This window comes from Aulonocara sp. 'chitande type north' Nkhata Bay, linkage group LG3 (assembly GCF_057382095.1).
Source record: "Aulonocara sp. 'chitande type north' Nkhata Bay isolate Kocher_YH1m ecotype deep benthic linkage group LG3, A_spYH_male_GT1.1, whole genome shotgun sequence".
In the NCBI taxonomy this organism is placed as follows: Eukaryota; Metazoa; Chordata; class Actinopteri; order Cichliformes; family Cichlidae; genus Aulonocara; species Aulonocara sp. 'chitande type north' Nkhata Bay.
The window spans coordinates 21904482-21976570 of record NC_141346.1 but is presented as its reverse complement, the minus strand read 5'-3'; the positions used below and the strand labels follow the sequence as shown (position 1 = coordinate 21976570).

At 39.6% G+C, this 72089-nt stretch overlaps 6 protein-coding genes and 2 pseudogenes across 6 annotated transcripts; 7 read left to right on the top strand and 1 right to left on the bottom strand.

Annotated features, from left to right (window-relative positions):
• Positions 1–1195: 1195 nt before the first annotated feature.
• On the top strand, positions 1196–1926 carry LOC147334550 (uncharacterized; annotated as a pseudogene).
• Positions 1927–6468: 4542 nt separating this feature from the next.
• LOC147334549 (uncharacterized) lies at positions 6469–7329 on the top strand. Its single transcript, XM_086285939.1, has one exon. The coding sequence runs from the start codon at positions 6469–6471 to the stop codon at positions 7327–7329; it is 861 nt and encodes a 286-aa protein (XP_086142065.1).
• Positions 7330–9213: 1884 nt separating this feature from the next.
• LOC147334548 (uncharacterized) lies at positions 9214–9850 on the top strand (annotated as a pseudogene).
• A 1591-nt stretch (positions 9851–11441) lies between these two features.
• Positions 11442–12392, top strand: LOC147334547 (uncharacterized). Its single transcript, XM_086285938.1, has 2 exons — positions 11442–11493; positions 11710–12392. Exons 1-2 carry the CDS (start codon positions 11442–11444, stop codon positions 12390–12392), a joined length of 735 nt encoding a protein of 244 aa, XP_086142064.1.
• Positions 12393–21744: 9352 nt separating this feature from the next.
• LOC147334546 (uncharacterized) lies at positions 21745–22605 on the top strand. Its single transcript, XM_086287362.1, has one exon. It carries the CDS (start codon positions 21745–21747, stop codon positions 22603–22605), a length of 861 nt encoding a protein of 286 aa, XP_086143488.1.
• Positions 22606–32613: 10008 nt separating this feature from the next.
• Positions 32614–36417, bottom strand: LOC147334545 (serine protease FAM111A-like). Its single transcript, XM_086285937.1, has 5 exons — positions 36383–36417; positions 35591–35875; positions 35203–35494; positions 34759–34806; positions 32614–34665 (listed from the first exon to the last, which is right to left on the bottom strand). Exons 1-5 carry the CDS (start codon positions 36415–36417, stop codon positions 32917–32919), a joined length of 2409 nt encoding a protein of 802 aa, XP_086142063.1. The 3' UTR covers positions 32614–32916.
• Positions 36418–51321: 14904 nt separating this feature from the next.
• On the top strand, positions 51322–52182 carry LOC147334544 (uncharacterized). The gene has a single exon (XM_086287361.1). It carries the CDS (start codon positions 51322–51324, stop codon positions 52180–52182), a length of 861 nt encoding a protein of 286 aa, XP_086143487.1.
• Positions 52183–64124: 11942 nt separating this feature from the next.
• On the top strand, positions 64125–64982 carry LOC147334543 (uncharacterized). Its single transcript, XM_086287360.1, has one exon. It carries the CDS (start codon positions 64125–64127, stop codon positions 64980–64982), a length of 858 nt encoding a protein of 285 aa, XP_086143486.1.
• Positions 64983–72089: the final 7107 nt, after the last annotated feature.

The following is a 72089-nucleotide window of genomic DNA, read 5'->3' as shown; positions in this document are numbered from 1 at the left end:
AAGATGATTAAACTGATCTCCTTGTTAGTTTTGGTCCAGATCTTGAATTACTGTAGAGCAGTGAGTGTGTAGTGGGTGAAAACCCCTCTCCCCGTGCTTTCCAACTGGATTGATGTACACAGACAGACACATTTGCCAGATGGTAAAACCAGCATTACAGTATAGATACCATTGCATCCATTTGGCAACTCTCTGTGAAGAGAACTCATGGCCATTGATCAGTGGTTATGACACTGCATACTAACGATATGCAAACTGACATCATGATATAGTTCATTAGCAATGCCAGTTTTAGTCATAAAGCAAATATGCTGTTTATAAGGTCGGGAAAATTGCCGTCAGCTGAGACTAAAGAAATCTTATGGATGAGTGATGAGACATTGCTCCTATTGGAAACACAACATCCAGATGAACAGAATCAACTTTGTGAGAGGTTCAAAATCAAAAGCATATTAACATAGTAAAAAAGAAATGTAATGTAAAAGTTATTATTCTTACTTGGATGTGAATATTTTGCAGTCAGTGACTACCTAAAGCCTAGAAACAAATGGCATTATGAAATGCCATTTGTTTCATTATGAAATGCCATTTGTTTCTAGTCCCTATAAATGCTCTCCCAGACCTTGACTGAACCTATCTAAAGTCAAAGTTGCTGCTTGTTTGGGAGTCGCCTGCACTAAGTTTTGTATCTAATAACCGAAAAACTGCTTTGTTGGGTTGAGATCAGTTAACTGATAACCACTGAACCATTTCTTAGCCTTGAGAAGCTCTTTGGTTCCTTTGGTTCATTATTCATTTGCACTGTGACCATTCTTGTAACTTCTTGTAACTACTGATTTGAACTTTATCGTAACCCCTTTTTATTTATATTAATGAACGCATCTCTCTGTTGTACATTTTGATAATGATACCGTGAGCTTGGTTACACATTGTAAAGTTATTTTTCTTTACCATGGAAATTATTTGTCATCATCCATCATCTGCGTTCTTCAACTCATTTGGTATTGCAGAGCTTGGTGCTGCATTTCAACTTTTTTGGGGTTTACATTAGCTGCAACTCCATAACAAGATAAAACGTGATGTGTCAAAACTGTGTTCACCTCTCCTGTTTGTTTTCTGCTTCACTTTTTCATTTACTCTTTATTTACCCTCTTATTATTCTACTCTCCTCAGACCACCAGAATTTACAATGAATATGTCAGTCAACTCTTCAACCATCTCCAACGATCTTCTGGATGCTAATTGCTTCATAATCAGCTTTTATATTGACATTGTTTTGTGTGTATTGAAAGTCATCCTCATCTTCCCTCTCTCACTCATTGTCCTCTACCTGGGTCACCAACGATGGCGGCGGCAGAGCTCCTTCAATACTGAACGCCATTCTGATGTCTTCTCCCATCACATGGCTGCTATGGAGCTAATCTGGGTGTTTGGGTTTTTCTGCTATTACTGTGGAAGATATACAAATTACTCAATGATGGTAACAATAGGGCTACATATGTCTTCAATCAGTTTCTATGGAGAAATTTGTTTTCATGTCCTCACCTGTCTAGAGTGTTACATGGCTGCTATTCACCCCATTACCTACATGCATCTCAGAAATGCCCGTGGGGTCAGGATCAGAAACTTCAGCATTGGCTGCGTTTGACTGTTGAGGTTTGGATTGACTAGTGTTACAACTCTATAGTTCAATCAAAGCAGAGAGCTTTCTACACCATCACAGTTATATGTTGTGCAGTCTGGTTGTGGTTCTTTGGGCTCCTTATTTCAGTTGCGCTGATGTCATCACCTCTGCTAAGCATCACTGTTCAGTGTATTGTTTTGACAAGTGTCTCCTGATTTAACATACCCAGCAGTTTGGTGCTACCACTGTTGTATCTACACAGGGCACAGAAACTCTCATGTTGCTTATATGGCAGTGGGTGAAGACAAGGTTTGGACTTGAGTAAGTCAGCCTGGCATAATTTAAATGGATAGAATGATGATTATAAATTCTGGACTGATGATTGACTGTATGTAGCAGCACTTATAATAGTAACACTTAGATTGTTTATTAGTTTTTTCCTTTTGTGTTCTGTGCCTCAAACCAACTCTGACTAATTTGTTTAGCTATTAGATTGGATTATATTCAATTAGATTTTGCCATTTTTATGTACTCACACAACAATGAAATTGTGCTTTACATAAAATGCTGATATGAAAGACATATACAGCCCAATATGGTGTCATAAATAGATCTGAAACTGTTATTACACTTAGTTTGTAGATCAAGGATAGAAGGTGATGGTGCTTATCCTTCAAAATTATTAAAATAACAGTGCGAGTAAACAACTGGTTTTGTAAGACTTGAAGTGAATGTTCACATACGTTTTCTCTGACTGCATGAGTGAAAACACAGAAGGATGAGTGGGGTCCTTTGCAATTCCCAGAGCTCTGAGCTGTTTGTAAATATTCAGCAAATATGGCAGTGATGTTTTCTGCTGTTCTCAAAACCCTGATTAATTTGTGTCTTTCCTCTGATTTGATATCACCAAGACTGTGTACTCAAGGGCGCCTATGTTAGATAATGCGCTGTCTACACCGGCTCACTCTCACCTCTTACACAACCCTGTTGCTTGTCATGTATTTCTATGGTGTATTGAGATTCATGTGCTTTTTTGTGTTGAGGTTTTTTTTCTTCTATTCTCAAACTGTTCTCCCTTTAGGAGCTCAGTCTGGGTGGAGCTCTTTTTCTCCTCCTCTCACCTCATGTTGTGTATTTTCATTGTTTTTCTTATCAGTCTACCTGTCTGACCTGTCTCGTCAATGTGATGTTTGTGTAAAGTATGTTTGGTCGGAGGGTTCCTTTGTGAGTGTGCATGCGTCAACGAGTATGCTGCCTGCTGTAATCCATAATTTCCAACGGGATTAATAAAGTATTTCTGATTCTGATAATCAGCAAGGAAGAGTTCATGCAATGCTAGAAGTCAGTAACCACAAAAATGTTGTTTAATAATTTACTACTTGAATTAAACAAACAGAACAGCTAACACCACTGCAGCTCACTGGATGTACTTGTAATCTGTGTGAGTCAAAAGCTGGGCTTCAGCAGAGTATAAAAAATACACAATTTCAGGCCATTTTTTATGTTATAGAGAAGGGAAATCTCCAGTCATCTCATACACAAAGGTCTGACCATGAGCACACAAGCACCCCCCACCTATGCTCTAGTGTTCTGTTTGCTGACAGCCGATACTCAGAAATTAGTCTCCAAAATTCTTCTTTTGTCGGTTTCTCTACTCACAAAATAAAAACTCAAATTCAATTCCAAAAAAGGCCGTGAAAAAAATAAGTGAAATTAATTAAAAGTGCAAACAAAGAAATTATTTTAAAAAAAGAAAGCTTGAACTGGTGTACCTTTGCTTTGTGTAAAAATTTTGCACATCAAATCCAATAGCATAAAAAAAGAATTACAGTAATAGTCAGTATGATGTGGGAGTGGTAGCAGCTAGCTAATTTTCCTATTGCACACATAGTGCACGCAGTGTGCGTGACCCTACTGTCATTAAACACCTGCCTTTGTTTGCAGGTTATTTGAATAATGTCAAATGTAATGGATGGCAAAAATAACATATACTGACTGGTATTGAAATACGTCAACTCCACTCAAAGCTCAATATAGAAAAAAAGACATATGAGCTAACAATTAAATTTTTTCATGAAAAGTCCAAAACTTAAGCTTTTTATCTATAAAAAAATAATTCTAGCTTTAGAACAATCAAATAAACTCTTAGCTGGATCTTTTTACTCTCCAGTCAACTGCCGATATGTCAGCAGCAGTACAACATTCCGACCCTTGTAGTAACTAATAATTGGTAATGATAATTTTCCAAGACGCCCTCACTGATCTGCTGCTATGTGGACATGTGAACATCCTCAACCCAAGAAAATTCAATCCACATTTATTGTGACACTTTTGCGCATTAACCATCCGGAGGGGAAATGAGCGCGGGAGGGTGTCCACCTGATCTCGACGTGTCTGAGCGTTTCTCACATTCTTATAGCTTCAGCCCCTCCACCTATAAAACCTAAACATCCACATTCTTTCTCTTTCAGTGAGCCTAAGTTATGACCTTGGCTTCCTGTGAAGTATGTTCTGTTCTTTTCTAATCAGACAAATAAGGCCATGCTTCTCTGGAAACAATATTTCTCATAATGCAGCAGTACCATGCATCATAAAACAATATCCTTCATTCACAATAAATCAGCAGTCTAATAAATGCAATAGTTATCACCTTCTTCTAAGTCAGGAGAATAATACAGACTAAAACTACATAATACTTTTACAATCTTTAATTAGGGGTATAACATGGCATAAGATAATAAAATAATCTCACAATAGATAGATAGATAGATAGATAGATAGATAGATAGATAGATAGATAGATAGATAGATAGATAGATAGATAGATAGATAGATAGATAGATAGATAGATAGATAGATAGATAGATAGATAGATATAAACCACCATTCACTGATGTGACTATCCCACTGGCACCAGCTGGAGGTCTGCCAAAGTCAAAGCTAACTGGAACAACAAAATTCTTCCCTGATAAAAGGACTGTTGTCAGAAGTCTTTGTCCCTTCTTCAAGGCCACCTGGGTCCACTGGAGAAATCACAGATACAAAAACGAGCTTCCTCCAAAGAGTGACTCGTCTCTCTCTTAGAGATAGGGTAAGCAGATGAATTTTTTAAAAGGAGGCCCAGAGTATAGCCGCTATGCTTCCACATCGAAAGGAGCCATTTTAGGTGGTTCGGGTAAACTTGGACCTACTCAAGTTTACACTGAGGTGCTCCCTGCCCTGGGGGTGTTGCACCTAGAAAACTAGAGCAGTTGACTGAAGAGGGGGAGGTCTGGGTTTCTTTGCTTAGGTTGCAGCCCCTGCAACTTGCCCGCAGATAACAAAAGAAAATAGATGGATGGGTTTCAAAATTCGTACACAGGACAAAGATATCAAGGAAAATCATTTTTGCTACTGCTTCACATCAAAAACTATATTTTTATAGTTTTGTTTTTATCCAAAGAAAATGTTAGGTGTAGTGTTTTAAACTAGTTAAATTATCTAACCTTTAATATTTAACCTGAGGGGGTTAAATTTTCTCCCAATATTCCCATTTTTGCACCCTAATGATAAAGAATCTAGTTACACATACTAAAATTATCACACACAGACTGAAAATGGTATTCAGTCAAACTGCTTCATGTACACACAGGAGACATGACACTGCTTAATTTGAATGAACACCTGTCTTAGATTAGTAGCTATTTGACTACTGTCAGATGTAATGGACTGATTTAAAAGTTTAAAAATCTCTTAAATGACTTTTTTCACTTTTTATGTCTCCTTCAGTCCAAAACTGCATGTTCTTTTCTGTCACATATAAAAACCAAATCTAAACCATTTCCACTAATTACACAGACTCCTTGTTTTTGGTTTCCTACATGTTAGGGTGAAAATAAGAATTCAGTTTTTGCTATATAAAGTAAGAAAATACTGAAAATATAGATATACCCTAGAATATAGCACTTTGACCCAAATGCTGAAGTATAACTTGCTGCTGTAATTTACAGTAAGTACCACCTAATGAAGCATGCAAAAAGCTCCCATCGTTCTGTTGCTGTGTCAACTCTGAAAACTCACACGTATCTGTGCACATTTACAGTGAAGAGCAGTCAGTCAGCTTGGAAACGTGAACCAGAGGAGACAATTCAAACAAAAAGGTGCTCTTTAATATCTTATAATATATTGACACTTTAATGTTTAAATACATCTTTTCATTAGTATTTAAGCTGTTATTTATCTTTTTAAACTAATGTCATTGAGATGAAAGAAATTCAACCTCAGAAGAATTTTGTATTTTTTTTTTTATTTCTGAACTTCAGGTTTCATGTGATCAACTCAATCCCTCCATTGGCAGCACAATGGATGCTTGTAATCAAAGTATATCCTGTCTGGATCTCATAGCTGCTCCCACTTTGCAACTGTAGTAAATTGGAATAATAACAATAGCAAGATATTTTTTAGATTAGGTCAATCTGGTAACATTGAATGGGATTAGATAATTATAACATGCTGCTCCAGTTTTTTTTTTCAGTGAAGACAAATCTACAACTCGATGATATTTTAGATAACATAATAATAATCAGTTCAATGTTAGTCACCATGCATCACCAGCTTATTTTCATGATATTATACTTGAGCAGCACATTGCCATTTTTTTCTCTTTCCACTGTCAGCTATTTCCTGCCTGTACATTTGTGGACAGAAATATAGTATTAAAGGAGGAAAGATTTCAGGACCTAGATATAACTTTCTTACAGTTTCTTAAAAAGAACAATTATAACTTTAAACTGTCTGTTACCCGTGTTTGTCCCTCTAATTATTATTTTATATTTTTCTCCTCAGACCTACATCATACAGCAGATATGTTACTTAACTCCACCTTCAGTAATATTGTGGACAGTATCTGCCTCATATATTCATCCAAATTCATGCCCTTCTATACATTGAGAATCATCCTCCTCCTCATCGCCTCTATCCTCATCTTTTTTTCTGGTCACCAAAGATGGCGGCGGCAGCACTCATTTAAAACAGCAAGTCACTCTGACATCTTCACCTACCACATGGCGACTATGGAGCTGATCTGGATCTTGGGGTGGTTCCTCTTCTATTATGGTGCATACACTAATCACTTAGTGAGTGAGAAAGTAGGATCATATGCTTGTGACACTGTTTATTACGGAGAAATACTTTTCCACCTGCTGACCTGTGTAGAGCGTTATCTGGCTGTTGTTCACCCCATCACCTACATGAGTTTAAGAAATGCCCGTGGGGTCAGGATCAGAAACATTTGCATCGTCTGTGTTTGGCTGCTGAGCTTTGGACTGGCATGTGTTAAAGTTTTATCACCTCCTAACTATGAATCTGCCCCAACATTTTGTCTTTTGGTTCCCTCCATAATAATCATATCTTTCTGCAGCCTCTCTGTTCTCTGTGTTCTGATTCGCCCAGGGCCACGGGAAGGAGGTGGGGAAAAGGAGATGGTTGACCAATCAAAACAGAGAGCTTTCTATACAATCACAGCTATAACCTGTGCTGTGTGGCTATGGTTTCTTGGCATACTTGCATTAAATGTTCTTGAAAACTCAGGTCCAGTGAGCAGCACCGTCAAGTGTTTGATGTACATGTGTCTGCTCTGGTTTAACTTGCCCAGCAGTTTAGTGTTACCTTTGCTGTATCTGCATAGGGCAGGAAAACTCTCATGTTGTAGTTATTCCAACAACTGAAGAACAAGACTGAATTTGGGTACACCACAGAGACTCACTTCAGCTTACCAGTTGTGGAACTGCAGTAGAGGACATTTCAACAAAAACAGTCTTGAGGAACACAAGCCTTTAGATTTGAATCATTATCATATCAGCTTTACACAAATATAAATACAAATGTAATAATAAGATAAATGTTGGGTCCATACATATGTCACATACAGAATAATGGCTACTGACCATTCAAATGACAGCACAAATCCTCTTTATTCTTTGTACTTATGCGTGTTTGTGCTTTCTGATTGTTTGCATGTACAATATGTTTTTTTAAATTTTGAAGTTGTAGACAGCAAGATATTAATCAAGGTCTTATCTAGTTTTCAACCTACCATTGAAAACTAATAGGAATGAAACCCTCAGTTCACCACTACACAATCACACTTGTACCTAATTCCCTGCTAGGCATAGTAAATGCAGTACAGGCGAAATTTAGATTTCATTGGAGCACCTCTAAAGATGTAATCACTTATAGAACAAATAAAAATAAGCAGACACTTTATAAGTAGTGTCAAAAAATGCTAGCCAATGTAACTTAAAACACTAGTGATTATTAGCTAAATTTAACCTTTGATCCTCTACTCTGCTGGGGAACAAAGAAAGAACAAAAAGAAACAAATTAGAGTGGACTTGCACTTATAATAATTGTTATAAGATTATAGTTTTTGTCATTGTTTAGTTTCTAGTTGAGTGAGGAGGATAGAGAGGGCAGGGATGTTGTACAAGAGGAGGAAGAACAAGGGAGCAAATAATTAAGTTCACTCTAAACGTGGCTCGAACAGAATGGCTGCCGCTACATACCAACTATAGTTTTATTCTTCACTTGTAAAACCTGGGTAAATTATCCTCTGTATGCATAATAAAATGACTGTTTGTATGAATTGAAAATTTTTAATATGAAAAACAATGTATTACCAGTTTGCTTCATGTACAAGTCTGTGGAGTGGCAGGGTGTTTTTCCAATGTCTGTCCTGATTAATACTCCTTTAAGTGCTTGATGAATTGGTGGACCATAATACTTTCTTGTAATGGAGAGCACACTTAGTAAACCTAATGAAAATAAACAGTTCAAGAACATAGCATGCATTGTGATCAATATTTCTCATTATTGCCCCCTAGGTCAAAAATGCATACAGACAACCAATGCATGTACTGAGCCATTCATTATACATTTTAGTGTAACTTATTTATAATGATATATTTTAAACAGTTCTTTCCTAAGAACTAAGCAGCCAAATGAAATCATTAAAGACATAGATGAAATGTACAAAGTTATTAAGTGCATCTTTTTTATCTTATGTTAATGTTAGTTTTAACAACTTAATTAAAATTAAGTAATCAAGTAAAATCAAATGAAGAAAATACTTAAATTAGTTAAATTTATTCATATTTATGGCTCATTGTTATAGCACACACTTTGACAGAGTCAAGGATCAACTCAGACGTCTTCGAATTAACACACTCAAAAATTCAGTCAGTTTTTTAAAGACATGACAATGCTGTATTCAAATGGTGCTTATGTATTCATGTAGTGAATTTTTTGAGTAATGATATGATGGAGTAAATAAACTGACAAGAGTAAGCCGAGAATAAACAAGGATGTTTTATTTTTTTTTTTGTTTATTCGCTTGTTTTTTGGGGGGAGGGGATTTGCCTCTCCTGTTTGGTAGTTTAGCAATCAGAATTATTGTGTGAAGCCCGAGAAAGATGCCGATTGGATTTACTCTTCCAACTGGATTATTGTGTATTTGCCATACTGGACCACTTCATTGATCTATATTATTATTATTTTATTATTATTTTAAGTTATTACAAACTGGACAGACATGACTGGGGGATAAGAAAGTGATGGGGTGCTTGCTCATTTATTATGGTGCATACACTAATCACTTAGTGAGTGAGAATGTAGGATTAGATGTTTGTAATGTTGCTTATTGTGGAGAAATATTTTTTCACCTCCTGACCTGTGTAGAACGTTATCTGGCTGTTGTTCACCCCATCACCTACATGAGTCTAAGAAATGCCCATGGGGTCAGGATCAGAAACATCAGCATCGGCTGTGCTTGGATGCTGAGCTTAGGACTGACGGGTGTTACAATCATATTACGTCCTATCTACAAATCTGCCCCACTGTTCTGCCTTCTGGTTCCCTCCATTATAATCATATCTTTCTGCAGCTTCTCTCTTCTCTGTGTTCTGATTTGCCCAGGGCCAGGGGAAGGAGGTGGGGGAAAAGGAGATGGTCGCAAAATCGAAACAGAGAGCTTTGTACACCATGACAGCAATAACCTGTGCTTTGTGGCTATGGTTTCTTGGGGTGATATTATTAAATGCCCTTGAAAACTCAGGTCCAGTGAGCAGCACTGTCAAGTGTTTGATGTTGATGTGTCTGCTCTGGCATAGCTTGCCCAGCAGTTTGGTGTTACCTCTGCTGTATCTGCATAGGACAGGAAAACTCTCATGTTGTAGTTATTCCAACAACTGAAGAACAAGATTGAATTTGATCACGCCACAGATATTCACATTGTGTTACATGTTGCTGATGACTCAAAAGTGCAGCAGAGAACATTTCAACTAAAACAAGGTTATGGGGAATGCACGCCTGACATTTGAAGCACTTTTTAATCAGCTGTATACAAAAGACATAGATTATGAGAAATATGTTGGGTCCTTTACTTGTTATTACTAGATGTGAGATCAAAGACATGGATGGATGGAAGTTTTCAGGTCACATACAGAATAATGGCTGCTGGCTATGTAAAATGACAGCACAAATCTTCTTTATTGTTTGTTTGTGCTTTGTGTTTGTTTGCATACACAATATGTGTTTTAAGTTGTGAAGTTGTACACAGCAGGACTCTAATCAAAGTTAAAGTCTATGCTTACGTAAGGCCTCCCTGGCATTAAATCCTCAGTTAATCTCTGTAGCATTCATAACCTTGAAAAGTAATAGAACAAATTCTTTGGTTCACCTTATTGTTAAAATCACATCTGTACCAATTTTCCCTGCTAGGCATAGTAAATGCAGGCCACAGGCAAGTTTAGTTTTAAACAGAGTAAAATAATTATATCAGTAGTACCAATAATAGCATATTTTTGTGTTATTTTCTGTAATTGTCTTCAAATGTTATATTTTCCCACTTGTCTACTGACAACAGTACAGGATACAATGAAAATAAAGGTTTTATGCCCAGTGTTGTTGTTATCATGATGTTAGTGTGCGCTCACACAGAAGTGCTGCTGCTTTAGCACCATGGCTTGTCATTACGCTAATACAACGTTTGTTGTCTGGTAGAAAGAAGATGAAGAGGTCATTTCAGGACACATATATTAAAAGTTCATACTGTTACGATAATGCAGGGGTGTTTGTGTGAATTATAAAGTGTCTGCTTATTTTTATTTATTCTATAAGTAGCATCAAAGAACGTTAACTTAAAACAATATAGAATATACTATTATTTCATAATAAAAGGTGTTTGGATGAATTGAAAAATTGCATATGAAACAACCTTATTACCAGTTTCCTTCATGTGAATGTCTGTGGAGTGGCAGGGTGATTTTCTATTGTCTGTACTGATTAAGTGATTGATGATTTGGTGGACCATCTCAATCCGATTATGCATGTTTCTCTTCTTATCTTACCCTTTGCCTTGGGTTTGACTGCTAAAGGCTCAACCCTAAAATGAGTGGATTAGATTGAAATCTCTGATTATTCACTCTGGATTATTATTAGACATTAATATAGGTTGTGGAAAATACATTAATATTAACATGGCTTTTATTAGTAGCATTTTGTGGAAACTTTTGTTAAATAAGTAGTTATAATCATTTTCATGCACACATTGCAAATGTGCTCATGAGAGTTGGCACTCAGTCTTTTGAGGGTCATAAGCTTCGTCTGGCGGGACTGTCCAGACTGACATATCGTGAGAAGTGGCTTAGAGTGCAGAAAGGTCAATGCAAACACGCTTACAGACACAGAGAACAGTTAGATTAATTTCTAGGTCAGGGGTAAGAGACATTTTTCTTGCAACTGCATATGTGCCTGCACAGCAACAGTTTAGGGTGTACTCAGGATGTTCTGGAGACGAGCATTAGGGGAACAGATCAACAGGAAGCACCTGGAGTGTAAGACGGTTGAAACACCTCTTTAAGTATGTTAAAAGGTAGTTCACAATGGAAATATATCTAACTGTCACTAACTAACTGATGCATGTTATGTTATCTGCTGACACAAGAAGGGGCTGAACCCTGACATACAAAATCAATTTGAAGTGTGGTTTCTAGCGGAGATTTAGTAATTCTCTTCAAATTAGAATGTGAAGAGAAATATATAGGAGGTAGGTGACATTTTCACCTACCACGTTGCTGTCATGGAGCTGATCTGGATCTTGGGGTGCTTCCTCATCTATTACAGTGCATACACGAATCACTCAGTGAGTGAGACTGTAGGATTATATGTTTGTAACGTTGCTTATTATGGAGAGACATTTTTCCACCTCCTGACCTGTGTAGAGCGTTATCTGGCTGTTCTTCACCCCATCACCTACATGAGTCTAAGAAATGCCCGTGGGGTCAGGATCAGAAACATCTGCATCGGCTGTGTTTGGCTGATGTGCCTTGGACTGACATGTGCTACAAATTTATCACCTCCTAACTACAGAATTGCCCCATTGTTCTCCCTTTTGGCTCCCTACATCATAATCATATCTTTCTGCAGCTTCTCTGTACTCTGTGTTCTGATTCGTCCAGGGCCAGGGAAAAGAGGCGGAGCAAAGGAGATAGTTGACCAATCAAAGCTGAGAGCTTTCTACACCATCATAGCTATAACCTGTGCTGTGTGGCTATGGGTTGTTGGGACGTTTTTATGTAATGCTCTCAGCAACACAAATCTAGTGAGGAGCACTGTCAAGTGTTTAGTGTTACCCTACCTGGTCTGGTTTAACTTGCCCAGCTGTTTGGTGTTACCTCTGCTGTATCTGCATAGGGCAGAAAAGCTCTCATGTTGCTGTTGTATCAACAAATGAAGACAAAGATTGAACTAGAGGGCACCCGAGAGAGCTAAATGATTTTACAAGTTGAATATACTAAAAATATTTGGGGCAATTTCAGTTTTATAACCATCAAAAAACAGGGCCTTTCAAGACTCCAACCACACGTGAGATCCAAGAAAATCAAGAAACTAAAGCCATTAAACAAGTCTTACCTGGATGTGGGAATTAAAGCAGGCATGTAGATGCTAGGCTAATTATTCATCTCATGGTGAAGTGGACAGACAGATGGGTCTGGACAAAGGCATTTCCCACTTTATTAGGTTTGTGCTATGAAATGTACAAAATGGATCATACACGATCATAAAACCTTTTCCTTTTCTTATCCCAAAAAGATAATGATGATCAGTAATCCTGCATTTGTCCACACTGATGAAGTGTGATTTTACAGTACTAATGCTCATGTGTTTTGAAATCCAGTATCTAGGAGTTATTGATGACTGAAAAGTGGAGCAGAGGAAATTCCATCTAAGACTTAGTGCTTCAAATTTTGGGTTTGTCTTCCACAAGACTATTTCGTCAGCTGCACACAAAACAATGTGATTATAAACTGTATGTATGTATCCTGGGCCCATAAATTGTTATTACTTGATGCGATGAGGTCATACATCTGTAAGTAACACTTTGCGATAATCCTTGTCATTGTGAAGCCTGGCCCCACCTTATCATGCGAATTACTAAAGTCAGATGGCCCAGGATGTGAGTGGGCATTAAGGCGTCTGCAGATGGTCCATCTGCATCTTAAGGATAAAGGTGACTCATTCGAGGATGCCAGTGTTCACATTTTGGACAGAGAACAGATGGTTTGAAAGAGTGAAAGAAGCCATCTATGTCTACTGTGACGACCATCTTTGAACAGAGGCGGGGGTTTACGACACCAACTGTCTGCCATCTATAATCCAGTTTTGAGTTCCCTTCCCAGACGCCTTAACGCCCACTCACATCCTGGGCCATCTGATCTCAGGAATTCGCATGATAAGGTGGGGCCAGGTTTCACAATGAGCTCACCCGAAACGCTGGCTGATTGGGACCCACACACAGTTTCACACCTTGGCTCAGGCGATTAGAGGATCATCAGGGGGTCCTTTTGTCCCTCTGTGGGGGGTTTCTCCCACTAGGTTTATATCTGGGACTCTCCACCATTTGACCTTAGAACTGAAGAAGCTTCTCGGATGAGAGGTGAAACGTCTTCAAGCAACTTAAAGAAGTCCAGACGCTTTTCTTTACAAGCTCCTTTGGATTATAGAACTATGTCATGTCATGGATAAGAGACATGATCTGTTTGTATTTGAAATATTCATATTCATTGAGAGATGAAAACCTTTTTTTGATATCATACATATGTTTTCTCTGTTTTTTGTTTAGTTATTCTTTTTAATCACACTCCGCCAGGTTGATAATATGATATTATGCAAGTGCTCCGCTCTCTCTCTCCCTCTCACATATATACAATTTCCCATCCGTCTCAGTTTGGTTATATAATAACAAGTTGACGATTAGGATTCTATGTTAGAATATGTTATAATGCATCTTAATAAGATAACTGTGAACTATCAGTACTTCCACTGTCTGTCCCTCTAACTGTTTTTTTTTCCTCAGACCTACATCATACAGCAGATATGTCACCTAACTCCACCTCATATTTAACAGAGCTCTGTCTTTTATCTTTTGGGGAGTTTTTAAAGAAGCACACAAACAGCAATTCTACATTTGCCAAAGCAGTGTTAATGTGTTTTTAAATCCAATATTTGGGAGTTATCAACAGAGATGGGCAGTAACGCGTTACTTTAATCTGATTACTTTTTTCAAGTAATGCGTAAAGTAAGGGATTACTATTGCAAAAACGGTAATTAGATTACCGTTACTTTCCTGTAGGAACGCTGCGTTACTGCGTTACTAAAACCGTAATTTCTTTTGCGAGAATGTCTCATGACAGTGACGTAAGCGAGCGCGACGTTCGTGACAACAGCTGTGCGCAGATTAACAATGGATCATGTATCGATTGTGGGAGAGAGTATGAGCGTGCAGCGTTTAAAGCGTGGAAGTACTGACCTTACTTTGAGTTTGATTCCATAAAAAGTGACAAAAACATTAGCGTCCGTTGTGCGTGGGAAGAAAACTTCTTTTTACAGCGAAAAAAAACCCTAAACAAGCTCCGAGTGCGCAACGACGTAATAGGAAATTCACAGAGAAACTCGCGGATTCTTCAACTGACCGCGGCACACCTGCACCAGGGCAAACCTCCGCCTGCTATACAAGTGAAAATAGAGCAACAGGAGGGCTGAGTCTTTGACTTTATTTATTTTCTGCTGTGTTTTACTTGCATCTATTTGAAAGACTGAGTGTAAATACAAAAAATATTTTATTTTATGTGCCGGAGTGTGCAGAAAATAGGTTTAAATGTTAAACAAATTTCTTCAAGACAGAGAATGTTGCATATAATTTAATTTTTGCTTGATGCATAAAGTTAAAAGATTAAAACTGATAAAACAAGTTTAAAAAAAGAGACTTTTCCATTTGATTACATTTTGTATGATGGATTATGCAGAAAAAGTAGAATTGGGCTGAAGGATCTATCACTTTATCACTTATTCAGGTTGTAAATCGTGCTTTTTAAAAAGTAACTAAGTAACTAAGTAATTAATTACTTTTGGAAATAAGTAATCAGTAAAGTAACGGCATTATTTTTTGGGGGAAGTAATCAGTAATTAGTTACTGATTACTTTTTTCAAGTAACTTGACCAACACTGGTTATCAATGAGTGAAAATGCAGCTGAACAACTTATATATAAAACTAACTTTTGGGGAATAAGATTCTAAATTTTATCAGCTGCAGACAAAAGAAAGTGATTATGAGATACATGTTGGGTTCATCACTTCTTATTACTAGAGGTGACATCACAGACATGCTCAGCTCTCATAGTTTGGTTAACTTTTGAAAAGGGTTCTGGATTGAAGTAGCATTAACCACATTACTTTCATGCTCGTTTGAATTGGGAAAAAATGCAAAACAAACTAAATGATTTGTCCTTTAAAAGTTTTCAGGTCACAGACAAAACAATGACTGCTGGCCATGCAAATGACAACACAAATCATCTTTATTGTTTGTACAATGCTTGTTTGTGGTTTGTGTGCTTGTATATACATTTTATTATATAAGTTGTCCAGTTGTATATTTTCAAAATTAAAGTGTATGTTCATGCAAAGTCTGGCAGGAAGTTATTATTCAGTTAATCTCTATAGTATCCCTAACCTTGAAAACTAATAGGACAGAACCTTCACTTAAAAAACAACATTGAATCACCAGAGATAATCCAGGCAGGCTGTAGTGCTGTTAGATCCTGTGAAGTTTTAAGCTGTACTTTTACAACATATATACATGAGAAAAAGTAAATTAAGCAATAATTGTTCATAGTATAACCTTTTGCAGAATTAGTTATAGTTTCTATATATTTCTCGTTCACATTCAGATTTTGTAATATGGCAAACCATTTGCTTTTGTTTATGATGTTTTCTCTATGATGATTAGATTTGTTGGTAAATTAAACCTTGTTCCATTATCAATACATGTTTTTTTTACATTTATGTTTGTAAAACTGAGTAGGAATCAGTCTATAGTTGTCATGATTAATTAATGTGTACCGTGGTCTATTGGGCTCAATTGAATTAAAATTAAAAAATTAAAATTTCTATTTTATCGCAATACCTTGTTGTAGTAGAGAGCCCCCTTGATAAGCTGAATGAAAGTAAACTGTTTAAGAACATAGTCTGCACCTATGTCATCAGTGCTTTTATTCTCTGCTGTTGCTCCCTGGATGAAAAATGCATTGATTTGACCAGCACATGTTTTAAGCAATTTATTTTATAGTTTAAGCCTTTACTGCACACATTTTGAAAACAGACTGACGAGGTTTATCAGAGAAACTTTGGAGAATTTTTTTATCACAACATCTCAGTGGACTTCAGACCAACAGCAGGCCACACCTTCACACAAAAACTCGTTTCATCCCAGGGACAAAAACTCCAAAACATCAGCTAAACAACATTGTGTGCTGTGCAGAAAGGAGTGCTCAAACCCAAACATTTCAAAAACCAAACAGCCAATCCATAAACACGTGGCAAAACATAGAAGAGCCACCTCGACAGGACAAGACTCATCTTCCAAAAGTGTCAACAAATAACTGAAAAATACTTGAAATATATTTACATGTATGGATTGATACAGTCTTCACTTTGCATTGTCCACATTCATGTCACATTTATTCTCATGTTTTGAGTTGTCACTCTGTGTGAAACTTTACAGAACAGTTCTTCTGTGCTGTAAAACAGAGGTGCACATTACACTCTATACACATGACGTTTGGTGCTTCTGTGCACTGAGGAGCCCTGCATCTCCCCTGTTTGATACAATATAATTTTTCTTATATGGTGCCAAATCACAACAACAGTCGCCTCAAAAATGCCTTATATTGGAAGGTAATGAACCTACAATAATACAGAAGAAAATTCCTGTAATCAGATGACCCCCGATATATGTACTTTTGCTAAAAGTAAATCATCTTTATTCTTAAACAAAAATATAATGAAAGTATGAGTCTGATTAACAGTTGAAAATTTCTTACTTTTACCATGTATGATTTATCAAAAAGTAATCCTACTCTCACGGTCCTGGGTCATTTTGACCCAGCATTTTCAGTTCTTATATTCCTTTGTATTATGGTTTGTATTCTGATCCTTTTGTCATGCTTTGTTTATTAGTTTCATTCTGTGTTTCAGTTATTCTTTGTGAGGGATTAGTTCTTAGGTTGTGTCTCTCGTTTAGTATAAATTCAGTTCAGTGTCAAGTCTGTCTGTTTCTTGTTTCCCGTTTTATTGTGAAAGGTTGTGCCTCATCTCAGTGTGTCTAGCTTTGCTCCTCGTGTCTCGTTAGCCCAAACCCTCCCAGCTGTGTCTCCCTCCTGTTTTCCATTCGCTGATTACTCCCCTGTGTATATAAGCCCTGTGTTTTCCTGTGTTCCCTGTCGTGTTGTACCCTCAGCTAGCTGTGTGGTCCGCTTCTAGTGTTTCTAGTGTTTCTAGTGTTTCTAGTGTTTCTAGTGTTTCTAGTGTTTCTAGTGGTGATGGCCAAATGAAGCTTTCTGAAGCATTGAAGCTTGTATTGAAAAAGGGTTCATTACTCGAAGCTTTTCAACACAGTCCTCTCTGGTGACACCTGGTGGCTAAAAATATGAAGAGCAGCTTGAATCCACAAAATAAAACCATCTGCTTCGTAATGATTGCCCACTCTACAGAGTGGAGTTCTGTTTGATATTGGGCCGCCGTTGTGTTTGTTTTGAACGTGTGTTTTCTGGTGGTTAAAAAAATGTGTTTTATTTGTTTAATAAATAATTTTGACCAGTAAACTTTCCTTGTTTAAACATGCACCACTGTGTGGTCTTTCTTTGCTTGTGACTTCTTGATGTTGGTAAATACAATAATTGAAAAATACCACATTACATATAATATACATATAATAATGTACAACACATTATGGAGTAGGCTTCTGCTGTGAGGTCCCGCCTCCATGCACTTATGCAATTAATCGCTAGACGGGTATATTTATAAATAATATTATATTAGGGAAATTTTCCCAGACATATTTTTGACCTGGGGGTAGAATTGATTGTGAACTGGAAAGGGAAAATGCTTATGAACTTGCAAATTAAAAACATGATGCATTTAAAGTAGCCCTTTTTCATTTTTATTTAAGAAGAGAATTTGATCTAGTGTGCAATGGCCGAACCTGTTCCTTTTCGTGGAGATAATTTCTCCTGCCTTAAGGAAAATCCCTTCACATGGAACAGAAGAGGCTGGAGTGCAGAGAAACTGGTAGAGATGCAGTTATACAGTCTACCTGGGCCACAAAAACTATCAGCTAAAGAGAATAAATAAATTCAATTGCTGCACATTTGGCAGACTAACATTTTCAGATTAACTAAACAATAAAATATATATTTTTACAACATTACATGTAAAGAGTCAAGTGGAAGTTTTTCTAAAGTTATTTAATGATATTTATATTATGGAAGCAGATTTTTGACATTTTACCTTTTTCCCGTTTTCAGATAAAATAAACACGCACAAAACAAAAGCAAACGGCCAGAACACAAAGCTGCAAAACCCACCCGATTGACCAAAATCAACTCAAAATTCTCCCACACAACAGAACCTCCTCTATTCCTCGCTGGCTCTAAATCTCTCAGTGGAATGATCAGTGGTTCGCTATCTGTCACCATCAAAATGCTCCACAAATCCCGCGAATGATTCATTTCCTTATAAACCAATGGTTGTGTCCAAATTCATGGGCTGCATCCTCCTGAGGACCTGGCCTTCGCGGTCTACGTGGGCCGGGTCCTCAGAAGGTCGGGTAGGCTGGAAGTAAACGGCTGGGGAAATTGGACAGTCTAGCCTTCAGATTAGCGTCACCGCTGTCTCGGTGGAGTTTAATAAACTCGGCCGTCTGCTCCTTGCTGTCTAAAATATAACAGGACACTGGTGTAAATTCTCGACCATCTCACACTTCTGTTTAATCAGTTTTCTGTTTGACGTTTAGTCAGCTGTGTAAAAACCAAGGAGGAACCCACCCGGGGGATTAATAAAGTTTTATTTTATCTAATCTAATCTAACAACTGTAATCTCAGCCAAACCGATTTACTCACGAACAAATAAAACACTGAAAAAAGCCCAGCAATAACATTTGAGGTTGTCTAAGTGACTTATATATTACGTTTAACCTGAGTAGCGAAAGTCCGCGGTGATCTGAAAATGATGTGCCGGGAGTTGTGCCGTTCTCTGCGGCTTCAGTGACCCTCGAGCTCCCGGCTGGCTATCGAGCTGGTGGGTAGCAGACGTCTCCGAAAACGTCGAAGCACTTTTGCAAATATGCGATATCTTGATAAACCGAGCAGATATTTGATGTTTACACAACTACTTTCTCGCCTGAAAATATGTTAAAAGTTTATTTTGTGACCCAGAAAGATTAGTATGAGTAATTTTAAAACTTAGTAGCGGCCGCCATTGTTGGAAACTGGAGTTTGGCTGGGCCGCGCTATGAATTCTGGGATGTGGTAGGCCACGAAGGACACACCCGACCCATCCTTCAAATTCGGGGAAAAGGAGGACGCATTTGTCGGCTGCATTCGGAGGAGTCTACGAATTTGGACAGCCTTCGGTGCGTCGCTGTGACGTAATCGGTCTACAAATGCGGCCTCAGGAAGATGCAGCCCATGAATTTGGACACGACACCGAAGCAGTTAGGTTCTAAATGAAGCTTCGGACATCACTGATCACGTGAATATGGCAAAAACGAATCAAGCTTCGACACAGAAGCAGTGTGTTGATTTTTTTGACGCACGCACCGGAGCTTTAGCTTCAAGCGGGCCATCACTAGTTTCTAGTGTTTCTAGTGTTTCTAGTGTTTAGTCACCTGCTCCAGTTTAGTATATCTTTTCCAGTGTTTCTGTCCTCAGCTCCTCTGTTCAGACTTTTGTTGGTCTTTTGGTGAGTTTAGTTAGTACGAGGTTTTCCCCAGCAATAAAGCTGCACTTTAAGTTTCACTTCCGTGTCTGAGTCCTGCATTTCGGGTCCACCACTCCTGCTTGCCTGCCTGCCACACAGCCAATCATGACACCTACTGAATATACTGTGGTTGACAAAGACAGAGTTTTGAAGAGGAAAAGTGAGAGAAAGTAATCCTCGGTACTTGAATTAAAAAAAAGGTATTATGCTAAAATGAATTTCCAGGGAAGAATGCACCTACAATAAGTAGTTCAAAACATTTTATCACAAAAATTACAGTTGTAAATTTCTGCAGAGACGCTTGTTTTTACTCTGCTTGTTTGGATTTCGACTTAGCACTGAACAGAGATTTTCTAACAATCTAGCTAGAGTTATGCAAACTAAAATCTTCACTCACATGCTATAAAAAGGATTCCATCGGAATTATTTATGTACACACAGGGTCATTCAAATTAAGGCACCATTTAATTTGAATGAACACCTGTCTTAGATTACAAGCTCTTTGAATACTGTCACATCTAACTGATTGATCGAGAAATATACAGACATTAAAAATCTTATACAAGGTATTTAATCTACTATGTACATATCCTCAACAGTCTTAAACTGTATGTTATTTTCTGCTACATATAAAAACTCAACTTAAACCATTTACACTAATTACACAAAATCCATGTTAGTTTTTGGTTTCCTACATGTTGGGGTGAAAATAAAAAATATATTTTTGATATACAAAGTATCCATGGTGGTTAGAAAATACAGACGTACCCTAGAAGACGACCCAAATGCTGAAGTAGAATTTGCTGCTGTAATTTAAAGTGAGTGCTACTATTTGAGTCATACAAAAAGCTGACATAGTTCAGCTGCTGTGTGAACTGTGAGCAACCTGAGCACCAGCAGAAGCATCAGTGCATATTTAAAGTGAAGAGCAGACGTCAGTTTGGAGACGCAAACCAGAGGAAACAATTTAACCAAAAAGGTGCTCTTTAATCTCTTATAATTTAGCAACAGATTCATTTTTAAATGTTTTTTTCATAAATATTTGAGCTGTTACTTATCTTTTTAACGTGATGCCACTGAGGTTAAAGTGTATCAATCTGTAGTTATTATATATTAATGTTATCTCTTGTTGAACTTGTAATTAATAGTGTTGCAAAAGCTAATTCAGTGATTATTTTGAATCTCATTTTCTGGTTTATTCTTCTTACGATTACTCTTAAAAGCCCCACTTTGTTTTGGTCCAACTTACAACGCTATGGTTTAATGAAGAAATCACTGTTTGTAGATTACATAAATCTGAGAACATTGATTGGGATTACAGGATTAGATCATAGATAAAGGATCAAGGATAAGTGGCACAATGTGTTTTGCATTTGAACATATTAATATGCACTGAGAGATGAAACTTTTTATACCATATATAGAAGATATAGATGTTTGCTCTGATTGTTTTCCCTCCCAGTGCAGACTAATCCACAATTTGATGAATTTTTAGATGACAGAGGATAATGATCAATTGTTTGTTATTACACTCCACAAGTTTTACAGCATGATATTATACATGACCAACACCCTGTCATTTCTTTTCATTTTATTTCAACGTATTTGTTGATTAAAGAAAAATGCTGTATAAAAATATTTCAGGTACCACTCACACTTTTGCTCCCAAAACTACACTAACTCGTCTTATTTTAACAAGATTTATTTTAACTGTCTGTCCTTCTAATTGTTTTTTCTCTCTCATGCATCAGACCTACATCATACAACAGAAATGTCACTTAACTCCACCTCCAACTATCTTCTGGACTATTTCTGCCCCATGAATTCATCCCAATTGATTCCCTACTATGCAGTGAAAATCATCCTCCTCCTCACTCTCTCTGTCATCATCTTTTATATTGGTCACCAAAGATGGCGGCAGCAGCGCTCCTTTAAAACAGCAAGCCACTCTGACATCTTCACCTACCACATGGCTGCTATGAACCTGATCTGGGTTTTGGGGTGTTTGGTCATGTATTGTGGCACGTACACTAATCACTTAGTGAGTGCGACAGTAGGATCATACGCTTCTAATATTGCTTATTATGGAGAGATATTTTTCCACCTCCTGACCTGTGTAGAACGTTATCTGGCTGTTCTTCACCCCATCACCTACATGAGTCTAAGAAATGCCCGTGGGGTCAGGATCAGAAACATCAGCATCGGCTGTGTTTGGCTGCTGAGCTTTGGACTGACATGTGTTATAGTTTTAATACCTCCTAACTACAGATTTGCCCCATTGTTCTGCATTTTGGCTCCCTCCATAATAACTATATCTTTCTGCAGCCTCTCTGTTCTCTGTGTGTTGATTCGCCCAGGGCCAGGGGAAGCGGGTGGGGAAAGGGAGATGGTTGACCAATCAAAGCTGAGAGCTTTCTACACTGTCACGGCTATAACCTGTGCTGTGTGGCTATGGGTTGTTGGGATACTTGTATTTAATGCTCTCAACATCTCAAATCTAGTGAGCAGCACTGCCCTGTGTTCAGTGTTTGTGTATGCGGTCTGGTTTAACTTTTCCAAATCTTTGGTGTTACCTCTGCTGTTTCTGCATAGGGCAGGAAAACTCTCATGTTCCTGTTGTATCAACAAATGAAGACAAGGATTGAATTTGGCTACAAATGAGAGATATACATGATTTTACAAGTATAATATACTAAAATGTTTGGAACTGTTTCAGTTTTTTTTTTTTACTATTATAAAACAGGGCTAAGTCAACAGCCCAACCACAACAATATCCTGAAATAGATCCTTTTAGTGGCGCTAATGTAAGTGTATTTTTAAATCAAACATTTGGGAGAAATGCATGACTGAAAAGTGCAGCAGAGGAAATTCTGTCTAAAACGATGTCTTGAAGAAGCACTATTTCTTCAGCTGCACAAAAAAGAATGTAACTATAAAATACACATTGGGACCATGACTGGTTTCTAAATTTGACATCATAGACATGCTCAGCTCTTATAGTTATGTCAACATTTGAAAAAGCATTCATCTTTGTTTGAAAAAATGGAAAACAGACTAAATGATTTGATTTCCCAAGGTTATCATATGTCACATACAGAACAATGGCTGCTCGCTATGCAAATGACAGGACAAATCACCTTTATTGTTTGTACAATGCTTGTTTGTGCTTTGTATGTGTTTACATATGTATTTTTTTCAGGTTGTTCAGTTGTACTAGGCAGGATGTTTAAAGTTCAAAACGTATGTTTAGCTGAGACATGCAGAATTTAAAATGTGTAGAAATCACCTTATAGTTGAGAAGGTAGGGCAAAATAAGTGCATGCTTCGTCCTACACCTTTCAAACAGAAGAATGGAGTGATATTTTGTAATGATTGTGAATGTACATGCTTGAAATAAAAAATAAACTGAACTGAATGATACCTATGTACAACACAAATTAATGTGCAGTGTGGTCCGTTGGGACATACTGTAACTTCTATTTTATTGTGATACTTTATTGTAATTGAGAGTCCATTTGATTAACTGTTTATTTTCATTCAGTTTAAGTATATAGTCTGCAGCTTCTCATCCTCTTCTATTGCTCATGAAGTGAAAAATGCATACAGCACATGTTCTAAGCAGTTCATTTAACTTTAACTCAAAAAAATATATATTTTTAAATGAACATAAAAAAATCACGGGAAGAATTTCCACGTGACTAAATGGCTTTATATTAGCATTGCCAATTCTGTTATTCTATCTTAATGTACGTACTTCAGTTGGACCAGATTAATTAATTAATGATGGATTTACTTACTCACTGCAATTGAGTCCAACTTAATTCAATTGAGTTGATCTGATGCAAATTATATTAGTCCGATAAAACTATTTAATTCTATTACAAAGACATTTATTAAGATGAAATCCTTTCTATGATTATTTTAATTTCATTTCAAGAGTTGTTTTTTCGAGTGTTCAAGAAAGTCTAGGGTCTAATATTTGATTTATAACAACAACAACCTATTTCTGCAAATATTCGTCATGGTTGTGGGGGAGGCTGGGGCCTGTGGCAGGTGCACCCTCCACAGTCTATCTCTGGGCTAACACAGAAAGACAGACAACCATTTGAACTCACATTTGTGGCTAATCTTAAATCACCAATTAACCTAACCCCAATACCTGCATGACTGTACAAGAAAAACAAAGAACCCAGAGAGAACCTACAGCAAACTCAGCCAGATTGTGAATTTGAGCCCCGGCAACAGTGCTAACCACTGCACCACCAAGCTGTCAAACAGGCTTTAAAAAAGGGATTGGCTATCTCTTAGACTTATGTAAGGATCTTACGTGTTTAACACAATTTCCTCATGCTTCACAGTAAAGTGTAACTATATAGTGTAGAATCTACTTGATATGCAGAGAGGGTAGATTAAATTATTCATATTCACATATGTTTGAGTAAAGTAAGTCAGTAATATAGCAATGTTAAACACTGCATGTGAGTCGGCTCGCGTGCTTTGGATTGTGGTTTGGGGAAGGCGTCCATCTTAGTCAAGTCAAGCAGCTTTTTTTGGTATAATGAAAAAAGGAAATTTGGTGGTTTTCCATTTACAAAAGTCTAATTTGTAATTTAAACACAAGAATTTCTTGTTTCTATGAATGTAATTAAATCATGTAGGATCAGTTTGAAGTTCAACAACTTAATTTGTTCTTGTTGAAATGACCTGATACAATCTAGTAAGAGTGGTTAGTTCCCTGGACTCATGAAATTCACAAGATCACATGAGATATCAAACTGCAGGAGTTATAAGAGGCAGACAACTACAGGTTTATTGCAGATGAAAAAGCTGTGTTCAGTAAGTGACACTTATTCAACACATTCATCAACACTTATTGATGGATAAGTGTTGATTTAACTCAGTTGTATAAATTTATGCCAAAGCAAAACAATTGTGTGCAACGAATGCCCACTATTGAATTAAATAAATCCAACATGGCCTTTTTTTCAGTGTACGATACAAATCTTGTTAAAGATTTTTCTTTACATTTTTGTCCTTGAAAGGTTAGATCACAATATGTAGCAATAGCATACATGTGGTGTGTGTATGGTTGTCTGCCTCTTATAGCCCCAGTTGTTTTCCTGTGGTTTGAAATTTTGCGCAATCTTGTGAATTTTGTGAGTCCAGGCAACTAAGCACTGTATCATGTCATCTCAACAAAAAACAAATTAAGTTGTAGAATTTCATGCAGATCATACGTGATTCGCTTAGGTTTACCATAGAAACATGAATGTCTTTTGTATCTTGTAAAAGTAACAACATATTCAACATTATTTTCTGACTTACTGTTAGAAAGCAATAAAAGCATGCCCTAGTTCAGACACCAACCAGGAAGAAACAACATGAGAAACGGAACAACATCGTCATCCCTTATGTAGCAGGTTTATCAGAGAATCTCAGGAGAATTTCTCCAAGCATGTCATCCAAGTGCACTTCAGACACAGCCATGCTCTCAGAAAAAAAGGCTCATCGCAAAGAAAAAACTCCCAAAGTCAAGATAAACAATATAGTATGTACTGTGGAGTGTGGCAAAAAGTGCACAGACCTCTACAATGGAGAAACCAAACAGCCACTTCATTAACACCTGGCACAAGATAGAATAGCCACCTCAACAGGACAAGATTCATCTGCAGCTGAAGGATAAAAGTCACTCTTCCAAAAATGTCATCAAATTTTAGAACAAAGAAAAATACTTGAAACTTATTTGCATGTATGACTTAATGCAGGCTTCAGTTCGAGTTGTCCACCATCATGTCATAATTATTCTCATGTTATGACACATCATTGTCACTCTGTGTGAAACTTTACAGCGCAGTTCTTCTGTGCTGTAAAACACAGGTGCACATTACTCTTTACTAATGAAAATTGAAATGAGTGTGTGGGTCAGGGGTGATTTTAGCCTATTTTTTTAGCCCAAAATGAATCAAAGCAAATCAAAGATTTCTTACGTTTTTGACAATATTTACTGTTTGTGTGACACACTACTAACAATATAAGAAGCATACAGTACTTAATTGAGACGTAACATTTTAACAACAAAAGTATAGATACCACCCCCCCCCCGCACACGCTCACACACACCCACACCCCCTCCCAAAATGGTTTGTTCCAGTTCACCTCTCCCCTACTCTGGCTCTAGCGCCCTTTCTGCCAGTGTGATGGTGGCTGAGAGGTGTAAGTGTAAGTGCGTGGCTTAAAACAGGACATGTTAGCTGCATTTAAACTTAGTTAGGTATGAGTCAGACCATGATGAATGTGTTGAACAACACTGGACCAGCTCTTTATCCTCTCCAGGATACTTGAGGGTGCATGGGAGTTTGCCCAACCAGTCTACATGTGTTTTGTGGACTTGGAGAAGGCATTCGACCGTGTCCCTCAGGGTGTCCTGTGGGAGGTGCTGCGGGAGTATGGGGTGTCTGGCCCATTGCTACGGGCCATTCGATCCCTATACAACCGTTGCAAGAGCTTGGTTCGCATTGCCGGCAATAAGTCGGACTCGATCCCAGTGGGTGATGGGCTCCGCCAGGGCTGCCCTTTGTCTCCGGTTCTGTTCATAATTTTTATGGACAGGATTTCTAGGCGCAGCCAAGTGGCGGAGGGCTTTTGCTTTGGTGGCCTCAGAATCTCATCTCTGATTTTTGTGGATGATGTGGTTCTGTTGGCTTCATCAGGTGAGGGCCTCCAGCTCGCACTGGAACAGTTTGCAGCCGAGTGTGAAGCAGCGGGAATGAGGATCAGCACCTCCAAATCTGAGGCCATGGTCCTCAGCTGGAAAAGGGTGGAGTGCTCACTCCGGGTCGGGGATGAGTTCCTGCCCCAAGTGGAGGAGTTCAAGTATCTCGGGGTCTTGTTCACGAGTGATGGGAGAAGGGAGCCGGAGATCGACAGACGGATTGGGGCTGCAGCTGCAGTAATGCGGACGCTGCACCGGTCCGTCGTGGTGAAGAGGGAGCTGAGTGTAAAAGCGAAGCTCTCAATTTACAGGTCGATCTACGTCCCTACCCTCACCTATGGCCACGAGCTGTGGGTAGTGACCGAAAGAACGAGATCGCGGATACAAGCGACAGAAATGAGCTTCCTCCGAAGGGTGGCTGGCCTCTCCCTTAGAGATAGGGTGAGAAGTTCGGCCATCCGGGAGGGGCTCAGAGTAGAGCCGCTGCTGCTCCACATCGAAAGGAGCCAGCTGAGGTGGTTCGGGCATCTGACAAGGATGCCTCCTGGGCGCCTCCTGGGTGGGGTGTTCCAGGCATGTCCCACCGGGAGGAGGCCCCGGGGCAGACCCAGGACACGCTGGAGAGATTATATCTCTCGGCTGGCCTGGGAACGCCTTGGTATTCCCCCGGATAAGCTGGAGGAGGTGGCTGGGGAGAGGGAGGTCTGGGCCTCTTTGCTTAGGCTGCTGCCCCCGCGACCCGGCCTCGGATAAAGCAGATGAAGATGGATGGATGGATGGATGGATGGAGTCAGACCATGTTTCTTTTTAGCTGAAAAACATTACACCCAGGTAACCTGCAGTGTTGAAAACGTGTATTAAATCCGATTCTTTCATTTCCCTTCCTGAATAGAAAGAACATGACGCAGTTGATCAAAACTCTTAAATCATTCTTTTATTCATTTCCGGAAACGGAGATATGCACCCGGCTAAAGCCTCCGCACATCTGAAGCTTTAGAAGCCAAAATATGTATAATATAATTAGTCATACATCACACATAGTTTCGATAAAAACAACTCCTTCTGGCCTGACTAATGTGTGTGTGTGCGTGTTACTGCTTTTTCTGTCTGGTTTCCTGTTCTTAATATTGCCTCTGCAGCTCTGCACTAAACTTCCTCTTTCTTAAACTTCCCCTAACTTCAACCTCTGTTGCTAGGCGACCTATCACCCTCTGACCTAGTTCTCTCTCACAGCTGGCCTTGCTTTATAGAGGCCTTTATTATTAAACTACATAAAACAATATGATCAGAAAATACGCAAGAATATATATTTATTGAGTAACACGTGTTTTCCAACTATGTGACCCTACAATACGATCTACTCTGTATTACATTGTATTGTAACTTAAGCACATAACTAAGGCTACGTCCACACGTACATGGGTATTTTTGAAAACTGAGATTTTCCGTTTTCGTTTTAAAAAATAATTCCGTCCACACGTAAACGCAGAAATGAAGGAAAACGCTGGTAGGAACATGCCAAAGCAAGAGGTGGCGATATATTCCTAACAGTGTAGAAATGTTGGCCAATCAGAAGTCTAGAAGCCTCGGTGGGAAATAGTCAGTGTTGGGGAGTAACGGAATACATGTACCGCCGTTACGTATTTAGAATACAAAATATGAGTAACTGTATTCCGTTACAGTTACCGTTTAAAAAGGTGGTATTCAGAATACAGTTACTTTGTTGAAATAAATGGATTACACTGCGGTACTTTCCTGTTTCATTTTGTCGCGGGTTAGGACTGTTTGGGTTTTGTTTGACAGCTACGTTCTTTCGTTCCAGGCGGCAGCGTTATGGTTGCCATGGTTACAGGGCGACGCTCTCTCTCTCTTTCTGCGACTGTGTGTTTCCTGGGTGAGAGAGCGCCTTTTCGTTGTTGTTGTTGTGCTAAGCTAACAGGCAGAATGCTACAAGCATAGCTCTAAAGAATGCAGCATCATGGGCAGTATAGTCCGTGTTGCAGGGAGAATGCACTGCCATACACGTTATGTGTCTGTGAGCGCGAGGAGGGAGAAAAAGGCGAGTGGAAAGGTACGAGTTGTCGTCGAGGAAAAACGGGAGCTGGAAACATGTAAATATACAGTGGGGCAAAAAAGTATTTAGTCAGCCACCGATTGTGCAAGTTCCCCCACTTAAAATGATGACAGAGGTCAGTAATTTGCACCAGAGGTACACTTCAACTGTGAGAGACAGAATGTGAAAAAAAAATCCATGAATTCACATGGTAGGATTTGTAAAGAATTTATTCGTAAATTAGGGTGGAAAATAAGTATTTGGTCACCTCAAACAAGGAAAATCTCTGGCTCTCACAGACCTGTAACATCTTCTGTAAGAAGCTTTTCTGTCCCCCACTCGTTACCTGTATGAATGGCACCTGTTTGAACTCATCATCTGTATAGACACCTGTCCACAGCCTCAAACAGTCAGACTCCAAACTCCGCCATGGCCAAGACCAAAGAGCTGTCGAAGGACACCAGGAAAAGTATTGTAGACCTGCACCAGACTGGGAAGAGTGAATCTACAATAGGCAAGCAGCTTGGTGTGAAAAAATCAACTGTGGGAGCAATCATCAGAAAATGGAAGACATACAAGACAACTGATAATCTCCCTCGATCTGGGGCTCCACGCAAGATCTCATCCCGTGGGGTCAAAATGATCATGAGAACGGTGAGCAAAGATCCCAGAACCACACGGGGGGACCTGGTGAATGACCTGCAGAGAGCTGGGACCAAAGTAACAAAGGTCACCATCAGTAACACACTAAAACGGCAGGGAATCAAATCCCGCAGTGCCAGACGTGTTCCACTGCTGAAGCCAGTGCATGTCCAGGCCCGTCTGAAGTTTGCCAGAGAGCACATGGATGATACAGCAGAGGATTGGGAGAATGTCATGTGGTCAGATGAAACCAAAGTAGAACTTTTTGGTATAAACTCAACTCGTCGTGTTTGGAGGACGAAGAATACTGAGTTGGATCCCAAGAACACCATACCTACTGTGAAGCATGGGGATGGAAACATCATGCTATGGAGCTGTTTTTCTGCCAAGGGGACAGGACGACCGATCCGTGTTAAGGACAGAATGAATGGGGCCATGTATCGTGAGATTTTGAGCCAAAACCTCCTTCCATCAGTGAGAACTTTGAAGATGAAACGCGGCTGGGCCTTCCAACATGACAATGATCCAAAACACACCGCCCGGGCAACAAAGGAGTGGCTCCGTAAGAAGCATTTGAAAGTCCTGGAGTGGCCTAGCCAATCTCCAGACCTCAACCCCATAGAAAATCTGTGGCGGGAGTTGAAAGTCCGTGTTGCTCGGCGACAGCCCCAAAACATCTCTGCTCTCGAGAAGATCTGCATGGAGGAATGGGCCAAAATACCAGCTACTGTGTGTGCAAACCTGGGGCCTGTTCTTCGTACGTCGCTTACTACATCCAAGATCAAATGACACATCCAAGACCAAACTATCGCGCTAACCGTGAGCTCGCTAATCCGGTTCCCCGAACACACCTGCTGTTGACGATTAGTACAGCTGGACGCAGTAATGTGACATCACTGGGTGTCGTAAAAGGGGCTACGCATCGATAGTAGAAACATTGATCGGCAACCCGCTGATTGGTCGGCGAAAATGTCGAAGGGGCGTGCACGGTATTTTCCGGCAGCAGAGCAAGAACTCTTGATTGAGGGATTTCAGGAGTTTCAGAGTTTAATTAAAACGCAAGAGAACACTGCAAAGGCTGCAAAAGCAAGGAGAGAGGGGCTGGCAGAAAGTTGCTGACAAATCAAACTCGTAGGTAATTTAATAATAATAATAATAATGGATTGGGTTTATATAGCGCTTTCCAAGGCACCCAAAGCGCTGTACGATACCACTATTCATTCACTCCCACATTCACACACTGGTGGAGGCAGCTACGGTTGTAGCCAGGCTGCCATATCGCGCCATCGGCCCCTCTGGCCAACACCATTAGGCGGTAGGGTAGATCTATCATATGACACTATATTGTCCAATATCATATGGCATTATATTATATTATAATATGTTATATTATATCCCCTTTCACATTAGAGCCACAACAGGACCCACAAGAACATGGGAACAAGTAAAAGTGGAATACAGGAGTATTCTACAGAATGGTAATATTTATCTCTTAGATTGCTTTTCGTCTCTTGGCAAGGTAATACTGGCCTGTAATACTCTGTTAGTTTGTTCATAACAGCAACCAAGAAAAGGGCAGAGGAAAAAAAGACAGGTGGTGGTCCTGCACCCCCTCGTCAACAAGTTGGTTAAGTAAATAATACCCTCACGGGAATATCGATATCTCTCAATGAGCACACTGTCGCGCTGAGCTAAAGGATCCTGTCTATCCCGCAATATACGCTGAATTCTGAGGACTCTCCTTATCAATCTTGCACCTTCCGCAATGGGTTGGTCGCGTAAACGGACAGGATATGACTGCGACAGGCTTCCCAAATCCACCTTCGCTTTTATAGCCGTGGTCTCCCATCTTGATTACACGAAGTAATTTACAATTACTACTCTGAAATATGAATTACATCTGTAATAATCACATACATGTAATAGAATGTTAATAGTACATTTCCCTTTTTTAGGAAATGACCTGTGTGAAATCAATAAATGGATCAGGTGCTGCACTGTCTTTAGTTACATTGATGTTATTTATTTATGGTGAAACAGTGGTGGAATATCGCTGTTGCTTTCGTATAAATGAAGCGGACATACCTGCGTGGCCGCGATCTAATCCTGTTTACATAAAGTAAACCTGCTCCCCAGCAGGTTTACGCTTACGGCTCTGTTGCTATGACAGCAAGTCCCGGATGAGCTTCGGGGAACCGAACGATCCAGGATCACGCAAAATCGTCAACAATCTAATCCAGCTAACTTACTTAGCGAGGTACGAAGAACAGGCCCCTGGTAAAGACCTATAGTAAACGTTTGACCTCTTTTATTGCCAACAAAGGTTATGTTACAAAGTATTGAGTTGTATTTTTGTTATTGACCAAATACTTATTTGCCACCCTGATTTACGAATAAATTCTTTACAAATCCTACCATGTGGATTCATGGATTTTTTTTTCACATTCTGTCTCTCACAGTTGACGTGTACCTCTGGTGCAAATTACTGACCTCTGTCATCATTTTAGGTGGGGGAACTTGCACAATCGGTGGCTGACTAAATACTTTTTTGCCCCACTGTATAAGTATATTCTTATACTCTCTAGACCGAAGAAGTCACTTGGATGAAACAAAACGTTTCTCCCACCAGTTTTGAAAAATTGAACCACTCTAACATGAAGGTGAGTTTAGCATTTTTTTTAAAATTTTATTCAGAACTGAAATAATAACAGGAGAAAAGGATTGGTGTTACTCACTATGACACGTTTTATCTTTGGGAAGTTTTGCCAAAAAGACATGTACACCAAGCCTCAAAAAATGTGTCTGACAGAAAATCTTTTCCTGTGTGGGTTTTTCAAGAATAGTGTAAAGAATCTTGACTTGAAATAAACAAATTTCCTTTTTCAACAGGAAGGAAAGTTTAAAACAAAGAAACATTATAGTTCATAATGACAACACTAAACATGTCACAAACAGGTTAACAGCATATGGTTTGTATTACATTGTACTAAACATACACAGCAATGTTAAAACACAAGGGGTAAAAAACATGATTTTCAAAGGATGGTTTTCATTCCACCAGTAGTTATAAAACAAAACAAAAAAACAGACATAATAAAAACCCTGGGTAATACATCTGAACAGACAGCTACACACCCACTAAGTAGAAACTTCTACTAAAATCTAAACATTAAACTAAGGCCAGCTACAAGCTTGGTTTTAAAACATCACTTCTATATCATTGTAGTGTGCCTTTAAGGGTAAATACACAGTATCTGTGTTTTTCAGTCGCAAAGTCAGAAGTTTTCTTATTATATAAATTATTTTACTCAGCATGAGGTTATGTCCGCAGTATAAGCTTTGACTGTAATCTCTCTCAGTATAGGGCTATAGTAACTTCACTAAGCTTCAAATCCTCCTGTGCCTTATACCACAGGTCCCCAGAGGCACAGGTTCAGGTTACATCTTATGTGTTCAATTCTTTGAAGAATAATGCATTAGAAAAAAAGGAATCTCTGAAATCAGAAATAGTTTGCAACTTGCCCTAATCTGTATACCTAACTGACTTCCATTGGCTCCTCAGCATTGAGTATCTCTTTCAGGTGTGGGTTTCTTTTTGCTGCCTTCTCAACTTTCTTCAACAGCTCCTCATTTTCACTTTCCTTCAGATTTTCCACAAAGTTTTCAAATATAGTAAGAAGAGGAATGGCATATTCAATGACGCTCTCATCACTGTTGACTGAATCACAGACATAACCTGCAGTGTGCAAACCAAAAACTCTGCCAAGTCCATCAAACACTGGAGAACCAGAGGCACCGTGATACATGAAAGTGTGGTAGGTCGCTACCTTTCCTGCTTTACATCCACCTATCAATATGTCATTAATGCCATGCTCTTTGAGCCAATCACTGATTGTTTTGATGATGAGCAGGTTTTTGTACTGATACAAATGTTCATCAATAGCCTGCCCTCTCTTATCTGTCTCAATGATACATGTAGGATCCATTTTTTTCACCCCCCCTGCTGGGTGTCCAATGATGCAGGCTTCACCATTGGCAGGCAGTGGTCCAAACTCACTGAGCAGCCCTGGTGGTACCTTTATGTTCTGTGCTCTTGTTTGCTGGTTTGGTTTTGAGCCTTCAGGGTTGAGCTCCAGAACTGCATAATCTAGATCAGCATCAAAGTCAGTGAATGTATTCTCTGCTCTAAAGTAGTAGAAATTTGTTTCTGGCTCAGACTTCTCGTAGTCAAATACAGCAAACACTTCTACATCCTGCTGCAGCGCCTTTCCTTCAACGTAACCATCAAACAAATGTGCGCTAGTCAGGATGAAAGTATCAAACAGCACAAAGCCTGTTCCCATAGAAACATCCTTAACAATGACTTTGCAAACTGACTTTCCCAGTTCTAGCAGCTTCCTGACTCTGTGAACTTCACTGAAGGACTGCTGGATCTTTCCAAAGTTTTCCTTCCTGAGATTCAGTGCTTCCTGATACAAATCACCAGGGAATCTACTCTCCATCCATCGTTTCAGATCTGGAAACTGCTCACGCAGTAGTTCATAAATCTTGTTTCTATCAACATCACTGCTGGTTTCTTTCACTGCGGTTTTTACACGGATTCCCTCCTGTTGTGCTAAATAGACGATCTCTGACCCTGATCTTCTTTCACAATTACTTTGAGAATTATTTGTTGGGCTTTCTTGCGACTTTCCATTGTTTTCTTTTTTATCTTTTGGAAGGCGTATCTTGAATTGTTTCTGGTGTAGGATTTCTACCTTTTGTGTGCATACAGTGAGGCGTTTGGGATCCTGATTGTTGGACAGCTCAAAGTTACCAAGGTCATCAATGAAGCGACCGTCTCTCTTCAGAGCCTCAGCCACAGTTATTCCCTTTTCTCCATAAACACAGAGGTTCTTGAACTGTTTTACATCATTATTTTTAAAAAGTTCCTTTGTTTTAGTGTGTAGCCCACCAACTGTGTCTATATAGAAGACAGAATAGTGCCCTTTTGGATGCACTATTTTGGAATGTTGGACTTTACCTTCAACTTTTTCTGCTCTACATGATATGATCAGACACTCACCATCATCAATGCAAGAACAGGGGAAATGTGTTGCAACAATTGACTTCTTATCCTCTTTACCTAGCTGAATGATAATGTTCTCATCTGCACACTTAATCTTCTCATTGCATTTCTCATTTGATTTTATGGCTTCCAGCACTGTGCAAAGCTGATTACACTGAACAGTATATTCATAACTAGCTTGACTGAATTTCACCGTAAATTCATGGGAATGTTGAACCTAGAGGAAATTAGAGCGAGATGGTTAGAAACACAGTGGTACTAAAGAAGCAGAGCAGTATTTTGGTCATGTAATGTAACACGGTACACTTACAGTGAAATCACTGTCATTTTCCTCCTTTGGTCGAGTTGGCGTAAATCCCTGCAGAAATAACAGATATTAAAATATATAAATACATATCAAATTATTCAAGATTCAAAGTGTTTATTGTCATGTGTCCAAAGAAAAAAAAAAGCATTTCTCTATGCAATGAAATTCTTTCTTTGCTGTCCACCCTCAGATGCCGGTTAATATATACAATAGAAATAGAACAGAAAAAATACAAATAGTGCAAATAAATAAATGAAGACAGAAAAGGAGACAAAATATTGAATTGTGAAACAGAGGTGCAAAAGACCTGTGGCTGTAATATGCTGGCTTAATATGCAGGATGACCTGATGTGCAAAAAATTATTTTTACTGTTCAAAAATAGGTCAGCTGTTCAATGACAGTGGGGAAGAAGGAGTTGTTGAGTCTGGATGTTCTGGATTTCACACTTCTAAACCTTTGTCCTGAGGGCAGAAGTGTGAACAGTCCGTGTTGGGGCATGTGGGGTCTTTGAGGATGGAGGCAGCTCTTCTCTGGACTCTGTGATTGTAGATGCTCTGCAGAGAGAGCAGCGGACTCCTGATGATCTTCTCCGCGGTTGTTATCACTCTCTGCAGGCGTTTGCGGTCCATAGCAGTAGTGCTGCCATACCATGCAGTGATGCAGCTGGTCAGTGTGGTCTCCACAGTGCAGCTGTAGAACCTGCTGAGGATCTTGGCCGACATACCAAATTCCCTCAGCCTCCTCAGGAAATACAGCCGCTGCTGAGCCTTCTTGACCAGCTGTGTGGTGTTCAGTGTCCAGGTCAGGTCCTCAGAGATGTAGACGCCCAGGTACCTAAAGCTGTTCACCCTCTCCACTTCAAGTCCCCGGATAGACAGTGGTTGGTGAGGCCTCCTCTTCTTCCTCATGTCCACTATCATCTCCTTTGTCTTGTCAGTGTAGAGGGTGAGGTTGTTGTCCTCACACCATGACACCAGACCGGCCACCTCTCTCCTGTAAGCTGCTTTGCCCCCTCCAGTGATGCGGCCAATCACTGCAGTGTCGGGCGTGAACTTCAAAACGATGTTATCTTTGTTGGAGGTGACACAGTCATGGGTGTACAGGGTGTAGAGGATGGGACTGAGGACACAACCCTGTGGAACTCTAGTGTTTGTAATAATATTGGCTGAAGTCCTGTTTTTTAAGGTTAACCTAATAATGTATTTTGTCTTGCTTTGTTTTTTTTTAGTTTGTAATGTAGATTATTTAAAAATACCTTTATGTCATGTTTTTTTAATATTTGGTATTAAAATTTTGTATTCTGATTACAAAAGTGTGAAAAATGGTGAATCTCCTTGTATGACCTTCCTTTGTCACAATTTGTGGGTTGCACACAGTGTTGGATAATATGAAGCAGACCCTTGCAGAGATGTGAAGCATGACGTGGCCCTCAGACCAAATCACTGGTATGTGCATATCTCATCAATCATACTTCAACTCCCTATAAAGCTCACACAGATTCAGTTTTCATTGACAGTGTCAGAAATGTAAAGGTTCATATTTCATGATTACATAAAATATTAAACATGTCAAGAACCTACGAGCTTGTTTATTGTTCAATCAGCTATTTTCACACTGACATAAGACCTCACCTGAGGGGGTTTAGGTCCTTCTGACTGCATGCTTGCTTTGCTGCTGCTGCCACTGGGACTGTTCTGTTAAAAAAAGAAAAGCACAGATAAATTAATTTGGCTGATAAATACAGAGTAGAAATGGGGAAGCAATAACATTGCAGTATTATTAGTTTTTACTTACCGTTTGCTTGGAAAGAAAGTCCCTAATATCTCCAGTGTTCTTTGATCATTTGGGAGGCATTTTCTCCTGCAATCGTGAACATAAAAGCAGAGTATGTCAAGTGTTTGTTCTTAAGACGGAAAAAAACTGTGGTGTTTCGAACAGTTTTGTTGTCCAGAAGACTCACATTGAAACTAAACACACCTCTGTTTTTTACTGTAGTCGTCAGGGAGGGATGAAAAAGTTCAGATGTTGATATCCTGATAAAAATAAATAATTAATATCTAAAAAATATCCAGAAAAGGAAAATGCTGAAAATGCCTGTTGGCACACATTATGAGCAAATAGTTGGAAAATGTCAAAATACAACTAACCATGGATGTCTTGTGGGTTTCTCTAAGTTTCTCCAAACTGAGGCTTTGTTGCTTTTCAAAAATACACTACACAAGTAGCAACAAATTGCCCACCAAAAGTCACGTGTGTGCTGCTTACTCTTACTCTTGAGCCTCTGAACTAATCAGCATAGAGCCCAGCAGCTAAGGTTGCTTAGAAGGACTTACACCAGAAGAAGTACTTTTTTTTTCTTTTCCTAAAAACATCTAACAGGAACATTTCCTGTTCTAGGAAACCAAAACATGGTCCATCATACTCATTTTTGTGTTGGATTTGATTTAATTTTGTAACAAATTAGATATGGCAGTATGTCTGTAAGGGGGTAATTTAGCCAAAAAGCATAAAAAGCAAAATAAATTCTCAACAGCTATAAATTGTTATGAATTATTATGGTACATTAAATATCTCAGAATCCAAAATTACAACCAGAACAAAGCAGGGCCATGATAAGATAAGACTGGTCTAATAACTGTATGAAACACATTTCCTTCGTGCGTGTGCCTGATGCATGCAAAAGAAAGGCTGCAGGAAGCACTTTGTTCTTTAACGTCTCAATGGTTTGGTTCAGCAAAGAACAGTGTCTCTTTACTAAAGCTGCATTTGTGCCGGCAGATGCTCATCTCATCTCCTATAAAGTTGTCTACTGAGTGGCACAGCCTCAAAAGCCGCACAACTGCCAAAGAATTAATACTCCCTGTGCTGTGGCTATGGTTTTCACTATGATTGATGACACAGCAGCCAGCAAACTATGGGCTATTCCTCTGTCCAATAATACAATCAGCAGGCAAATATCTATGTCAAAGAGGAGCACCTTAATGATAAGGTGCGTGACAGCCACTTTTCTCTGCAGATGGATGAAGTTTCAAATTTAACTGTTACAACTTTCTTATGAAACCTTGTGGCATACCTCAGTGACATGTTTCTGAAACTCAATGAACTGGATTTCTGCCTCAGCTTTTGTTGATGCACAGTTAAAGTGGCTTTGTTTAAAGTGTATTGCACAGCGCTATGTACTGTCCCCTTGTGGTCATCCTACAAACAATGCAGCATGAAGGAGCTGCATGTTGCATATAATGATGCAATGAGGATCCTTTTTAAGATAGGGGGCAGTGCCAGTTAGATGTTTGCAGCTGTGGGTGTTTGGACTTTTAAAGCACCTTTAATAAATGTAATGTTCACATTTAGAGGTGTGTGCAGCTGCTTTTTCTCTGCAGATGGATGAAGTTTCAATGGCTCCAGTAACAGTATCATTTTAGCACTCTCAGATCCGACAGTGAGTGGTTCCCGCTACTCATCCAGTCTGAGGAAGCACTGGTTGAAGTTTTTGGGCATTTATTGATTTCTTTTAAGTAATCGTCTATTTTATGAATATTATGGTTTTAAATTTTTTACAATGTTTTATATTTTATATATATAAATTTTTTTATTAAGGTTTATATGTTGTGTTTTGTCTTGTTTCTATGGACATAAAGTCAGTCAATAAAGACTGAATTGAAATGAAAATTACCGGATTCTATCACGTTGTCATCGTCCCGGCGCGCTCTCTCTCTCTCTTTCTCTCTCTCATCGCTATGCCTGTGCGGAGCTCATGTTGGGCTCCCGCCTTTGGCCCACGTACCTGCAGTTAATCCCCCATGTAATAGATTTCAGGGACCCGTCCTGAATCCTGAACCCTTGGACCCCCTGAGCGTGAGTGTTGGCAGTTTGGCGTGGAGTTTGTGTGTGAGGATGGTTAGGGTCTCACTCCCCTCGTGGGGAATGAGAGGAGCTGAGCGAGTTTAGACCCCTGGAGCGCGGACCCTCCCCCACCTGTATATAGAGCCTTCCGGTGTTGTTTAATAAAGAACTGTTTAACTGTGTCAGTCCGCGCCTGAGTCCGTCCCGCCTGCCCTGACACACGTATTTCTTAAATCCAGCTTCACACACACCATTTAATCTAGGTCAGTTTTTGAGCAGGTTTCACTGGTGTAAATTAGCCTATATCCTCTGAGATACAAACACGGGTGAGAAAGTTAAACTCACCTTTCAGTCCGACTTCTCCAGATATTTCCAGATGTTTCTCCGGTCAGGCTGAGAGAGCCGCTGACTTTCACAAACACGCGTGGGAAATGGAGCAAAGATCCACAAGGTTTCGTGACAGCAGCTCCTAAAGTTGATGATCGGGTGAATAAGAGCGAACGTTGGGCGAGCGCTCAGTCCTCTGACCGCTTCGGGAGTGAGTCAGAGCAGTCAATACTGGCGCCTCTTCACCGGGAACAAATCCGCAAATAACCCCGCCCATATCTGTCAAATTCAACCCAATTGAATCACAGAGACAAGTCTGCTCAGTATGAAACGTACGGCGGGAGTGTGAGTGTGACATACATTTTTGTGGTTTAACATGTTTCTATTTAATAATTAAACTGTTTCATTTAAAACTATAGTTTAAAAAAACTGTCCTGGCTAAATTGCACCACAATAACTCCTACTTTAGAGCAATGAGTGTCATATCCAACCGATTGCGGGAGTGTGATTATGACGTTATTTCTGTGGATTGCAGTGGTGGGCAGAACAATCCAAATATCAACAATATTAATTGATATTTAAAGTTTGTATTGATATTAATCAATACCATTACCAGTGTAATGAAATCAATACTTTCGTTTCTGTTTCTCGCCTGTATTGCACTGCTGCGGTTTCATCAAAGAGGCAACCTGGCTGTCTGTGTAAGTGCCGCTGCTTTGATGTGTCACTGCAGGGAGCAGGCGCAGTTTGCTCCTCCCCCTCCCGTCTTGCGTTTTAACGTACGGTCACGTGACTGAGCAGCGCTAGGCAAGCAATAATAATAATTAATAATAACAGAAAAGGCAAAGCATACATGATTGTGTTCAAATCTTTCAAAATGTGAAGTCAGAAACTTTATTATGACGCAAGTTCAACTTGCTCAGGTTATCTGGCTTCGTTTAGCCTAACATCAGCAGGGAGGTTAGGTTAGCTAAGTGATTACATGACACTTCATGAATAAAAACAGGGTTTCTCAATCTAGCCATGAGCGTGTACACATCAAACAATCAGCACTGGTAAGACACGATCAATCAGAAACACGGACCGAGTCGCACGTTTTAGTGTGTATTCACAAGTTAACTGGCTCGTCATTACTCTGTTATTAATGCATGGAAGTTGTTCATTGTTTTCATTGAAGTGTGAAACAGAGATGTGTGCAAAAGACCTGTGGCTGTAATATTAAACATATTAGAAACTTAAAAATGTAACTATTTTAAAAGTTCAACAATTAGCTCCTTTCACACCAACATAAGACGTCACCCACGAGGGTGTAGCTCCCTGTGGCTCCATGCTCGCACTGATGCTGCTACCACCAGGGCTGTCCTGATTTAAAAACAACAACAACAACAACAACAACAAACCCACCACACACACACACACAAACGCACATACAACAAAATCTTTGGCGACAAGTGATAGATATCCATATTATAAATGGGGAAGGATGGACACAGCACTTTTATTAGCATTTTACTCACAGTTTGCCTTGCTAAAAAGCGCATGATGTCCCCCACATTCTTTTTTTTCATTTGGGAGGCATTTTCTCCTGAAATTAATAATAGGGTATCTGATGTGCTTGTTTTTGTTGGGGTTAAAGGCTAACAAACCAGACATAGTGGTGGTAGACAAACAGAAGAAGACGGCCGTAGTGATCGATGTAGCGGTTCCGAATGACAGCAACATCAGAAAGAAGGAACCCGAGAAGCTGGAGAAATACCAAGGGCTCAGAGAAGAGCTCGAGAGGATGTGGAAGGTGAAGGTAACGGTGGTCCCCGTGGTATTCGGAGCACTAGGAGCAGTGACTCCCAAGATAGGCAGATCCCGGGAACAACATCGGAGATCTCTGTCCAGAAGAGCGCAGTCCTGGGAACAGCTAACCCTCAAGCTCCCAGGCCTCTGGTAGAGGACCCGAGCTTGAAGGATAAACTGCCCGCAGGGGCGTGCTGGGTGTTTATATATATATATATATATATATATATATACAGTGGGGCAAAAAAGTATTTAGTCAGCCACCGATTGTGCAAGTTCCCCCACTTAAAATGATGACAGAGGTCAGTAATTTGCACCAGAGGTACACTTCAACCGTGAGAGACAGAATGTGAAAAAATAAATCCATGAATTCACATGGTAGGATTTGTAAAGAATTTATCCGTAAATCAGGGTGGCAAATACGTTTTTGGTCACCTCAAACATGGAAAATCTCTGGCTCTCACAGACCTGTAACGTCTTCTGTAAGAAGCTTTTCTGTCCCCCACTCGTTACCTGTATGAATGGCACCTGTTTGAACTCATCATCTGTATAAAAGACACCTGTCCACAGCCTCAAACAGTCAGACTCCAAACTCCGCCATGGCCAAGACCAAAGAGCTCTCGAAGGACACCAGGAAAAGTATTGTAGACCTGCACCAGACTGGGAAGAGTGAATCTACAGGCAAGCAGCTTGGTGTGAAAAAATCAACTGTGGGAGCAATCATCAGAAAATGGAAGACATACAAGACCACTGATAATCTCCCACGATCTGGGGCTCCACGCAAGATCTCATCCCGTGGGGTCAAAATGATCATGAGAACGGTGAGCAAAGATCCCAGAACCACACGGGGGGACCTGGTGAATGACCTGCAGAGAGCTGGGACCAAAGTAACAAAGGTCACCATCAGTAACACACTACAACGGCAGGGAATCAAATCCCGCAGTGCCAGACGTGTTCCGCTGCTGAAGCCAGTGCATGTCCAGGCCCGTCTGAAGTTTGCCAGAGAGCACATGGATGATACAGCAGAGGATTGGGAGAATGTCATGTGGTCAGATGAAACCAAAGTAGAACTTTTTGGTATAAACTCAACTCGTCGTGTTTGGAGGACGAAGAATACTGAGTTGGATCCCAAGAACACCATACCTACTGTGAAGCATGGGGGTGGAAACATCATGCTATGGAGCTGTTTTTCTGCCAAGGGGACAGGACGACTGATCCGTGTTAAGGACAGAATGAATGGGGCCATGTATCGTGAGATTTTGAGCCAAAACCTCCTTCCATCAGTGAGAACTTTGAAGATGAAACGCGGCTGGGTCTTCCAACATGACAATGATCCAAAACACACCGCCCGGGCAACAAAGGAGTGGCTCCGTAAGAAGCATTCGAAAGTCCTGGAGTGGCCTAGCCAGTCTCCAGACCTCAACCCCATAGAAAATCTGTGGCGGGAGTTGAAAGTCCGTGTTGCTCGGCGACAGCCCCAAAACATCACTGCTCCCGAGAAGATCTGCATGGAGGAATGGGCCAAAATACCAGCTACTGTGTGTGCAAACCTGGTAAAGACCTATAGTAAACGTTTGACCTCTGTTATTGCCAACAAAGGTTATGTTACAAAGTATTGAGTTGTATTTTTGTTATTGACCAAATACTTATTTTCCACCCTGATTTACGAATAAATTCTTTACAAATCCTACCATGTGGATTCATGGATTTTTTTTTCACATTCTGTCTCTCACAGTTGAAGTGTACCTCTGGTGCAAATTACTGACCTCTGTCATCATTTTAAGTGGGGGAACTTGCACAATCGGTGGCTGACTAAATACTTTTTTGCCCCACTGTAATAATAACCACTGCAGCCAAGAAGAGTGCCTGACGAGCCCAGTTGTAAGTAAGCTATTAAGACTCGACTGTACACAGTGTTCGTGTTTTCCTCCGAAAACAATAAGTTCCGTTGGAGCAGTCTTTCAACGCCTCTCTCTGTCTCTCGCAAGAAAAATTGACCCACACAACAAAGTAAAGCTATTTTTCGGCTACGAGCCGACAGGGACCCCGCCGTATTAGTCAGAGGTCCCTTTACTACAGTTCGGAGTCAGACCTTCAGTAATAGTAATAAATCACACAGCAATAGTACATTCACGTTGTTGTAAAAAGCATGATAATATATTAAGTATTCCAAAGTATTCAGAATACGTTACTGTCATTGAGTAACGTAACGGAATACGCTACAGAATACATTTTGGGGCATGTATTCTGTATTCTGTAACGGAATACATTTTAAAAGTAACCTTCCCAACACTGGAAATAGTAAACAAGGATGGGGCATAGAAGCAGAACCTAGTAGTATGTGTGGAGGGACAGTAACTTTGTGTGTATATGTAAGCATTTAAGCACTGCAGAGAGTACAATTAACAGTAACGGTATTGTAGAAATTCATTTCACCGAAACAATAACGTGGCGTACAGTGTGACGTCAAAAAAGGTGCACACCTTTGACACTGCATTTTATGCGTTTTCTCCGTTTTCTCTGTTTTCTCCGTTTTTCTCATCCACAGGTAAATGCAAAAACTGAGTTTTCAAAAATATCCACCCTGGCCGGAGTTTTTAAAAATCTCCGTTTTCAGTGACCGAAAACGCCATTTACGTGTGGACGAAAGGTGCAAACGCATAGAAAAATCTGCGTTTTCAAAAATACCCGGCTTAAACTTGTCCGTAGCCTACTGTTGTTACCACTGTGTTATGTGAAGGCTGTGTGCAGGCAGGAGTGGTGGTAAGGAGGACCCAAGGTACAGACACTCAGAGGCAAAACTTGAACTCAAAACAGCTTTAATGCTAAACTCAAATGCAACATAACTGGATATATCAAAATAAACTTACACCGGAAGACTGACAGAACACACAGCAAGATAAGGGTAGATCGCGAAACGGACACAGAGAAACACAGGGCTTAAATACACAGAGGGAGCAAACAGGGAATAGGTAACAGGAGGGAAACACAGCTGGGGCAAATCAGGTCTAACGAGACAAGGGGAAGCAAAACCAGATACATTAACATCAGACGTGGACCTTCAAAATAAAACAGGAAACATAACAAAGACTGAACTAAAGACACAGACTCACATGCAGGCACTGCAACAAAGGGAACAAAGACATGGGACCAGGGCAGACAGACACTGACTGGACACGGGGATATAGCAACTAAGGATTACACAGAGACATAAACCATAAGACATAACTCTAACGAAGAAACCAAAGAATAGAAATGATAAATAATACAATAAACTCAAAACCCTGGGTCAACGACCCAGGCATCCCAACACACTGTCTTGTTTGAAATGGAATGAGGGAAGTTGGTGTTGAGAAATCAGTTTTACCCCGGTTCTTTTTATTCCTCGAGCATCCAGAGACGGCACCGGACTCAGTAGTCATTTTCACAAAACCTTTATTCATCTTTATTCATCTTCATTTAAGCATGCATCTTCTAGAAGGGAAGACGAGGCCGGTGTCCCTCTCCAAATCTTCACCCCTTTGTTAGTTACAGCCAGCTTTATAGAAGCGACCCCATCATAAAACCCCCTCTACGGTGTGCTGCAAACTCTGTCTGTGTCTATGTGCACGAGCACATGAATGCCTACATGTACGCGTTCCCACGTGTCTATGTGAGTGCTCGTGTGTGCCTGTTTACGCATACCTGTGTGTATGTGTGAGTGCACATGAGTGAGTGTGCGTGTGGATGTGTGTGCGTGACAGTTAAAACACTGTGGGTGTAGGTAACTCCCTAGAGGTCATAAAACCCCTCTCCCTTCCAAACCACAGTTACAAATGTTGAGACCCCCACCCTAAAACATCCTCTGGGGAATTTCCACTCAGTGGGGGAGAGGCCTCCTACAATCTACTCCTAAGTTCACGACACAGTGAGGCCTTTATTACTTTAAGGGCAGTGTCTCTACAATAATTCTACATTATATTTTAACACATTTCTAAACTCTAAAATAAGCTAAACATTCTACATTGGTTATCTTGTAATATGTGCACGTGCTGATATTAAACCCAGGAGCCACATTCAGGTAAAAGTGTGAGATCAAATGATCCATCAATAAAGGATAATGTTGGATCAGTGTTTCAATATTTATATCTTTTATTAGATGTACATGTGGTTTGGTTATTCGCCTTTTGGTTGAAAGTACACTGAGAGAGGACTTTTTTTTATTAGTGGATATTAATAGTGTTTTTTTTATATTAATGTAATTTTTTCATCTAATTGAATACAATCTATTTGTTTATGATTGTCAGTCCAACAAGGGCGAGAGGAAAGAGGGAACGTGAGGAGAAAGTACAAGGTCAGGAAGAACCAGGTAAGAAAACAGACAGGGAACAGTGACAGGCACAACAGAAACTGTTAAACTGCTTGAGAGACTTGACCACCAAAAGTGATTTGCCAGCCTCAAGGTGAGGCCACATAGGTTAAAATAAAATAAAAACTCTGCAGAGCCATAGTAGTATCTGCAGTAAAGATCTTTTAATACATAGTATACATTGTACCAGAGGCAAAGTTGCCTCCATTTTTATATTTTTTATTAACATTTTGTACAATTGCATGTTTCAAGGACTCTATTTTGGAGTGTATTTTTATATATCTGTATTGTATTATACATACACATTAAAAGTGAAACTCAGTCCAAAAAACGTACTCAGTTTACTTCTTACTCACTATGAGCATCATTTTTTCCGACAGTAATTAAGGTTAAAATATGTTTGTTTGTTCTTTTTAAATTCCAATTCATTCTTCTTTTGCAGCATTTAAATAACCTTTATCAGATTTGATGGTTTTGTTACAGACTTTTAAAAAGGTGTTTTGCTTTTCTTTCACAAATGTGGGGATTAAATTGTGTTAAAATGTACAAAACAGTGATTTCGTGTTTTGTGACGAGGACCCAGGCACAGAGAGACTTGATGAATTTAAGAATCTAATGATTTAATAAAGAAATTTGCAGACTTGCACAGAGATGGTAAAATTATGATGACTGATAACGGAGACGAAGACAACAGACGATGAGGACAGGAAGGAGGAACAGGGGTTTAAATGCACCAAGGAGACGGTCATAGAGAACTCGGGACAACTGGAGACATTTAAGGATGCAGGGACTGACAGAGACAGGGAAGAAGTCATCATGACGAGTAAAATTTATCTTGCCTGGCTGGGCAGCTCTCTGGGTGCTCAGCACCCCCAAAGCTCTGATCCTAGAATCGCCCCTGGTGTGGATGATCATAGATGATCTAACCATGTATATTTAACCTGAGAGGGTTAAAACATAAACATTATACATTACATACATTACATTTCAGTATTATGGCTTGCAATATGTATCGTGGTTACAGTAAGTTTTTTAATAATAACGGAAGTTAGAGTTGATACTGCATGCATAGTAAAATCCTCACGCACATGCTGTAAATTAGATCCCATCAAACTGCTCAGTGTACACACAGGCTGCATGACACTGCTTACTTTGAATGAACACCTGTCTTAGATTACAACCTATTTGAATACTGTCACATCTAACTGATTGATCGAGTAAAATACAGACATTAAAAATCTTATTTAACATATTTTTTCTGCTATGTACATATCCTTGACAGCCCTGTATTTGCAGGGTACACCTGTACTGACAAATGATGAATTATACTTCAGCATTTGTGACCCAAATGCTGAAGTATAATTTGCTGCTGTAATTTACAGTGAGTGCCACTAATTGAGTCATGCAAAAAGCTGACATAGTTCTGCTGCTGTGTGAAGTCTGACCAACATCAACACCAGCAGAAGCATCAGAGCACATTTAGAGTGAAGATCGGTCAGTCAGTTTGGAGACGCAAACCAGAGGAATCAATTCAACCATAAAGGTTCTCTTTAATATCTGATTATATAGTGACACCTTCATTTTTAATGCCTTCTTTTTCAAAAAATATGTAATCTGTTGTTGATCTTTTTATCCTGATGCCACTGAGATTAAAGTGTTTCAAGTTGTGCTAACTATACATTAATTTAAAATTTGATGTAGGTTATCTACTTTTTTTTCACCTCGCTCTCTTTATATGTTAGGAACTTGTAATTAATATTTTTGAAAAAAACTAATTCAGTGAATATTTTAAAACCTATTTTTGTTTTATTCTTTGTTAAAGTAAAGATTACTCTAAACAGCCCATTTTTCTTTGGTCCAAGTTATAGCACTATGGTTTTATTACAGCTTTGATGAGTAATCCACTCTTGATTAAATTTAGTGGGTCATGTTCAGTTAAATCAGTTCATATTTAATAACATAAAACAGTATATATCACTATAAAGACAAGATCCTGGTTTGTAGGTAAATCTGAGAACATTGAATGGGATTACAGAATTATTAAAATTAAGAAATTTTACAAATTACAAAATGTGTTTTGGATTGGAAAGTTTTTATATTCATTTAAAAATGAAAACTTTTCTTTGATTTGCTTTGATTTACTTATTTCCTGGTGTTGTTGTTTTTTTCTTTTTTCTTTTGGAGTATACTTTTTCTACTGTCAACAAGTTCCTACCCATGTCATTTTGGTTTGTTGTTAAATGTTGGTTGACAATTAAGATTGTATGTTATTTATGAGTATTGACAAAAAATTGACAAAAAAAAAACTATATCAAGTACCAATTATTGCTGACAGTATTGCACCTAAATCTATAAGATAAAATAAGAAGAACTTTATTTATTTATGTAAACTTATATACATAAAATACAGAAATCAAATGAGGTGAAATGAATAATACAGAATGTACAAAAGGTGCAGCTGCAGTCTGGCAGTGGGAGCAGTGTGACAGTTCAACTGTTTAGGAGGGAGACGGTGAGGAGAAAGAAACTGTTTCTATGTCGGGTGGTCCTGGTCTGCAGGCTTCTACACCGTCTGCCAGAGGGCAGCAGGTCAAAAAGTCTGTGTCCAGGGTGTGAGGGGTCTGTGATGATTTTCCCTGCTCGTTTCCTGGATCTTGAGAGGTACAGATCCTGGATGGTGGGCAGGGGGGCGCCGATGATCCTTTCTGCTGCCCGTACAGTCCGCTGCAGTTTGCTCCTGTCCTGTTTAGTGGCTGCTCCATACCAGATTGTGATGGAGGAGCACAGGACAGACTCAATGATTGCAGTATAGAACTGGATCAGCAGCTCCTGTGGAAGACTGTACTTCCCCAGTTGTCTCAGGAAGTACATCCTCTGCTGGGTCTTTCTGAGGATGGAGTTGATGTTGGTCTCCCACTTCAGGTCCTGGGAGATGGTGGTACCCAGAAATTTGAAGATCTTCACAGTCGACACGGCTGTCTGATATGGTGAGGGGGAGCAGAGTTGAGGGATGTCTCCTGAAGTCCACTGTTATCTCTACAATCTTAAGAGTGTTCAGCTCCAGATTGTGCTGACTGCACCAGAGTACCAGCCGCTCAACTTCCTGCCGGTATGCAGACTCATCACCATCTTGAATGAGGCCAATGACAGTGGTGTCATCTGCAAACTTTAGGAGTTTAATAGCCGAGTTCTTGGAGGTGCAGTCATTAGTGTAGAGGGAGAACAGTAGTGGTGAGAGGACACATCCTTGAGGGGCACCAATACTGAGGGACCGAGTTTCAGAGGTGATCTCCCCCAGCCTCACTTGTTGCTTTCTGTCTGTCAGGAAGCTGGTGATCCACTGACAGGTAGCTGGTGACACGCTGAGCTGGGAGAGTTTAGAAGAGAGAAGTTCAGGCATGATGGTGTTAAAAGCCGAACTAAAGTCCACAAACAGGACCCTGGCATAAGTTCCCGGGCGGTCGAGGTGTTGCAGGATGTAATGTAGCCCCATGTTCAATGCATCATCCACCGACCTGTTTGCCCAGTAGGCAAACTGCAGAGGGTCCAGCTGGTGGCCTGCAATGTCCTTCAGATGGGCTAACACCAGTCGTTTGAAGGATTTCATGACCACAGACATCAAGGAGACAGGTCTGTAGTCATTCAGTCCTGTGATGGTGGGTTTCTTGGGAACAGGGATGATGGTGGAGCGTTTGAAGCAGGAGGGAACTTCACACAGCTCCAGGGATCTGTTGAAGATGCGAGTAAAGATGGGAGCCAGCTGTTCAGCACAGGTTTTGAGGCAGGAGGGTGAGACGCCGTCTGGTCCGGGGGCTTTCCTGGGCTTCTCTTTCTGAAATAGTCGCCTCACATCCTCAGTGTGTATTCTGAGTTTTAGAAAATTCTTCACTGTCAGAGTCACTTTCCGGGCCGTGCGGCTCCTCGGAAATGATGCCGGCTTTTGCGAAAGCTCGAACAACAGTGCCAGCAGACATGTTAGCCCAAGCATCTACAATCCATTCGCAAATTGTGGCGTGACTCGCCCGGCGCTGCCTTCCACTGTTGGTGAAACTGTGGTCTCCATCGGTCATCCATCGCTCCCACGCCGCTCGCAGCCTTACTTTGAATGGCCGGTTCACACCGATGTCCAGCGGTTGGAGTTCCTTTGTCAGGCCTCCCGGAATGACAGCAAGCTCACAGTTCATTTGTTTCACTAGTTTTTTCACATCGGCTGTGAGATGGGCACGCATAGAGTCACAGATCAACAGCGATGGTGATGCGTGGAAAAAACCACCTGGTCTCCTTACATACACCTCCCTCAGCCACTCTTTCATTATTTCCTCATCCATCCAGCCCTTTTCATTTGCCTTAATGATGATTCCTGTTGGAAACTTCTCTTTAGGCAAAGTCTTTCTCTTAAAAATCACCATAGGCGGCAGTTTCTGTCCATTAGCATGGCAGCCAAGCACAACAGTAAAAGAAGACTTTTCATACCCCGTTGTGCGTATCGCTACCGTGCTGGTCCCCTTCTTCTCCACAGTGTGACTCACCGGGATGTCGAAAGTGAGCGGGACCTCGTCCATGTTTGTGATGTGGCTGGGCTGGATGTTTTTGTCGCTGATGTGTTTGCTGTAGTAGGAGCGGAAGATGGCCAGGTTTTCATTATAATCCGCTGGAAGTTGCTGCGCTACCGTAGTCCTGGTCCGGATGGAAAAATGGCACCGTTTCATGAAACGAAAGCACCAAGACAGACCTCCTCGGAAAGGTTCAATTTTCATTTCTTCTGCTAGCGAAACTGCTTTTAGTCGAATGGTGACCATCGAAACGCTTCTCCCGCTCGTTCTTTGCTCGAGTCTTTCCTCCAACTCGGGCCACCTCGCCTTATGTCCGCGGAAACTCAGCTGTGTCTTCTTGACCTGCCGGAGCTTGTTTTCTAGCTTCCTCCACTTGCGAACCATCGATTCATTAATCTTAAATTCTCTCGCGGCTGCTCGATTTCCATGTTCCTCCGCGTAGCTGATGGCCTTCAGTTTAAACTGTGCTTCATAAGCGTGTCTCTTTGCCATTTTCAGGGTTGTTAAAACAACGATGTTCCACATAATGCCTGTCCTTTTATACAGGTATGTGCGATTGTCCGGTATATACGATCAACGCCCACACTTCACCCTTTAGCATTCTCATGGTGTTCTCTACTACGTCCTCCTTACAACACACAGAGCGCACTGCACTATAGGGAGCGCCGCACTTTTTAAAGAAAATCTAAGGCTTTTATGTGCGCCTTATAGTTGCGAAAATACGGTAACTCGTTGACCAGGCCTTTGTTTGCTTCAACAGTGGGTGGGGGGCATCTGTAGCAGGTGATTTCCTGCAGACCCCTCCACACTGACGCAGGGTCTTTGGCTGAGAGCTGTTCTTCCAGCTTCTGGGAGTAGATCCTTTTAGCTGCTTTGATCTCCTTGGTCAGTGTGTTCCTGGCTTGCTTGTACAGGGCCCTGTCACCACTTCTGTAGGCGTCCTCCTTGGCCTTACGAAGATGCTGGGGTTCAGGAGTGAACCATGGTTTATTGTTGTTGTATGTGCAAAATGACTTTATTGGCACACACACACATCTTCACAAAAACTGATGTATGATGTCACAGTGTCACAGTGTCCGTCCATTTTTTCAGACGCAGCTTTAAAAACAGTTCAATTAGTGCAGTCAAAACAGTGCTGTTTATAACAATAAAACTATATCCTGAAAAATAAATAGCTTAGCTATCAGTGCAGGTGATTCTAAGTGACATAGTATTAGTGATGTTTGTGTAAAGTTGGTCAGAAGGTTCCTTTGTAAGTGCGCATGCGCCATTAGCGTGCTGCCTGCTGTAACCCTAATTTCCCTCGGGATGAATAAAGTATTCTGATTCTGATTCTGATTGTGCAACTGAATAAAAGAAAGTAGCAGCATATGATAGGGAGATGAAACAAACATTGGGTGTTATTGCACGGTCTGAATGGGAACAGAATAACTTTTGTTATTAATCCCCAGGAAAATCACCTACAGAGCGAGGAAGAGTTTTACAGTCTTATTGCCACCGGTACAAAGGATTTCCTCTGGCGGTCAGTTCTGCGTTTCAATATCCTAGTTTAATTAGTACAATTGGTAGTTACACAGTCCTTGACTATACTAATTGGTCAAGAAACTGTTTTCTTAATAAAATGCATTATAACTGTGAACTATCAGTACTTCCCATGTCTGTCCCTCTGTTTTTTTTTCTCCTCAGACCTACATCATACTGCAGATATGTCACTTAACTCCACCTCCGACAATGTTATGGACAACATCTGCCTTCTAAAGTCATACAAATTTATTCCTTTCAATACAATGAGAATCATCCTCCTCCTGGCCTTCTCTGCCTTCGTCTTTTATGTGGGTCACCAAAGATGGCGGCAGCAGCGCTCCTTTAAAACAGCAAGCCACTCTGACATCTTCACCTACCACATGGCTGCCATGGAGCTGATCTGGGTTTTGGGGTGTTTGGTCATGTATTGTGGCACATACACTAATCACTTAGTGAGTGAGACAGTAGGATCATACGCTTCTACCGTTGCTTATTATGGAGAAATATTTTTCCACCTTCTGACCTGTGTAGAGCGTTATATGGCTGTTGTTCACCCCATCACCTACATGAGTCTAAGAAATGCCCGTGGGGTCAAGATCAGAAACATCACCATCGGCTGTGTTTGGATGCTGAGCTTTGGACTGGTGGGTTTTGCACTCTTATTACCTCCTAACTACCAATCTGCCCCAACGTTCTGCATTTTGGCTCCATCCATTATAATCATATCTTTCTGCAGCCTCTCTGTTCTCTTTGTTCTGATTCGCCCAGGGCCAGGGGAAGGAGGTAGGGAAAAGGAAAAGGTTGACCAATCAAAGCTGAGAGTTTTCTACACTGTCACAGCTATAACCTGTGCTGTGTGGCTATGGTTTTTTGGTTGGCTTGTATCAAATGCTCTTCACAAATCACTTCTGGTGAGCAGCACCGTCAATTGTTCAGTGTTAATGTTTCTTATCTGGTTTAACGTGCCCAGCAGTTTGGTGTTACCTCTGCTGTACCTGCATAGGGTAGGAAAACTGTCATGTTGCTGTTATACCAACAAATGAAGACAAGGATTGAATACAGGTGTCATGGTCCTGGGTCTGTGACCCAGTGATTTGAATAGTTTTATTTATTTCCCTGATGTTATTGCTGCCTGTATTTTAGTTTTGTTAATTCTAGGTCCCAGGTTTTGATCTGTTTGCCTCTCATGATTCTCTGTGTTCCCTCTGTTCCAATGTAGTCAGGTCTCTTTGTAAAACCCGCGTCTCTGAGTCTGTGTCTTTGCGTGTGTTTTGAGTTTCCTGTTTTACTTTGAAGGTCCGTGTCTGATGCCAGTGTGTTCAGTTTATGTTTTCCCTCTCTCGTCAGCACTGATTTCCCCTCCTGTGTGTTCCCCTCCTGTCTCCCATTCCTGATTGCTCCCCTGTGTTTATAAACCCTGTGTTTTCCTTGCTCTCTGTCGTGTCATTAACGTCTGCTCACACTCGGCCTTCACTGTGTGGTCTGCCTGCCGGCCTGCCTGCCTGCCTGTCCAGTTTAGCCAGTTTTCTTTTTTGCCTGGAACCAGTAATAAAGCTCCGTGAATCCTGCGCTTGGGTCCACCATTCCTGTCTGCCTTCACAGAGCCATGACAATAGGATTGAATACAGCAGAGACTATAGATCTACATGATTTGACAGAGTATAGTATACTAAAACATTTGGAACAGTTTCAGTTGTATTACTATAATAACAAAAGACTTTGAACAAGAAGTCTTAACTGGTGGTTTAATGTCCCTTTGTAGGCTTTTGATACTGTCCTGTGTCCTAAAGATAATGATGATCAAATTAATTTTCATGACTTTATTGATATTTAAAAAAAAAACTTGTCTTTTGGAGAGTTTCAAACTAAAGACACAAAGACTTGCTAGCATTTGTCCACACTGATGAAAGTTGGTGTAACTATGTTTACGTCAGACCTCATCAATGTGCCAATGTTTATTTTTAAAGCAGGGGAATGGTGGATGTAACACAGAATAAATTACATGTTTTTCAAAAGTATACATTTCAAATAAAAAATTAATAGCCATCCAAATGGCAGCAGAAATTGATTTATTGCTTGTACAATGCATGTTTTTACTTTCTGTGTGTATAAACAATTTATTAGATAAAAAGACAGCATAATTTTATTAACCTTTTACAGAATTAGTGGGGTGTAATTCCAAAACATTTCTCTTCACATTCTGGCTTTGTTATATAGCAAATTATTTGTGTATGTTTGTGATACTATGTAAATATTATAATATTTGTTACTGACCTTGTTGATTAGGTTTACTGGCAAGTTCAAAAGTATGTACCTGAGACATGCAGCATCTTCATTTTGCTAGTTAAACTTCATTACATCATCAGTACATTCTTGATTTATATTTATGTCAGTAAAAATGTGTAGGAATCAGCCTATAGTTGTCATTATGTTTATGTAACGCACAAAATAATGTGCACTGTGGTCCTTTGGCCTGTGCATAATTTCAATTTTATCATGATACTTTATTGTAATGGACAGATCACTTGATAAGCTTTATGAAAATAAATATTTCAGAGATGCAGTCTCTGTCATATTGTCAATCATTCTAGCTGCATTTGTAAAAAATGGATAGATTTTATTAACACATTTTTAGCCGTTCATTATACATTAATGGAACATGTGTCTATTGATATTTTAAATGGTGTTAGAGAGTAGAATTACACTTAGTACAAAGTAATTCCATGCATCTTTAGGTTTTGTGTTCAATTCTAGGCTGATGTCTAATGTAAAATCAGATAAAGTCAGGTAATCAGCAAAAAATAACAACATTTAAAAACGTAAAAGAAAAACTTGTGTTTTTAAAGTCGATTCATTTTTGGCAATGATGCTTTGATACACAACTTAATAAGGAGTCAAATATAAACTGAGATGCTCTAGTCAGTTTATTAAAGATATGACTACTACTGTATCTGTGAGAAAACTTCAAGGTTTAAATTATTAAGTGTTGAATGTTATAAACAGTTTGCAGTTGTTCAAAAAATGAGAATATCAGAGTAGACATATTTAACACTGGTTAATTAATATGATACAGAATGGGTAAGACATTTTACTCTCCAATACAATTATGTAAACCTTTGACATTTTCTAACATTTGTGACTATATATATATATATATATATGTATATATCAGATGGGAAATGGACTGGTTCTTATACAGCGCTTTTCTACTCTCCTGGAGTACTCAAAGCACTCTATACAACACGCTGCATTCACCCCATACACACCCATTCACACAAGCACATATCTATACGGTGAGTGCTTTTCTAACTATCATTAATATGCATTCATACTCTGATGGATGCATCAGAGAGCAAGTCAGGGTTAGTATCTTGCTGCACAGCAAGAAGGTCCTGAGTTCAATTCCACCATCAGGCCGGGGTCTTTCTGTGTGGAGTTTGCATATTCCCCCATGTTTGCATGGGTTCCCTCCGGGTACTCTGGCTTCCTCCCACCGTCCAAAGGCATGCAGTTTGTGGGTTAATTGGTTAGTCTAAATTGCGCATAGGTGTGAAAGAGCCTCCTCTGCTTGGGTACAGATGGCCGTGATTTTCCCCTCTCCCCATAGAAGGCTGTCTATCTGGGCTTGGAGAACTTGGAGACAGAAAAAGAAAACTTCCATAAGACTGTTTCAGACAGAGAAGTGATCAATAAATCCCCATGAACGGTCGGAGATCCAGCGTTTCTTGAAGCTGCCCTGTCGGCGACCAATCTTCAATTCTGCTGCACTGACCACAGCCTCTTTTAGCTCATCCCAGAGTAGCTGATTTGGGTGACTGTGACAACTGGCGGGGCATCACGTTACTGTTGGTACCCAGGAAAGTGTTCTGCCACGAACGATGGCTTGCGGAGTGGCCGGTCGTGTGTCGAGCAAATCTTCACCCTCCGCATGATCATTGAACAAACATTGGAATACCAAAGGAAGATTTCTATTAATTTCATTCACTCTTGACAGCATCCACCGGCTGACTCTATGGGCTATCCTACGCCACTATAGAGTCCCTCAGCTGTTTGTAGATGCTTCTCTACTCCAACTCCCATTGCTGCGTCCGGACAGATGACAGCTGCACAGATTTCTTCAAGGTCAATACTGGCGTCGAACAAGGATGTGTGCTATCCCCCTTCCTCTTCCTGTTGGTAATTGACTACATCATGCGATGATCAGTTGACCAAGCTGGCATCGGTGTCTCTTGGCACGAAGCGCATAATCTCACTGATTTGGACTTCACGGATGACATCGCCCTGCTGGGCTCAACTCAGGAAGACCTCCAAAGTTGACCGCGACCTGGCAGAGGGAGGTGACCACAGTCGGATTAAGAATCAGCGCCAAGGTACTCAGAGTTGGCTATGGCACTGCCCGCGTTTGTCACGGCCCAGTGGCACGGGGTAAATGGGATGGACACAAGTGCAGTCTAGGGTATGTGAGGGAAAGAACAGAAATCAGACACACTCCAAAGAATCTCTCTCCTCTCTCCACAACTGGGTAACACAAATCCACACACTCGTCCACAGGATGACAGGCAGGCAGGGAAAGATCCGGGGAAGATCTGTACACAGAAACTAGAGTTAACGACGAACAGACGGAAACAACTTCACTCACTAACGACTGAGTGACTGACGCTGATTGCTCAACGATCCAGCGACGAGTAACACAGTGCTGCCGTCTTAAGTAGGCCTCGCGATTATACAGATAGGCAGCAGGTGTGTAGATGTCAGTTGCGTGGGCCAGGGGCGGGAGCCCATATTGAGCACTGCGGTGAGAGAGAGAGAGGGAGAGAGCAAAAACAACAAAACACATGTTGCCTAATACAGGATCAGCTGGTGAGGCACAGGGACCATGACAAACTTAAGGTAAACTAGACAGCTCTAAAATGCAGCAGAACAGCTGTGTCAGTGGGGAGGTGGAAACTGGGCAGGGAAAAATACTACTCCCCACTCCAAGAGCCAACTCTGAAGACAGGAAAAAAACAGGCAAGTTTTCACACAGGATCTGTGAAAACCTACCGGTGTCACTCTTTGTCTGGTCCCTCAACTAGGACCAATTTTCCATGCCCGCAGACAACATAACCCCTGGGATCCCACCTGTGGTGGAGGGGTTTTTGTGTCCCAGGTAGCAATTCGCAGTGGGGCTATTAATGTTGTATCAGCTATTTCAACCTACAGATGAAAAATGCCCGAGGCGAAGCAGTCAAAAGTCTGGCTGTACTTCACAGCAAAAGATGCAAACTCAGCAGCCTGCAACAAGTGCTTTAAGGTGATAGGTAACACCTCGAATCTGATAAAACACCTGGAGGCGCATCGTGCATTTCTTGGCTCTTTTGTTTTTAAAGCCAAGAAATGAAGCCGAACAATCATGTTTTACAGTCCCATGGTTTCAGCCTCAGATACTCAACTAATCACAGTGATGTCATGACAAAAATGAATGACCAAGAAAACATTTTTCTCCTTCATTTCTGTCACACAAAGCTGTATTTAACGTTTCTCGCGGTTAGTATCATGGTTACTAGGCAACCTGAACAGCGCGACGAAGACTAGACCGTCCCATTTCACAAGCCTCTCACTTCTGCATTTCTCGTACTTATAATACGCACCGTACGTAGTATGCGTAGTGTGTGTACTTCAAGCATGTCCCTGAATTGGGACACAGTCTCTGTCTCTCTTTCTCTCTTTGCCCAGGACGCAGCTGCTGCTCATTCACTCGTTTCGCCCTTGGATCGACTTGGCATTTCAGATATTAAGATGTTATATAAGTTAGGGAAGAAATGTGTCGTGGGCAGCAGTGCGGTGTGCCACTGCTAATGATCAAGGTGCGCCTCTGGGCCTCAGAAGTGCTTTTGTTTGTTTGTTTGATCTTCCACTTTCATTAGAAACATAAGACTGAGTTGTGACCATTTTTCCTTTTTGTTCTTATTTATAAAGCGGCGTTGCCATCTCTTTGTGTTAAGAGAATTCATAATAAAACCATAATATATTCCATACTCCCGTGTTTGGCTTCCTTCTCATTCTTTCTAGGTCTGTTTGTTATTGTTCCCCACACCTTCCCCCAGGCCTCATTTATGGGGATGTTACACTGACCTTTTTATTTAATTATGTATTCAAAAGAAAAGGATCAAATGTTCATATGAACTCCTTGTGATAACTCCTGACGGATGCTAGATCTCTGGACAAGCACATCAACATTTCACACACAAAGAAGAATGCCAGAAATTCAGAAGCAGGTTTGTTTGTTTCTGTAATTTCAGGGCACAGTAATCCAGGCTTGTGAGCTTGTCGTCAATGAAACTTGGTGTACGTTATTCCGCTAATGGTGAAAAGAGTTTCCAAGCATCCACATTTACATACATATCCCATTTAAAACATCCTTCTGCCTTCATGTGTTGTTTCTTCAAGCACATAAACCAAAAGAATTATAGTGAATGAAAGTGGTCAGTCCTCTTTAGGTCTGATTGGGTAAAAAAGCAGTGAACTATGGTGTTAATTTGATTCACATAGGGTTCAAGCTGAGGGCAAATCACACTGTAATGCAGAAACGAGAAAAGAGAGGGATGAGGATTAGTTGGGAAAGCAGATAAACACGGAGAGACGAGAGAGATTGTATATTTAAGCTTCTAACTCTTGACTGTTTTCCTTCATACTTTGTCATTTTGCCTTTGTCTCAGTTTTAATATTGAAGTACATATAAGTGTTATCGGGTAGATTAAATTGAATTAACAAATGTGGGTCATATTACCTCAAACTGTTGCTCTTCTCGCTGCCAGTAAATAAAGCCCTTTATGGATATTGTGAAAACTGTATTTCCATGGTTAGTAAGTGTGCAATGCCTTTTAATTTATCTTTTTAGGCATTCATGGAGTCACAAAATCTTGCAGTTACTTAACCAAGTCTCATGTATGAGTTTCCCTCTGAATGAACCAACCAGTGATCTGCTTTTATTGGCGATAAATTGGAGCTGAGGGGTCTTGGTTACTATTTGCAAACATGCTATAGGACATAACAAATTTGGTCAGAGAAAAAATGAAATTATTTTTTCAAATAATTTGACACTTTCTTTTTATATTTTAATTTCAGGAATTTTATGTAATCACAAGGAACAGCACAGAGAGCACCAGGCACCAATGACCACAACTGAAAAATGATATGTAAGAAGTTCCAAAAACTGCAGTTCCTCCAGTGGCCACTTGAGCTTGTCTTCATATGTGAGATAAATTACCATCTTATTCCATTAAAAAGCCTGCTAGGAAATATATGATTGGTCTTTGTAGCTAATTTCTCCCTTTATAACCACTAGAAGATAGAGAACATTTTTATATAACTCAGCAATTTGGCCGTTCGATGGTATAAAGTAAGAAATATCTCCTGTCTGGTTTGCACTGACAGCAGATGTCTGATATGTTTCACCTGCTCTGAACCGAGGCAATGAATTGGACTTGGATGTTTGTGCCACTGGTCCCTTGGTAAGTTACAAATAATATGACTTTTTGTGAGGAACCCCAAAACTTGTCAGTTTTGGCTAGCTGACTGACAATAATCCAGGCTAGTGAGCTTGTGGTCAGTGAATCTTGGCATATGTTATTCCATTATATCCAGTGAAACAGACTATTCAACTTTGTTTGTAACTCATAAAAGTTATTATTCAGTGTTACTTGGATCTGATTGTGTTAATTGGTAATGTAGCTATAATCACACTGAGAGCAGGTCCGCAGATGTCTGTCGGCACACAAAGCAGAGATCTGCGCAAGAGCAAATGCCAACAGCTGAGCGAAAAGGGCTGTTATTGTGTGTGTATGTGGATTGTTACGACCCCCTCTGCTAGGGGACAGGGAGTAACAACATACTTAAGTCCTCACACGAGTAACTAAGTGAAATAAAGGTTTTATTGCAAAATTCAAACAGAAAACACACGGGGCTGCGTTCTGTAGACCACTGGGTATATAATCAGCACACAATTAACCAACACATACGGGAGTGGAAAAAGCTAACTAAGGCTAACCTCATGAGCAGTATCGACTATATTTTTCTCCTCAAAATACAACATCAGAATAGAGGCACACAAATAACGCCATAGCCCTTAAAGCTACCAAGGTCTCAGAGTGAGGATCGAAGATTGTGGGTTGATATTGGTGGTGGCAATATAAACTCCACCTCTCTCTGAATCTGGATAGTAGATGTCCTTTCAGATAGGCCTCAGTACATCTGAATCAGCAGCAACACCTCTAACACCATCAGACTTAGCACAGGAGCTCCTCGGGGCTGTGTTTGCAGCCCACTGTTGTTCACTCTCCTGACACGACTGCACTGCCCTACACAGCTCTAACCACATCATCAAGTTCTCCAATGACACAACCATGGTTGGACTCATCAGCAGCAATGACGAGTTGGCGTACAGAGCTGGCGTTCTGGTGCAGCGAGAACAACCTGTCACTGAATGTGGACAAAACCAAGGAGATGGTCGTTGACTTCAGGAAGATTCGCTCCACCCACACACCACTCAGCATCCACGGTTCCACGGTAGAGACTGTTAACAGTATCACGTTCCCATCTCAGATGACCTCACCTGGACCACTAACACCTACTCCATCACCAGTGGAGTAGGTGTTAGTTTTTTTTGGCTGTTAGTGTGGTGTATCGAGACGCTTGAAGCAGGTGACCAAAGTCGGCAACCTCAGCCAGCAACAACGCATAAGCTGATTGTTAAAGCAGCTACCAAGAAAATTGGAACATCTCTACCTCTGCTACAGGACATCTTCCACAAGCACTACATCAGTAAGGACTCCTGCATTGTGCTTGACACCTCATTTGGACTCTTTTCTCTCCTTCCATAAGGGTTCATTTAAACCACTCCAAGGTGACTTTAAGCATCTAACTGTAAATTTTATTTAAAAATGTTATTGATCCTTTTCCCCCATTCAAAAGTGTATATTTATTTTCTAATTTATTGTTTGTTCTTTTGCACTACTGTAACTGGAGCCTCATCATCTCATCTCTCTATACTGTACATAGTGAAAATGACAATAAAGTTTACTTTCACTTTGAAATATCTTCTGGACTATTTCTGCCCCATTAATCCATCGAAATTAATTCCCTTCTATGCAGTGAAAATCACTCTCCTCCTCACACTATGTGTCCTCGTCTTTTTCCACCTCCTGACCTGTGTAGAGCATTATTTGTCTGCTGTTCACCCTACAACACACACCTACATGAGTCTAAGAAGTGCTCGTGGGGTCAGGATCAGAAACATCACTATCGGCTGTGTTTGGCTGCTGAGCTTAGGAATGACATGTGTTACAATTTTAATACCTGCTAACTACAGATTTGCTCCACTTTCTGTATTTTGGCTCCCTTCATAATAATCGTAACTTTCTGCAGCCTCTCTGTTCTATACGTTTTTGTGGCAGCCCTAATAGACATGCTCAGCTCTTATAGTTATGTCAACCTCTGAAAAGGCATTCATCTTTGTTTGAAAAAAATGGAAAACAGACCAAATGATTTGACTTCCAAAAGTTTTCATGTCGTATATAGAGCAATGGCTGCTGGCTATGCAAATGACAGCACAAATCAACTTTTTTGTTTGTACAATGCTTGTTTGTGCTTTGCATGTGTTTATATATGTATTTTTTTCAGGTTGTTCAGTTGTACTAGGCAGGATGTTTTAAGGTGCATGCTCATACACTGAAAAAAAGGGATTGGCCAACTCTTGGATTTACGTAAGCATCTTGCGTGTATTTAACATAAGTGCCTCATGCTTTAAAGTTAAGCATAACTATATAGTGTAGAAACTACATGATATGCAGAGAGGCTAGATTAAATTGTTCATATCATGTTCGAGTGAAGTAAGTCAATAACTTTCAGTCTCGTATGCTTTGGATCGTGGTTTCAGGAAGGCATCCATCTCAGTCAAATCGAGTAGCCTCCACTACTTTTTTTGGTATACTGAAAAAAGTAAATTGGGTGTTTGTTACATTAAAAACAAAATTACATGTTTAAATTAACTTGTAATTGTGTCTGTATGGTTGTCTGCCTCTTATAACCCCAGTGGTCTTGTACATTTTGTGATTCCAGGCAACTATCCACTCTTACTAGATTGTATCATGCCATCTACACAAGAATAAAATAAGTTGTGTTTCATGCAGATCCTACATGATTCACTTGGGTTTACCATAGAAACATGAAAGTCTTGTTGTATCTTGTAAACGTGACAACCTATTCAACATCATTTGCTGACTTACCTTAGGCTATTTTATTTAACACAATTGTTAAAGCAATAAAAACATTATCTAGTTCAAACACGAAAATGCATCAAGTCCAACTTTTTTGACCCTGCGACCCATATCCGATCATGGTATGACAGTGTGAACGGCACAAATCCGATATTTTCAAATCTGACCTGGGTCACTTTCGTATGTGGTACTGAATCCGATACATATCAGATGTTTTAGGAAGCGACTGCTGTTTGAACGGTCAGGTCGCATTAAATCCGTCTTTTACGTCACTGACACAAGACAGACGGCAATTATCAGCGCTGGAGAAGACATTGTGAACACTTCCTGGCCATCCCGTGTAGATGTTAGTTAAACTGTTGGGAAGACAACGTTGGAGAGACGTGAACATTTTATTTGTACTTTATAATCTGCGGATTCTGACAGAAATCTGCAACTATCCTTTGAAGCACTGCTCCTCTCTAAAACAGCAATAAGGATAATTATTAGGCCATATGTAAATGACAAAATAACTTTATAACTTAAAGCAAAATTGGGAAACATAAAGTCAGAAACAAGTCTTTGGGCCATCAGTCAAACAATACTGTTTGGTCTGGGTCTAAACAGAACGTGTTGTGTTTTATTGTATCAGGGTTGCAATAAATCTTCTAATAATAACAATAATAATAATAATGGTCCGCTTGCGGGCCACTTTGAAGGTTCACACTAGAGCGCGTTTGCTGTCACATTTTATTTGTAGTCTGAACAAACAGACAAAAAAATTAGATTTGATTCAAAAAATTGGAATTGAGCATTAAGACCTTCAGTGTGAACGTAGCCAAAATGACAAACGGAACAATATTGTCTTCCTTTATAAAGAAGCAGAGAAACTCAGGAGAAATTTCTCAGGTCAGAACATAGAAGTGCACTTGGCAAAACACAAGCCAAACAACATAGTGTGTGCTGTGGAGTGCAACGAAGAGTGCTCTGATCTCTATAATGGATGATATAAGATGATATAAGATGATATAACCATATATATTTAAGACAGAGAGGTTTAAATATTGATAAACATAGACATTATACACTATATACACTGCATTTCAGAATTATGGCTTGCAATGTGTATCAGGGTTACAATAAATCTTCTAATAATAATGGAAGTAGAGTTGATACTGGATGCATAGTAAAATCCTCACACACATGCTGTAAATTAAATCCCATCAAACTGCTCAATGTACATACACTGCTTAATTTGAATGAACACCTGTCTTAAATTACAAGCCGTTTGAATACTGTGAGATGTGATGGATTGATAGAATAAACATAGACATTAACAATTCTAAGCATGTTGATTTTTTCCATTATTTACACATCCTAAACTGTTCTGTATATACAACTCAACCAAAATCAGCTGAACTAATTACACAAACTCCATGTTAGTTTTTGGTTTCCTACATGTTGGGGTGAAAAAGAGAATTTGTTTTTTTTCTACATATATTATCTATAGTTGTTAGAAAATACCGATGTAACCTGCAATACCTTCCTGTGACGCAAATGGTCAAGTATTTGCTTCTGTAATTTACAGTAACCACCTATAGAGTCATGCAAAAGGCCCCCATTGTTCTGCTGCTGTGGGAACTCTGACCACCATCAACACCAGAAGAAGCATCAGTGCACATTTAGAGTGAAGAGCAGTCGGTCAGTTTGGAGACGCAAACCAGAGGAAACAATTCAACCATAAAGGTGATTATAGTGATACGTTAATTTTTAAATGCTTTCTTATTCAAAAAAATATTTAATCTGTTGTTTATCTTTTTGTACTGATGCAACTGAGATTAAAGTGTTTCAAGCTGTGCTCACTATACATTAATTTAAATTTTGATGTAGGTTATCTACCTTTTTTGCCTCACTTTCTGTATATGTTAGGAACTTGTAATTAATAGTTTTTAAACAGTTATTCATTAATTTTTTTTAAACCTGTTCAAAACAAAGGTTACTCTTAAAAGCCCATTTTTCTTTGGTCAAGTTACAGCGCTATGGTTTTATTACACCTTTGAGGAAGTGATTAAATTTAGTGGGTCAGGTTAAGTTAAACCAGATAATTTCTAATGATAACGTCAACACATTATATTCTGTGTGGAACTCATAGCTGCTTCCACTTTGTAACTGTAGTGAAATCGAGTCACTACAATGAGAAGATCCTTATTTGTAGGTAAATCTGAGAACACTGAATGGGATTACCGAATTGTTAAAATTAAGAGAGAAAATGTGTTTTGGATTTGAAATTTTTTATATTCATTTAAAAATGAAAACGTTTCTTTAAGTGTCATAGATAGACCTTTTCTTTGATTTATTTGTGAACAACTCTATGAATTACATGTGATCAGATTTTAATGACAGAGGATAATGGAAAATTATTTATTATTATACTCCACCAGCTTGATAATATGATATTATGAATGAGCAAAATATTGTATTTTTAATTCATTCTGAGTATATTTTTCTACTGTCAAAAATTTCATACCCATGTTATGGTGGTTTGTTTTTAAATGTTGATTAACAATTAAGACTTTATGTTAGAGTATTTGTTGACAAAAAAATGCCAGTTATCTCTCACAGTATTGCGCCTAAAGCGCTACTAATTTGTCAGAGACTGTTTAAGATGCATTATAACTGTGATCTGTCAATCCCTTCCAGTCCCTCTAATTGTTTTTTTTTTCTCCTCAGACCTACATCATACAGCAGTTATGGCTTTTAACTCCACCTCCAACTATGTTATGGACGATATCTGCGCCATATATTCATACAAATTTATTCCTTTCAATACAGTGAAAATCACCTTCCTCATCATTGTCTTTGTTCTCGTCTGTTATGTTGGTCACCAAAGATGGCGGCATCAGCGCTTTAAAACAGCAAGCCACTCTGACATCTTCACCTACCACATGGCTGCCATGGAGCTGATCTGGATCTTAGGGTGTTTGGTCATGTATTGCAGCACATACACTAATCACTTAGTGAGTGTGGCAGTAGGATTATATGTTTGTAACGTTGCTTATTATGGAGAGATATTTTTCCACGTCCTGACCTGTGTAGAGCGTTATCTGGCTGTTGTTCACCCCATCACCTACATGAGTCTAAGAAATGCCCGTGGGGTCAGGATCAGAAACATCACCATTGGTTGTGTTTGGATGCTGAGCTTTGGACTGGTGGGTTTTGCACTCTTATTACCTCCTAACTACCAATCTGCCCCAACGTTCTGCATTTTGGCTCCATCCATTATAATCATAACTTTCTGCAGCCTCTCTGTTCTCTTTGTTCTGATTCGCCCAGGGCCAGGGGAAGAAGGTAGGGAAAAGGAAAAGGTTGACCAATCAAAGCTGAGAGCTTTCTACACTGTCACAGCTATAACCTGTGCTGTGTGGCTATGGTTTTTTGGGTGGCTTGTATCAAATGCTCTTTACAAATCACTTCTGGTGAGCAACACTGTCAATTGTTCAGTGTTAATGTTTCTTATCTGGTTTAACTTGCCCAGCAGTTTGGTGTTACCTCTGCTGTACCTGCATAGGGTAGGAAGACTGTCGTGTTGCTGTTATACCAACAAATGAAGAACAAGGATTGAATACAGGACTGAGTACCGCAGAGACTATAGATCTACATGGTTTGAAAAAGTATAGTAGACTACAACATTTGGAACAATTTTTGTTGTATTACTATAATAACAAAAGACTTTGATCAATAACTCTTAACTGGCTTCATGTAACTTTGTAGGCTTTTGATACTGCCCTGTGTCCTGAAGATAATGATGATCAAATTTGTTTTCATGGCTTTATTATTATTTAACAGAACTCTAGTCTTTTGGAGAGTTTTTAACAGAGGACACAAGTTATTCAGCATTTGTCCACACTGATGAAGTTTGATGTAACTGAACAAATGCCCATGTGTTTGCTTTTTATGGATGCAACACAGAATAAATTATTTGTGCGTGTTTTTCCTTTGTGTGAGATTGTATGAGGCCTGGCAGGCAGTAACGATTTATTTAAACTCTGTAGTATTTATAAGCTTGAAAACAGAACCTTCACTTCATCATTACCCATATGGAAAAGAAATAGTAAAAACATATATGATTTACTCATGAAAGTGGCCACTTTCTCATTACTTTCATATATTTTTTTAGTAAGTATCCAAAACATACAAGCTTCATTATATAATTTTTCAAGGGATCTTATATCTGTTTTCACTCTTGCATGCTTTCCATACAAGTTTCATACAAGACAGATAAAAACTTTATAAGATTTATGTATATCTTTTCCATATGGATAACAGAATGTTGAAAACACATTTGTATCAAATTCACCAGGTAGAGATAAATACGGCAGGTTGTTTTGCTTTGGACAGTATGGGGGGTTTTTTTAGCTGTACTGTAAGCACACATACATGAGAAAATTAAAAACAGCATTAACTTTTTATTTTATTAACCTTTTACAGAATTAGTGGTGTATAGCTCTAAAATATTTCTCTTCATGCCGTGCCTTCCTAATATTGCAAATAATTTTTGTATGTTTTTGTGACTGTTGATTAGGTTCATTGGCAAGTTCAAAAATGTGTAGCTGAGACATGGAGCATCTTCATTTTGCTAGTTAAATTTCATTGTGCCATCAGTACATTCTTTATTTACATGTATGTTAATAAAAAGCAAAAAGTCAAAATGTGTAGAAATCAATCCATAGTTGTCATGATGTTTATGTACAGCACAAAATAATCTGCACTGTGGTCCTTTGGTCTGTATATACTGGAATTTCAATTTTATTTTAATTTTATTTTTTATTTATGATACTTTTCTGTAATGGAGAGTCCACATGATAAGCTGAATTAAAATAAATATTTCTGAGATACAGTCTCTGTCACGTCATTTATCATTATACCTATGGCGTTATTTTTGTGCCACTATTCTGAGCGCACGTAAAAAAAACATTTGAAGGTGCAAGTGTTGCATTTTGAGGAGAAATTTATTGGTGGGTAACAGGCATCTTCAAAAACGTTAGTGCACTTATACAAATATGTGATGTCTTGATAGGTCGAGCAGATATTTGAAGTTCACACAGCACCATTCTCACATGAAAATATCTTAAAAGTTTATTTTGTGACCCAGAAAGAGTAATATTTCAAACTCCGCCACTCTGTGCTCCTCCGCCACAACCTTTTTTGAGTTTTGGACTAAATGGATTCTGGCATATTGCATTTCGTCATTTCGACCTGATTGGAGACCAAAACAGCCAATCAGTTTTTTTGCATCCAAGTGTGTGATTGGCTGGTTTGTGGCACAGAGAGGACAGATGGTTTGAAAGAGGAGTGAAAGAAGCCATCTATGTCCACTGTGAGCGACCATCTTTGAACAGAGGCGGTGGTTTACGACACCAACTGTCTGCCATCTATAATCCAGTTTTGAGATACTTCCCCAGACGCCTTAACGCCCACTCACATCCAACAAAAGTGAAAATCAGTAAAAACTTTATATTACCCCAATTTCTTTATGGCTCATCTTTAAACTTTACAAGAATATAATAGGCCTTGGGTGACATGAGTACCTAGGATGAATAAGCATTTGACTTTGACCTTCACTGTTAGTGTCAAACGTCAAAGTTGACATAGAAGAAAATATTTAAAGAAACTATTTTGAATATCTCCCAAAAGGTTGATTCTGTTCATTTGGACGTAACAGAATCAACCAGCCCAGGAAATTTGTTCCTCATTGTCAGCTTAGGACAGTCTGAATTATGATGAAAAGTGCTATCCTTCTAGCTTATGAACTGGTTCCAGTAGCTTATAGGCAGCTTGTTCGAAAAGCTTACAAGGCCAATCCTAACGTGTTTTTTCAAGGGCGAAAAGTGTCCTTTTTGTACTCAAAAGAAAGTAATCATAAGATACATGTTTGATCCATCACTTGTTATTTCTAGATGTGACATCATAGATATGGTCAGCTGTCATAGTTATCTTAATCTTTGAAAAGGGTTCTGGACTGAAGTGAAATTTTAACCACATTGCTTTCATCCTTGTTTGAATTGGGAAAAAATGCAAAACTGACTTAATGACGTGTCTTCCAAAAGTTCTCATGTCACATGCAGAATAATGGCTGCTGGCCATGCAAATGACAGCACAAATCATCTTTATTGTTTGTACAATGCTTATTTGTGCTTTGTGTGTCTTTGCATATAAAGTTTAACTTTAAACCTTCCCTGTACAGATGAACAACTTTAAAAAATAAAGTCTATGCTTATTTAAAGCCAAATTAATTGTAGCTCCTATATATGTTTTCACATTCACATTTTGTAATATAGCGAATAATTTGTGCATGTTTATGATATTTACTGTGACTATGTTGATTAGGTTCACTGGCAAGTTCAAAAGTATATTTAGCTGAGACAAGAAGCATCTACATCACACCCGTTAAAATGCATTTCATTATCAGTAGATTCTTTTTTTACATTTATGTTAGTAAAAATGTGCAGGAATCAGCCTATAGTTGTCATGATGTTTATCTACAGCATAAATTAATGTGGTTCTTTGAGCTGTACATCCTGCAATTTCTATTTCATCGCTAAACTTTGTTGTGATGCAGAGCACACTTGATAAGCTGGCGAAAATAAACAGCTCAAAAACATAATCTGCATCTATGTCATCAGTGCTTCTCATACTCTTCTATTGGTCAACATGTGAAACATTCATACATTTGATAGGCACATGTTCAAGCAACTCATTTTACATTTTTATACTCTACTGCACACATTTTGATGATACATGCTGAAAATTATTCAACATCATTTGCTGACTCACATTGGGCCATTCTGTTTTACACAAGTGTTAGAGAGTAACAATAAAAAACATTCCCTTGTTCAGACACTACCCAGGGAGAAACAAAATTAATAATGGAACAACATCGTCATCCCTTATGTAGCCAGTTTATCAGAAAAAAATTTTCTCCAACCATGACACTTCAGTGTACTTCAGATCCAGCCACACACTCAGACTAAAAACTGGCTCATTCCAAAGACAACGTAGTGTGTGCTGTGGAGCGCAGCGCAGAGTGCACAGACCTCTACATTGGAACAGCCACTTCATAAACGAATGGTGCAACATGGTGCAAGATTCAGGTGTGCACCTGCATCTAAAGGACAAAGGTAATTCTTTCAAACATGTCAACAAATTTTAAAATAAAGATTGGAAAAACACTTGAAAAGGCCTGTTATTAGGCTCAGAGAAGGGCAGGCATCAGTCGTGACCAGTTGGGGCTGATGAGGTTTTCACATATTGTTGGCCAAAGTTATGTAATGTCCAAGTTGAGATCATAATTTGGAATCAGAACTGTGGGTCTCTGCATCTTCTTCTGCTCATACATTTGAAATGTCTCATTACTGGTTCACTTACTTCACTTTTTGGATTTGCACGGATTTTGTTCAGTTATGATGTGAGGCCACATTTCGACTTTCCCCTACACCTGGAAGCTCAGGTGGTTGGACATCTTTCCCAGTATCTTCAAATTTCTGTGAAATGCCATCAGATCTTGCTCTGACTTGGCACTATATAAATAAAATTGCAATGAGTTGAATTGAAAATATTCAGCTAGGAGTAACATTTTGAAACCCAATTTTCTTTCTTTTAATTAGCTCTTGCATTTAAATGACACCATTGGCTCATCCACAATGTTTCAGCTTCACGAGAATGTGCTTTAGAAGAGGTTGAATCTTATCATAGTCACCCATATGCCTTGTGGCCTGGCAACTGTCGCTTAATTTTTTTAATCCCTTAATTAGTGCGAGAGGTATCACATCAGCAACATGTGAAATGTGTAAAAAATTGTGTAAGAATACATGAAATAATGTAGCGTTACATACAAACACACTGTTATAAAAGTCTCCCTCGGAACATAAGCCCTTATTGCACAACATTGCTCTGAGGCAACAAAAGGAAAAACAGAATTTCTGAACATGCAAAATAAAAAGAAAACTTCATAAAACCCGACAAAAACCCTCTCTACATCTTCACACATGAAAGTTTGGGGTGGCTGTAGGTCAGGTGGTAGAGCAGGTCACTTACTGATGGCAAGGTTGGTGGTTTGATCCCCATCTGCTCAAGTCTACATGCTAAATATTCTTGGGCAAGATACTAACCCCAGGTTTCACTTACATATAAAGAGGGTTAAAAAAAACTGCTTGTTTGAATGGGTGAATAACGCAAGTTGTGTAAAGTGCTTTGAGTGCTCAGAGTAGAAAGAGCGAGAAAGATCTGTGAAGTGACACTGACTGAAACTGACTAAGGCTACGTTCACACTGCAGGTCTTAATGCTCAATTCCAATTTTTTGATCAAATCTGCTCGTTCACACTACAAATAAAATGCGACAGCAAACGCTCAAAGCGGCCCGCATGCGCAAAAGAAGACGTCACACACAACGCGCTCTGTTTAGACCCAGAGCAAACAATATTGTTTGACTGATGGCCCTTAATATAAAGACTTTGGACTTTGTTTCCCAATTTTTGCTTTAAGTTATTTTGTTATTTACATAATAATGTAGATAACCTAATAATTATCCTTATTGCTGTTTTAGAGGAGCGGTGATTCAAAGATAGTTGCAGATTTCTGTCAGAATCTGCAGATTATACAGCACAAATAAAATGTTCACGTTGTCTTCCCAACAGTTTCACTGACATCTACACTGGATGGCCAGGAAGCGTTCGCGATGTCTTCTCCGGCGCTTCTCTGATAATTGGCATCAGTCTTGTGTCAGTGACGTAAAAGACGGATGTGACATGACCATTCAAACAGCAAGAGATATGTATCGGATTCATTACCACATACGAAAGTGACCCAGATCTGATTTGAAAATATCGGATTTGTGCCATTTACACTGTCATACCATGATGGGATATGGGTCACATTGGGTTAAAAATCTGATTTGATCCGCTTTCGCCTGCAGTGTGAACATAGCGTAAGAAAACTCAGAAAATATACTGTTAACAGATCATTACATGAATGGGAAGATGGCACGAGTTTTTATATGGACTCAATGTTTACTGTCTTGTATTGAACAACAGTTTTTTCATTGTTATTAAAAATGAGTTTTTCATTGCTGTTTGTCATTGCTTCTTTCACACCCAGAAAGAAGGGAAGTGAGAGGAGTAATATTTCTGGCTTCTAGGAGATATTTTGCCATCTTGTGAAAGCTAAGTGAGTGAAGCTGAGATTAAAGTTAGAATAAATGTGATAAGCTCTCGTGTTGTCCTTACATACCTCCAAAAGACCACTATATCCCCACTATGAAGACTTAAATTAGTCCTCAGAAAAACAGCATCACACACAGTAAATAAACATTAGATTTGAATGCTGTATTCAAATGGTGCTTGACTTATTATCTAATGAATTATATATGTAATGATAGAATAAACAGTTAAGCTGTGAAAAGCATATATAAATAGACATATATACACAAGGAGAACATAAGTATGAGACATTCTGAGTCTTGGACATTGTGGATATTCTCTTTTTAACCCTTCATCAAAGATTATAGGTAAAAATCCGAGTATTACTCAGCAACAGTAATAGTACTTATAGGTTACTCGAGTCCTTTATAACTAACAGACCCTTGGGGTTTAGTTTTCCATGCTACTAAAAACAGATACAAGTGGCAAAAATGTACTTTCTCTGAATGGTGGCTGACCTCTCCGCTAGAGATACGGTGAGATGTTCAGTCAGAGTGGATTCACTGCTCCACATCGAAAGGAGCCAGTTCAGGTGCTTCAGGCATCTGACTAGGGGGCCTTCTGGGAGAGGGTGTGTCCCACCAGAGGGAGGCTGCGGGGCAGAACCTGGACACAGTGAGAAGATTACATCTCATGAATAGTCTGGAAATGCTTCAGTGTTCTCCCTAATAACCTGAAGCCAGTGGCTGGAGAGAGAAATGTCTGTGCTTCTTTACTTAGACTGCTGCCCCCTGGATAAGTGAAAGAAAATGGGATGATGGATGGGTTTTCAAATTCTTGACATAGGAAAAGGAGAACAAATAAAATAATCATCATAACTGCTTCACATTAAAAACAAACTTTCTTTTTTTTTTCAATGACACACAAAAGCTCTTTTTATTTTTATCTAAACTCAAAGTTGGGTCTAGTGAATGAAACTAGTGTGTGTGCAAGCATGATCTAACCATGGATATACATTGTATTTCACTATTATGTGTTGCAGTATGTATCAGGGTAATCTTCTAATAATAATGGAAGCTAGAGTTATGCATTTTAAAATCCTCACGTACATGCTGTAAATTAGATCCCATCAAACTGCTCTTAGTATACACATGCGGCATGACATTGCTTAGTTTGAATGAACACCTGTCTTAGATTACAAGCCATTTGAATACTGTCTCATGTAATGGACTGATAGAGTAAAAAATGGACATTAAAATTCTTTAAGTCCTAAACTGTATGCTATTTTCTGTCACATACAAGAAACTCAACCTAAACCAGTTGCACTAATTACACAAACTCCATGTTAGTTTGGTTTCCTACATGTTGGGGTGGAAATAAGAATTTGATTTTTACTACATATATTATCTATAATTGTTAGAAAATAAATATGTACCCTGTAATGCAGCACTATGACCCAAATGCTGAAGTATAATTTAATGGTGTATTTTACAGTAAGTACCACCTATTGAATTATGCAA

What these genes read in the sequence shown, in the direction of transcription:
- LOC147334549 (XM_086285939.1), top strand. Translation starts at nt 6,469, where the DNA reads ATGTTACTTAACTCCACCTTCAGTAATATTGTGGACAGTATCTGCCTC.
- LOC147334547 (XM_086285938.1), top strand. Translation starts at nt 11,442, where the DNA reads ATGTTCTGGAGACGAGCATTAGGGGAACAGATCAACAGGAAGCACCTG. An exon ending in CAACAGGAAGCACCTGGAGT is followed by an intron (nt 11,494 to 11,709) that starts GTAAGACGGTTG and finishes TATAGGAGGTAG; the next exon opens with GTGACATTTTCACCTACCAC.
- LOC147334546 (XM_086287362.1), top strand. Translation starts at nt 21,745, where the DNA reads ATGTCACTTAACTCCACCTCCAACTATCTTCTGGACTATTTCTGCCCC.
- LOC147334545 (XM_086285937.1), bottom strand. Translation starts at nt 36,417, where the DNA reads ATGCAGTCAGAAGGACCTAAACCCCCTCAGGTGAG. An exon ending in CCTAAACCCCCTCAGGTGAG is followed by an intron (nt 35,876 to 36,382) that starts GTCTTATGTCAG and finishes TTGTGTCCTCAG; the next exon opens with TCCCATCCTCTACACCCTGT. An exon ending in CTCAGGACAAAGGTTTAGAA is followed by an intron (nt 34,807 to 35,202) that starts GTGTGAAATCCA and finishes TTATTTCTGCAG; the next exon opens with GGATTTACGCCAACTCGACC.
- LOC147334544 (XM_086287361.1), top strand. Translation starts at nt 51,322, where the DNA reads ATGTCACTTAACTCCACCTCCGACAATGTTATGGACAACATCTGCCTT.
- LOC147334543 (XM_086287360.1), top strand. Translation starts at nt 64,125, where the DNA reads ATGGCTTTTAACTCCACCTCCAACTATGTTATGGACGATATCTGCGCC.